Source organism: Microchirus variegatus, assembly GCF_963457635.1.
Source record: "Microchirus variegatus genome assembly, chromosome: 3".
NCBI lineage: Eukaryota > Metazoa > Chordata > Actinopteri > Pleuronectiformes > Soleidae > Microchirus > Microchirus variegatus.
Genome location: NC_139804.1, coordinates 29,550,240 through 29,622,328, shown reverse-complemented (window position 1 = coordinate 29,622,328; position 72,089 = coordinate 29,550,240). Strand labels below are relative to the sequence as shown.

The following is a 72,089-nucleotide window of genomic DNA, read 5'->3' as shown; positions in this document are numbered from 1 at the left end:
GTGTGTTTTCCAGATGGTGAAGGAGATGGGAAAGCTGTGCACACTCGCAGCGCGGTGCATCTAACAACACAGCCTCATTTCTATTACTTTATCTACTGCTGTGAATATTGTGACTGTAAGACTAAACTCAAAGTGCAGTCTCAATTGCAAAAAAAATTTGCTTGGCTGCAGCCACAGCTCCCACTGTTTTGCCTCACAATAATAGAGTTCCTCCATCACGTAGAATATGAGTTGTATTCAAACCTTGTAGGTTTGATTTTAAAATACACGACTGCATTTAACTTGCATTAACAGAATACATGTAGAGTAGCTAGAAAGATCCTCTGTATGGTCACACTACAGTCCCTAAATACCAATTTTGATTAACTATTCAATATATATATATAATATCGATTGAGTGAGAAAACACAGGAATCAGAAATGTACAGCTGCCAAGACTTTAACATTTGAATATCATTATCTTTGAGGTTCAAGTAATGGAATCATTTTTGCTTTTGATCACCATTCAGAATACAAGGTTAATGCTGCTAAACTCCCTCCATCTGGACTTATAACCTGCAGGCTCTGAATATAATCATGTGCTATGATCTCAACAGGGAGATCTTACATTAACCAGAGATCACCCAAACTGTTACTAGGTGACAGATGGCACACGCACACACGCGCACACGCGCACACACACAAAAGCAGCCATCACCCAACCATCTTACACCTAGGGCCATATGTTCCGATGTAGATACAGCACGTTCACATCTCACGTCTCTCTCTGCTTAGATAGTATAAGTTTAAACAAAATGTGTTTTTTTTTTTTTTATTCTTTTCCCCCCTTTCTTCTCTGCCAAGAAAAATGTTCATGCATCACTGATTCTTGAGACCAATTAAATCTGAAAATGACAGAAATTAAAGGAACATGTTTGGGCCAAGAAGGAAATGGAAGATAATATGAACCAATTTCTACAGCATGTGTATGAAAAAAAAACACAAGACGCTGGCTACAAAAATGGCATCTGCAAGGCTGTGAATGTCATATTGTATACAGGATGTTGTCGTGTGTGTGTGTGTGTGTGTGTGTGTGTGTGTGTGTGTGTGGCGTCGATGTGCTAATGGCCCGGGCCGGGCAGCAGCAGCGTTGCCGCACCCTGCCAGTAGCACAAGAAGACCAACTATTCAGGAGGTGCCACTTTCAGTCGCATTTAAAGTCAGTCTTTGCGGTTTATCCCTGCTCTGTGAAAGGCTAGTAAAGCAAACGGCACTAATAAATGGTTCTGCTGGACATTGCACTGCTAAGTCGATTTGACAGGCTCTCTGATAGTTAAAGATACAACCTAGATTCAAACAACAGTTGTAGACAAATCATCCCAATAAAGCCGTTTGTACATTTACTTTTTTATTAAACTGGACACTTTGAAAACGATCAACTGAGCTGGTGAATGTGTACAAAAAACACCTTGTTATGAAAAAATTGATTTATAGACTACAGTCCTTCTAAAGGCGTTTATTGTTCGCAGACACAAGAGCAAAGCAATGCTTTTCTTGCCATTTTCCAAAAAAAGATAGATTCGCAATAAAAGCAAACAAAAGAAAAAAGTGTGTTGTGAGGGTAGTGAGGGGTAGAGGAGTTCTTAAAATCATAAATGAGGCAATGACAGATAAAGGGGGGAGAGGAATTAGAGTTTCCAACAACGTGAGTTCGGGGGAGAGAGAGGAGGTGGTTAACACAAGAGGCTTCTGGTAAGTGCTTAGCACTTGCGGTTGGCTAATGGTACACAGATAGGACTACTTTACGATTGCTCATCACCCTGACATGCCTAAACATGAAAGAAATAGCCCCCCTCTTAAGAGACAACCACTTTCCCTACTTCTTCACCATCTCCCTTCCCCACAGTCGTCTCCGCTCCAAAGCAAGATTTAAGGTAATGTCACTTTCCCTGATCATTTTTTTTGCTCCACCATCATGTCATCCATCAATATTTGTTGGCATTTGAAAACATAGAGGCATCATACGGCGTGTCCTGGAAACAAGATAAACGCACGTGCTTGAGATACGAGTGCATTCACACTTCCTAAATCACCCACCGAGGAAGCAAAAAGAAGGCTACACAACACACGACTACAACGGATGACACACAGCGAGAGAAGGGGAAGGAAATGAAGAGCTCCAGAATGAAGTGGAGGACTGCTGCCAAAGAAGGGTGAGTCACGGCAGGGAGGGAAAAAGCTAATGACACAATTGAAAACACCTGAACCTGCCACAGTGTCAATTAAAGGTAATGACTTTTTACTGGTTGCCACAGAAACCAACTGTTGGCACAAAGGCAGATGGCTGCACAGCCCTCACCCCCTATCACCCCCTCCTCTTTTGCCAACACTCAATATTTTTTTTTGCACAAGCTTTTCTCTCTCTCTGCCCTCCCATGAGCAACATCACCAAAGTGCAAATGCAGGGGGTAGACAACAGCCAAACAAATAAAACCCAGCCATGCTTTAATAACTCCCCAACTAAAATACCCTCTGCTTTGTCACTTCAGAAACCAGACTCAAGTGCAGAGGTGGATAACTACTCTAAACTATCCCAGAGTAGCTCCTAGCACAATATCAATATGCGAACACATCACCTTTAAAGCGCTGCTCTTACATGTGGGCGTGTCACCTCTGAGCTCCCTTCTGCAGTAGGAGTGGAGGAGGCTGACAGGCTCTGGGGCAGATAGTGTGCAGGGGTTACAGGGGTTATGCTTGGTCATCCATTTTAAATCAGTCTCCAGACAGACACTAGAGCACCATTACAGTCCAAGACTTTGCTGCTTTGCACTGATCTGCCGGCAGCTGCAGTGGTATTACGGCCCAAGGCCAAGCTCTGCCTGCCAAGGCTCACTGACTGTAACTGTCTCGGCTCTCCACAGTGGGAGGAGTGAGGGTCAGCTATTAGCATAGAGAGATGAACAATTCCTAAGGGCCAGACTATTGTGTAATTGTGTCCCTGCGCATGTGCAGCCATGAAACAGCTTATTCAACCTCTTTCTTGCCGTCGTATTTGATATTCTACTGCACGCATGAAAATCCTGTGGTCACTGGAGAACTGTAAGTGCACGTTTGCTTTGTATTTGTATTGTTTTCATACCGTAAATTGATTTATCTGACCACGAGTCGTAAGGTAGGAATAACACTGTATATGCACATGCACACCACTATGCATACTGTATAGCAGTGGAAAGCTCTTAAAAATGTCAAAATTGTTCCCTATAGCTTGAAGTAGGGGTCTGCCTCCTCCAAATCCAAGGACAGTGGTCAACACCAATAAGCTCGCTTAGCTCGATATAAAGACTGGAGGTTGTGGAGTGGCTACTACTTCATCTTTTACACTTCTGCATTTGTACAACGTAAACGGCAATATAGAGCTAATATGTCACTAATGAACTTCAGAGAACTTTGGACAGGCCAACCATTTCTGGGTTAGCTTTCTTTAAGCCAATCAGAGAACAAGGTCCTGTGGCTCTGAACGTCTCTCTCTACGAGACACTAAAGAGGGAATTTCCCAAAATGTCAAGCTATTGATTTAACAGTGCACATGTTTTAAATTTCTTCCCAGGCTATAGCAAAAGCTGTTTCCACCTAGAGACCTTTTGGCTTGTTTTGAGAGTGACAATTGGAGGCAGTGAGCGGTCTCGAAGTCTGGACCTGCTGAGAAAGGTTGTAGAGATTAGCAAACTGGAAGAGAAGTTAGATGCTGTACAACTCTAGAAAAAAAAAGTTGATCATGACATCTATTGACCTGATCCTCCTTCACATTTCTAAATCTATATTTCTAAGTTACACCATGTACTGTATGTAGGCTATTATATTATTTATTCTTGTAAATATGAATACGTATATTCTGAAAATTGTTGTTAAAACTAGTTTCTACACTCTGTTCCCTTTTCGGGCCCGAAGGAAGAAAATGTCCCAGGAAATGGCAGGGGGTGAGAATTACATCACTCTCTCTGCTTAAACAGGAAAAGAACCAGGGTGGATTTTATAGTTTTTTGGCACTCTTCTGGAACTAATCCAAGTGTTGCACTATGTCCAACCACACACACACTTCTTTACACTTCTTTCGATCCATCCCTTCTTTTCTCTCTGATTTGCACTGTTGCTCCACACTACATCATATCCCAGGTTAGTATGAGTCAACTGGCCAATTATGTTACATGATATATGATATGGTTCCATGTTCTTGGGGGAAGGCAAAAAAAAGGACAACAGCATGAAAAAGTCATGCTGTATAGGTTAAAGTATAGTTGCCATTTAAATACTGTAATTTACCAAGAAGGAGAATTGGAACCTAATATTATTATTATTATTCCATTAAATTACCCCATGCCAAAGATGTATGCATATGTTATATAATTAAATTACAACAACTGTGTTGTAGTGTGTTATCAAACACTATAAATCAGTAATGGAAATGGTTGGTTTTCTGTTTATAATAGTGCGATACAGACCTTATTCTGTAAAGGAATTTAGGAAAAATGGATGTAAATGCAACTGAATTTATGACTTCGCTTGGTTAATTATGCAAGTTTTTATTTTATTCCTAAATAAAATGAGGACAAAACGGTAGTGAAGACACCCCATTCTAAAACATGTTTTTATTCACAGTACTGGACCAATATTCCTGCAGCCTGTGCACTTGTGGTTCAGATGAAACACCATTCTGTTTTAATGCTGACATCACCTAAAGTGACGCTCACCTCCCACAGAATCATAAATGCACACATGCAGCTGTGTGTACCATCTTTAAACCTTTCTAATCCTCCATGTCAGACAAAGGAGGGTCAGGCATGCGCTACCCGTCTCCTGCCGTCAAGTGATGAGAGGAGGCTAAGGTCATTACCGTGATCGTAGTGAGAAAGTAAAGAGAGATTATTATTTTACTGGAGTCCACTCGACACACATCAGGGGACTTATCTTCCTATTTACCCTTACAAATCTCACTACACGGCTCACTTTTTCTTCCTCTCCTGTCTCCATGGGGATTTGAGCAGAGAGGGGGGTTGTGGTGGGGGGGACTGAGGGAGTAGAGGAGGTATGAAACAGTCACCAACGTTCATTTTTTTTCAATACTAAGAGATAAAGGAAGTATTTGCGTGTGAGCAGAGGGAGCACAGACTCAAAAGACACAATTGCCAAATGACCTTGAGTCATAAAATGCCACAAAATACATAGCAGGAGAGAAAATAAAACATTTAAACATGATAGAATCTTCTGTACAGGTAGCGGCAAGGAAAAAAGGAATAAACAAATTAAGCCAGATAAAGTCTTGTTTCCGTTGCAATCTGGAGAGTTGCTGTCATGGTGGTAGAAAGGGTAGGGAGGATAAGAAACCTTTGGAAGCTACATCAAAGTTAAAGTTAAAGTAAGGGAAAGTGGTGAGCTCAGTCACAAACTACAACCTGTTACTTAATTGCAAATTAAAGTTGTTTTAAATTGGCCAACACAGCAGCCAGAGACATTTCTCCAACTTTTCAATTTATAAACCACATTGATTTAAAGCCATGTACCTACATATTAGCTCCCAGTGCTCAATAACCTTTAAAATCCTTCAGAGGTTGTGGCACGGCGGCAGTAGCAGCCGACTGCTCTTGGCTCCCTTCCCACAATCCACTCTGATGTTTAAGTTTTCAAGTGAGGCTCTTGCCTCAATAGAAACAACCTATGATAGACGCTAAATCAATTTCCTGGCACAATCGTGGGGGAGGGAGTATGATAATGAATGACCAGAATTAAATGAGAAGAACTTAAAGACAGATTATGCATCGAAGAGCAGTGAGGACAATTTAAACACAATCTGACATAGTCCAGAATAGTAAATATTGCCCTGTTAAAATAAATCTGCTATTCTAGCGCTAATAAACCTCAGCTGCCTATTAAACACTATCCCTTCATCTCCACATTAACTGGTCTGTCGGGCTGTACGTTTGTGGGGCTGCTCTGCACAACGACAGCTTTACCTGCAGTTAGATTCCCATTTAGATCACTGACGAGACAGAAGGTGAGCGCACGCATGGGTGTCCAACAATAACATAAAGCCTCCTGCATCGCTTCATGGATTTCATAAGAAAAAAGTGGTTAGTAGTGGAGTGGCTTTGTTTAGTCCAGAGTCTTTTTCACATTAAAACTAATGGGTATAGCCTGGATCTTTGAACCCAACGCCTTCAATTTAATGCACGTTAAAATAGTGTATTAACAATTTAAAATGAAGAAAAACAACAACAAAAACTTGTAGTTGTACATGAACACCAGATGTTGCATTTGAAATATATAGAAGTTCTGCTCTGGATAAGGCTGCCATCCACAATATAACAGCATTTTCAACCTCCAAAACAGAGATGTTTAAAAACGCTGCTGCTGTCGTTCCAGGTTCAACACTTCACCACATTGTGGTTATCATAACAGTAATCCTTTTGCTTTCATTTTCTACTAACACTTGTTTATTGTTCGTGGTACTTTCTGAAACTAAAGCCTGCCCCCACACTAGATGATTTTCAAATTCGACTTGATTTCTAAAAAATGTGGCAGACCACAGACACAACGAACCTTGTAACCTATTTTCGATGTTTTAACCCTGAGAAAGCACGGACTAGACGATCCAGTTGAGGAGGAGATTCCAAGGATTTGGTATCTCACAGAAGCTTGTGTGATTAAAGGTGACTTTCAAATATAAACAGACATGAGGCGGACTGCACGCTGCGTGTGTAATATTTTGCGTTGAGCAACGCAAAACACTGTGGATGAAGTCATGGCTGAGAAGACGGAATCAACTCGGCCAGTATAAGTTACAAAGGTACGCAACATCTGTTCCCCCGGTCATCTCGCTTGCCGTTCAGCCGAAAATATCAAACATGTTTAATACTTACAATTTGAAACAGGGAAGAACCCGATCCATCTGATGACGTTAAAATCACATCTGTTAACGTCCGTCATGCTACAGGATAATTTGGCCAGAAAATTTGGTTTAAAGGAGTCATATTATACCCTATTTCTCCAAGTTAAACTAGTTCCCTGGTGTCCTAATTTGGTAAAAATAGAATGAAGCACCACAGCAGTTCAATCACCCTGCCAAAACAGCCCTGTTCCGAACGCTCTGTTTAGTAGTATATCTTTAAAAAAGGGGCAGGAAATAACACCAGCCACAGAGGCTACTGGGAGCTAACAATAGTTAGCATTTAGAAAAGTGATAATTTGCAGGCTCTAGCAGGCACATTGCCATCATATACAACATAAATCCTCTGAGGCTGGAGGTTTGTGTAGAACTCTGCACTGTGGAGCGAAACTTTGCGCAGACTTTCAGATACCGTTGACCTTGCCAACACTCCTGCGTGTTTTATGACAAAGCGGTGCTCCGCAAGACAACAATTCCAGGAATTTAGCGCATTGTGACGTCCCAATGAGCGGATTTAAATGATTAAAAAGTTGATTTTACGTAACATGTCCCCTTTACATCAGCCTAAAATGGTCACATGATGCACGTTTTTGGTTGCGCTAGCATGGACACAGCTTACTGGTGATCATGCTAGTTGAAAACTCTTCAAATGACAACAAAGTAGTGTGGATGTAGCCTTAAAAGGCCGTCCGATAACTTCCTGCAACCCAGAATGACCTGCTTCCACATCCACCGAGCATAAATCACATTCCTATTCATCGGCATTAAGCACTTAAAGGGCTGAAATTCCCTACTCTCCACTCGAGATAAAGGTGCGTGTGTAGTAGTCTCCATGTCTTCTAAGACATGTCCCACTGGGACAAATATTCACATACAGACCAGCAGGAGGAAAAGCTCTTCACATTCAGTGATGGGTTCTCTCATATCGCACACGATCTGTAAACCACACAGCCAGCCAGGGTCTACTGGAAAGACAAATTTATGCACGGCGTATCATGAATGTGTCTGCAGGCAAATTATTCAGCTTCTGCTTTGACAGCGCTTTTCTCCGAGCCTTAAGACTCACACACATACTGACATTTCTACACGCCGGCACAGGAGACACCTTCTCCTACTGCCTGAACACCATTGACACACACGTTACTCACATAATTATCCATGCAGTGTGTGTGTGTGTGTGCAGCAATCAGTCAACACAAACACACAGGTGCAAGGATGTGGAGCTCCACATGAGGGTTTATAAACATCATTCAAACCTCCTCTGTGTTCACACCTTGTTCACGTGCTATATAGCAAATTAACATCTTAACAACCTTGCTGACAAGAATTGTTTTACACTTTAACACAGACCCCACCCGAATCCACACTGTGTGTGTGCAGCAGACAACACTCCACACATGCAGTGCTGTGGTGGAATAAAAGAACATGGAGCACGGAGACAGCGCGAAGAGCGGGAGACCTGAGTAGTGACAACATGCCCATTCATCACCATGCCTCTGGAGAGGCTACATCCCTTCACACAGTGACAGCAGTCAGCACGAGCGTGCGCACACACACACACACACACACACACACACACACACACACTTGTGTTAGCAAGAGCACAAATGCGTCGCACAACGTCCCATGTCAGCATCACAACCAGTCCAACAGGGTTATTTGTTCTGTGTGTGTGCGTGTGTGTGCGTGTGTGTGTGTGTACGGGCTCACATCCATTCCATATTCATCTGCATGCGAGCACATGAACCAAGTGTCTCTGGTGGGAGAGATAAAGGGCTTCTTTATTTCAGTCTCTGGGTCTGTGTGCGGATGAATGTGTGCATGTGTGTTCTTCTCCAATCGTCTATTAAAAAGACCATTAGCAAAAAAATAAGGGAGGAGTGGAAACGTAGAGACGAACGAAAGGAAGCAAGAAGTTGTGTTTGCAGAACAGGGAAAAATACGGGGAGGCTGAAAAGAGAGATCTGTTAAATGGATCAAGAGATAAGAGAAAGTGACTAGAGCGGCAACTAACGATTATTTTCGATCGATTTCATCTGTCGATTATTTTTTGGTGTTAAAAAACGATCAGTGTTTGTTAAACCTCAAAAATTACGATGTTTTGACCACAAACCGAAATGATTCATGATTTCTTTGTTATGTGGAGCAAAGAAGCAAAGAAACGATCAGAAATCTTGTTTTAATAATGAAAAAAAGCTTCAAACCGATTAATCAATTATCAAAATAGTTGAGCTCTAAAAGTGACAAGCGACAGGCGGACGTCAGGCTCACATTTTATTTTTATTTCAGCAGGCAACCTTGAATATACGATGAGAGATATAGAGAATTCAGACATTTTTCTTTCAAAAAGAGAAATAAACCAGTTCCCCCAATCCATCCCACAGTGCTCGGCGTTCATACACACCGACAAGCAACACTGTCAACACTCACAGTGGGCTTTATTCCATCCACAACATACAACACTGGCAAAGGCAAACAGACATTACACACACTAACATCTCAGGGGGGAAAAAAAGGAACATTAATTTTTTATTTTTCACACTGGACAAAGAAGAAGAAGAAGAAAAAACACTAATTGCCTGGGCTCTCTCTCTCTCTCATCATCCTCCATTTCTCGTTTACCCAGATAAAGAGGGACACGGCTGGAATGAGCAAGTTTAGGAGAGTTGCTGAGAATGTGTGTCTATGCCTCCAAATGCAGCCATTTGTATATGAATGAAGAGAAAGTATGAGAAAGTTTAACTTATAGGGGCTTGTGGGGACAATATGGCCGAGCTACTGAAACAGCGAAACACACATTTCTTTTATAATCACAAGAAATGAGGCTTGTGATATACAGTAGTATAATTAAAAGCCTATTAACACGCCGATGGAATCAAAAGCTTAAGACAACAACTGTTGATTTCTGCGTCAATAACGGCAACGGTTATTGGCAAATTCACTCAGCTGCAGCTAATTATTGTCAATTAACTTTGCCTACGACAGTCTCATTAAGAGGCTGCCTGCATGAACATTCATATCTGTACTGGGTAGTTGAAGGGAAAACACAGCTTTTTCTTCATTAGTGTATTTTCTTTCGCTATTGATCACAGGTAGCTTGAAGCCAGGTGGACAATAGCGGAGAGCAAATGGCAAGACTGCTGGTAAATAGAGATATATGGTTGTAGAAATGGGTAAGGCGTCATGCTTTAAGTGCATCAGTTTTCCAGGAATTAAAGCTGTGAAGCAGCTGACCCCGTCAAGTCAATGAAATCAATATAAGCTGAAGCAGCTACAGTGCCAAGCTGTTAATTGTACAACAGGAGATATGTCGGGAGTATGTGTGTGTGAGTGTGTGCAGCCATTGAATCAAGTTACTACTGCACACAAGTCCCTCCATATATATTAAAGTGGTGCAGTGCAGGGATTTGTCATGTTTCAAGCTCAAGATCTCTTTTGTGTCAGCTGAAACAAAAAAAACGTACACAAACCATAGGTATTATAATGTGTATGCACAGTTACACACACACACTTCCTCAGTCATAAACACACACACACAAAAGAAAGTCGGTCAATGAATGGGAGGCAGACGGACTAACCGATGCTGTGTTGCTGGAAGATATGGCTTCTGTTCACCTCAGCATTTCTTAACACTCATCGTTATCTTCCCTCTCCACAGGAGGAGGTCATTTTATTTTTTATTTTCTCCTCTGCATCATCCTCTCTTTAATTCCGCCGTCCCCTTCTGCTCTCACCTTTTCTCCCGTTTCATTTATCAAACTTCCCTTGCAATCATTTTATATCACGCTTCCTTTTACCTTTTCCCTCCACAACGTTTTCTCTCGCTTTTCCCTTTTCCACTCGACCCTTCACCTATCCATCACCTCCGTGCTCGTAGTCGTCTCGTGTGCTCTCAGTGGAACAGCCCATTCAGCAACAAAACAAAGCTGCCTACAGCATCGCACGCTGGCTAATCAAGCAAGACCAGAATGCAGCAACCCTCACATCCACCAAACAGGACCGCCATACTGGGCTGAGTTTGTCACATAAGGATGACAGACAGACAGACACACAGCAGAATTAAGGAGGTTTAGCAGAATAAATATGCACAAGACATTATTTGATAAGTGTCTGCAGCTGATAAGAGCTAAAAGCAATTTTCATTCCAAAGGCGGAGGCTGTCGTTTTCACCTTCCTCATCTAAAAAGAACGTAAATATACAATAACAGGCGCAAAAAGCACAGAGAAAGGACCGACTTTGACAACACAAAAGAATAAAAATGGCAGAAGTGAGATGGAAAGGGAGGGCTGAAGGACAGCATCGGGAAAAGAGGCAGCAACATAATGGGGTGAAACAATTTCCCTGACAAACCATCGGCAGCGAGGCAAGCGCATTCATGTCGATGATGAAACCCAACAATGGTCAGGTGCAATCTCCTACTGGACAGAGGATGAGCTTTTACAAACTAACTAGCCTGGCAGCCACTCCCCCTGTGGAAGAAAATAACTCAAAACAGGACAAAGAAAGCTGGTCTGACAAGATGCAGAGATAGGAGAGAGATATGTAAACACAGCAGCTACATGAGGGCAAATCAAGAGCTGGTATATGAACAACATGTACTGAAAAGTAAAAAGGAGCTCATCAAGCTATGGGTAAATATGGGTAATATAATGTGCACATATTTATCTAGGGCTGCAATGCTTAATCGATTGCTACAATTAGAATTAGAACCTTTGAACAGTCAAAGTACTGGTTTCTCATGTAACCTATAAGAAACCAGCCAAAAGATTGCAGAATTTCAAGCAAATGCTTTAAAAGAATGATTTGCCAAACAAAAGAAAAAAAGCCAACAAAGTTAAATTCAAATCAAGTGGAAAGTAGATCATAGACACCAGTCTTTGTGCCTGTTTTTATTTTTCTCCAACAAAGCGGTTGCATCCATCTCATCTACCTCTCCCAATAACTATCAGAAATCAAACGTTAGCATTTAACTAGCATTTAAATGTTGTGGTAATCTTTTTATTGGGCAGGACAGGAGGTTTTTGGGTGTGATGTGAGCCGTGAATGCTGTTCAAAGGGAGGAAGAGCGAGGAGAGTGTGCTCTAAAAAGCAGAGTGTGATGGAGGGTGGCAGAGAGGAGGAGAAGGAGAGGTGCATGTGATGATGTGGGGTAGAGTCGAGTGTGATGCTAGGATGGGATTTGAGTCTTTTAACTTCATTAGTTCCGCCTCAGTCTGGGGTCTGTAGATTATGTCTAATTAAGCAGCTTAACATGGCTTAAAAAACACCACACAGAAAGCACAAGAGCCTTATCTGTCAACCTGCTCAAACGATTCCACGCTTCTGCTTTTCTTCCTGTGTCAGACGAACATAAATTCCCTTTGCAATGGCCTTTATGCAAGAGAGATTAGAGGCTCCGACATTGGCATGAGCTGGATGGCTAATAGCTGGAGCCATATCAGTGTGGGCTGTAGAGAGAGAGAGATAGATAGAGAGAGAGAGAGAGAGAGAGAGAGAGAGAGAGAGAGAGAGAGAGAGAGAGAGAGAGAGAGAGAGAGAGAGAGAGAGAGAGAGGGAGAGAGAGAGAGAGAGCATGTGTGGCAAGCACTGGGGAGACAGAGGTGCAGGCAGATGCTTCCTTTCAGACTGCAGGGGGAGAGTCGATAAAGAAGGGTGGGGCTGCACTAACATGAGATCTCCTGTTATTCCAATCATCATTGGTGCACCAGCCAGAATTAGGCCATACAACCTGCTCATTATGTGCCAGTGTAACAAGACATCGCCAGCCGGCGTGGTCCAAGGAACACTTAAAAATTACAGATTAATTTAGCGGCTTAACAGCTGTATGAGCCAAAGAGGAGCAATTATCCCCAATATGGACACCCACATGTTCCAGTTATGACCATCAGGATCTGCATAATAACATAATAACGTTGAGAAAAAAAAAGAATAAAACTCATCAGCTACAGTATGACAAAAATCTAGTTTTTGATCAGGGTCATGTTCAAGTCATATTTCTTAAATAAAACAAAAATAATGATGATTTTAATTTGTCATGATATGGATTAGGAGGTCTAATGCTAATTTTTTAGTAAAAGACAAATGTTATGTTAGCATCCGCTAAAACGGCACCATCTGAAATGACAGAAACACAGTTTAGATTAAGGAACACATATTCACCATTAACTAGGTGCTTACTAAGATGTATACAAGTAGCATACTAGCCCTTTATGAGTAAATTTTAAGCACGTATTGACACCTTATGTAGGAAAAATCTTAATTCATGTCGTAATAGAGGTAGAATAAGGTTATGTAGAATGGTGTTAATACGTGCTTAATTATTACTAATAAAGAGCTGGTATGCTACTCATATGTGTTAGTAAGCATCGGGTTAATGGTGAATATGTGTCCCCTAATCTAAAGTGTTACCATAGTTTGTGTTATAATTTGTATGTGGAACATAAATAATAAAACTCTTCTTAAACATATTTAGCATTTATTCTGATAGGTATTGCAAAATTGAAATATTTAAATCCATTACTCGGCTATAAAACACTCCCATCACAACAGCAATAAAAACACACTTCAAGTCAAGTGTGTGCCAGTGTGTGCGAGGAGGCTTCTCCGCCTCTTCCTTGTACGCCGCTGGTTAATTGCTGGAGTCTCATCACTTTGTGTGACATCAGAAATGCTTCATGTCAGTGACGAGTGATTGGTGGCAGTAACCAGACACAGGAGGTCACTGAGAATGTGACTCCACTCAAATTTCCATGCCGAGCGTCGTTCCCCACCTCAGGGGGGAAGATTTATCCAGACAGTGACTTGCAGGTAAACAAAGTCCACTTTAATTTTTAATCTCACCTCCAAACTTTTCTTAATCTCTTCTTCAGCTAAGTTTCATTTAAAACATCCTTATCATCCACATGTGTGATTTCACAACACAATGGGTAAGGTAAAATGGCTGCTCTGAAAACAGGTTGAGCTCACACACGTACTGTAATGTTCTGACGTTCCCATTTTAATGCCAACTCATCTCATTCACAGTACGTCTCAGGCCCACAGGGCGGTGAAATCAGGTGACAAAAAGGAAGGAATTAAAGAAGTAGAGGAAAGAAAGAAGGAGACAAGTAGAGGACAAGGGATAGAGGATGAGAACAGGAGAGCAAGGTAGAGGTAAAGAGATAAAGTCAAAGCCTGACTGATGTTGTGAGGAGAAAGAGTGCGGAACTTGGAATGGAATGAGAGATGAAGCGAGAGCTGCTATCAGATAAAAGGGATTTGCCTTCCCTGGAACAGTTATTTACTAAAGCCATTCTGCAGAGGCCCATCAGTGCGATCTGCTGGCAGATTAGGTGACAACACCTCATCCCTCACTTTCCCTGCAGCCAATCAGAGTCAGGCGGCGAGCGCCGGGCAGATGATGACTGCAGGACAGAGGAGTGGACAGAAAAAATTTCCTGTCTCAGGCTGTTGAATTTAGGCAGCCTATATACACAAACCTAGTCACACAAACACTTGCTCGTAGAATAAAAACAGGGGATTGGTTTGTAGTTATCAGGGTTGCATTTTCCCACCCTCGGGACACAGCAGCTAACAGTGTTTGGACGCAAGAGCTTGGGATTTGTCATTTATAATCAGTTTTCTGCCCGTTTCCCCCTGCACTCACTTGTCCTTTCTGTATCCTGCCCCACAGGCCCTCACATTATTCCTCAGCTGTGTTGGTCGAGTCGCTCCATTTTTCTTCTTCTCCCTCTCTTACCCCTTTATACCTCAAACACTGACAAGCTCTGTTTCAGTCTGCGCCGTTTGAGCATTTTTGGCCAATAACAAAATGGCTTGTAAACCAAAATGTCAGCGTTTTCAGGAGCGAAAAACAAAAAGACAAGCATGTTAAGTTTTTTTCAGTTTAGAAAGAGAGGGTAAATAAACACCCCCATGAGAACGTGTGTAGTTCTATTCAGTTGTGAGATATGTGCTTGTGGCCGAAATGGATCATCGCTAACACAACAACATAGTTTGTTTGGATTTCAACGTAAACCAACGTCTAGAACTCTGACTTTTTGATTAATATAGACTGTTTTTCTGTTGTAGTGGTGTCATTTGAAATATACAACATGTTATGAAAAATTAATGTAGCTGTGTTTAGTTTTTTTCTGTAGTAGAGCTGAAAGAAGCACAACTGCTCAGCTTCCTGCACTACAGACAATCAAAAGCTGCTCCACCTCTAAATTGAGCATAAGTGCTGCTGTGGTCCAAGACAACAAACTGAGCCTCTGACAGCATTTATTTCTGTTTTTCAATGTAAGCGGCATTGACTTTCCCTGACCCACAGCTGTAACTATGGCCACTGCTTGTTTGTCCCTGATCACAGACGCATACAGTGACAAAACCACCAAGAACCCAAATATGTCCTGCTTGTGTGATGATAATGATGCTACACAGCATACAGCTGGGTGCAAGGAGAAAGAGAAACAACTCACAGGAGGGTAAGCATGAAACATTAAGAATATAAACCTAAAGTTAAAAGAAAGACAGACTGAGAAGCATCTGGCAGCACAGCTGATGTGTCTGGAGCTGCACTGCATCACCATCCCAGCCTGTTCACTGAGACGACAACAGCTGACGAAGTGAAAACTTTTTTTTAGTCTTCAATGACAGATTATGATCTACAACTATACCACAATCATAGTCGTTTGCAGCCGTGAATAAAACAATACAGCAGCGCCATAATTAGACAAGAGAAATAATGTTCTTTCTGTTTAAATTAAGTGCATATAACGTAGTTTGTATACAAGTTCCATCTGTAGCTAAAAGTCTAAAATTGAAATGCGTTTCCATGTAATTTTACAGTCAGTTATTTGTATGTGATCTACTTACTTTACCGTTCAAAGGTTTAGGGTCACTTAGAAATGTCTGTATTTTTGAAGGGAAATTAATATAACATTAAATGAATGAGAAATACACTCTATTATTTTGAATAAAAATCATTATTTCTAATCCTGTCAATGTCTTGACTATATTTTCTATTCATTTTGAGGTGTGAGTTTTAATGGAAAACACAAAAAAATTGTATAGGTGACCCCAAACTTTTGAACAGTAGTGTAAATGTCACTTGCCATTGAGAACTGAGGAGTTAATAAATTAAACACTTATGTGCCTAATATACAATACCAAACAAATACCTGTACCAATAGTGAACCGAGCTGGCTCACCAGGGAGCACCAAGGTTCAGAGAAACCTCAACAGTCTGCCTCCTTCCCACACCTCTCTACATGCACTGGAGAGGTTTGTCAAGTGTGCACCAGCTGTGCAGCAAGCACTGAGAACCATTGACTATGGTACATCATCAGGGAGCCCCCGGGGGCACCACCCCGCATCTCAGAGATGCTCCAACAACTGTTGCACCAGTGTTTAGCACATGATGTTGATGACCCAGTGTGAGTTTAAACAGTCACTGATCAAAAAGTGTCAAACTCCCACAACTTGACATGCAAATCTCCATGTCTCGATGACGACTATGAAGCAAAAACGAGCACATTTCCAGCTGCAGATACATAATGTATACAACATACACACAGACAAATGAGCTATTCGTCCCTCACATGGACATCCTGTGTCCTCCTCTTTAGCCCTGACATGTGAAGAAAACAAACATAGTCGAACAACAGCGAGCTGTTCCTTCCCGCTCACTGTCCATCACCGCTTCCTGTCTACCCCCTTTTGGAAAAGCTGCCCAACCTCACAGGAATCCCTGAAGACCCCCAGATCCTCTAAGGAGCGAGATGACATCACCCACCCATGTCTCCTGTCAACTGTGACCTCAGGAGGTGCAGGCGGAGGGGAAGGAGGAAAAGGAAAAGGCAAGGCCTGAGATGTAAGCTGTGCTCTGCGGTCTTCACGCCGACTGTGAACACACACAGTGTTGCACAATATCCTAGAATCTGATCCACTGTGTCCAAACACTGGCGACAGAGGCAGGGTATTATTTACACTGTGAAATATTGAGGATGTAAGTCTTTATAATGTATGATTATGATGAATTCTTCTCATCTGGCAGTTTGCAAATGCATCATACTTTGAATAATTTCTCAAGGACAGGTTAAAGCAGTCCCAGCCACTTCATAATAAATCACAAGAGCAGGACTTAAAAGATTTGGCATGTAAAAAGGCCAACTCCTAAACTCATGGCTCTTATATCTTCTTATTTGTTATCAAACTCTAGCCATTCCTGCTTTCTGACTTCACAATAAATATCCAGCTGTTGGCAGGAATAATGGAAGCAATGTCCCGGTGATGGTTTGTTCTTTTAGTCATCTCAGTTACACGTGACAGAGAAATCATGATGGTAAAGTCATGGACAATTACTGCTATCATGGTGATTCTTAGTGTTCATTTAAAAGATTACAATTACAAGGGGAAACACAAGTTTAACCCTTTAACACCTCATCCTCAAGATATCTGTCTGGACTTTTTTTTATTTTTGCTTATAAATGTCCTGCAAGTGCTTTTGTCCATTTATCAAGAATAAGTTTTGATATCTGGCAGATATTTACAATTTACTGCATGTTAAAATAGTGTATTAACAATTTAAAAAAATATTTATTTTATTGAGAAAAAACACTGTAGCTGTAGCACGATCAAAACAGAATTTTGAACAGTATAAAACATATTTCAAAACATTTGTTTGAGTCTTTGTCTCAATGTCCAAAAACGTAAAACATTTTTCCAACGCTCTCCTCTCTCGTAACAAAGACGCAACGCGAGTGAAATTACTGTAATAACCACATGTTGGCTTTGATGTGAACTTTGAACTTCTCAGCTTTCAGAAACCATTCAGAATTTTTGCGATAGCACAAACCGTCACGTAATTACGCTGACGCAAACATGTCATTTTGCGATACACTCTGTGTTAAAGGGTTAATCACATGTTATTTATGTCATATCTTATTTAAAACAATAGTTCATTCAATAAGTTCATTTCACTATATAAGGACCACGGTGGTCAGAAATTCTCCCGCTTACGTCACAGTGGTTGTTTTCACAGCGCACATGCATACATATGTTCATTTAGTCTACATTAAGTAGATGATTACGATGGACCCCCGCTTATCGGCTCAAACAACCAGTACTTCTCATTTTAATTCAAAGAAACCCATTCAATTGTACCATTTAGAAGCAATAGAGCCATTTTAAAATGTCAGCAATTATGCTCCGGGGGCAGCAATTTAAATAGGAACACAATAATTACAGCTCTGGACTGAAAGTTGTTGACTGCAGACTGTGAAGCCGTCAAACTGGGTTTACATGCTCTAAAGTCATGTTACATTTTGTGTTAAGTATTAAGTCCACTATGGTTAGTGAGCACCAATCCATCATGAGCGATTTAAAAAGAAAATAGTTGAACTGTGTTTTTACCACTGTCCTTGTAGTTGAACTCCCAACTGTCATTCACGGTCCTAGTGTTTCACTACCTGCCCTTCACAGCAACTGAAAACACCAGAATAACAGCCAGCATGAAGAAACACCAACAGACTGACAGCACGCACAGGTACCAGACTATTATTGAAAAACAACTTCCTTCATGGTTGGTCAAAGTTTTAAGGTCAATGTACTTAGACTACAATTACGGCTCATCTGTAGATTAGCTTTCACGATTAATCGATAAATCAACCGATACATGAATTGAAGACACTTCATATATAGGTTATATTGTTCATCACCTATTCCATTTATCAAATAATATCAGTATTATTTCACTGATAGTATCACTGCCACTCTCAAGTTCACTGAACAAAACAATGTGCTACACTCCAAAAGTGTCCTTCTACAAGGGCTGAGGTTCTACCTGGAACCATTTGCTTCTGAAAAACCCTTTCCCATAGAAATGGTTTTTCCAAGGGTTCTTGGTAACACTTAATGGTTCCAGTAAGAACCATTTCGATTCAGAGAACCCTTTAAAACCCCTTTCCTGAATAAAGGGTTTTAAAAGGGTTCTTGGTGGAACCCTCCAAAAGGGTTCCAGGTAGAACCTTATGAGGACAAGCCAAAGAACCATATATGGTTCTACTTAGCACTTTTATTTCTACGAGTGTAGTCTTTTAAATTGATAACACGCATGCACTCAATTTTCAAAATAACTAAGGTAAATCACAGTCATAATTTAGTTGTTACTTAACCAGAAGACAACTACACTACCTGCACATTGGTCTGGAAGAGATTTGTTGACAAAATATTGGTATGCTTGGTCACTAATGAGTTGCATTACTGGAAATACACGTGTAGGACCCAGTGTTTTTTCGAGTTTGACCTCGACAAAAAAGTCAATGCACTTGTTATGACACAAAGCTGTGCATTGTTTTGTAAATCGGTCTCAATATGGAAATGAAAAGCTGAATAGTGGAAGAGCCCTTTAACTAATGCAAATCAGCTTTTTCATATAAAAAGCTCACACTTACCTATGCAAAGAGTAAAGTCCAAATGTTAGTCCAAAGGTAAGGAGGGAAAATCTGCCTCCACTATTGTAAATACAGTACAACACTGTACGCCTCACTCTTTCTCACCCAAAGTTAAAACACGGTGACTGAAATAACAAATTAACAACCACACATTCAACAAAAACAAACTGTGCAAACAAACATTCGGAAATAAATAAACAAATAAAAACAGTGTCAGACTGAGGTTCACCTTCCTTCCTCTCATATTCTTTCTGGCAGTCTGATGAATTTAGGCCACAACAGGCCCAGCTCGTCCTGACCTGACAAACTGCATTCCCGACGACCTTTTCCCTCATTGTGAAAAAAAAAAGCCCTGCATTCTCTTCTCTCCAACAACTGTGACTAACACGAGCCATGGCGCGGTGAAGGCTGTCCTCTCTCCCTGAACGACCGTCAAACCAAAAACAACTCGGAGAATTGTTTACATTCTTCACCCATGTTTCCCTTACTTTTATCTTCACAACTTAGGACACGCATGGACGTCAGCATAGCAAAAGGAGGGGAGAAGCAGGGGCTTGAGCAAGCTCAGGTTTGGAGTATGTGGCCATTTCCAGTCAACAATGATGTATGACTGTAAAAAGTATTCTAAGAAATTGAAGCAGCAGCAAAACTATTGTGTGATCATCTTTTTTTAAAACATGCAACTTCTAATCTTATGTCGTGCTGAGCTGATCCTAGATAACTGCGCACTATGAATAACATTTTTTGGGGGGTTCAAAATTAATTGAATGAAATTAGTGAATCCAGACTATTTCTCCAGTCCTCATCCGGAAAGCCACAAAATGGTGGATCCTCAGGAGCTGCTGGAGAACTGCAACAGGAAATGAACTCTGACATAAGAGCTGTGGACCTTGGGGCCCCAACTGCATCTTGGGAAATTATGGCACTGAGAAGACAAATGATCCATGTCACCCCCAGGAAAACCCAACTCAGTACAAAACCCATTGAAAATACACAAAGTGGACATACTGTACATCTGTACAGCTGTCAAGGGCACATTTTCAAATGATCTCTTCATCCAAACATTTAACGTGTCTCATTATTAAAAGCATTAAGGGTTGTCAAATAACTGATACTAAAAATAGTTTGGATTCCATTTCCTTTAGATTCTTGTTCCACAGCACTGCTGCAGACAACATTGTATTTTATGTATTATACACAGTATTTTCCTGAGTTTTATATTCTAATACGACAACCGTATTTAAACACAAACAAATGTAGTGTTTGTCCAGCAGCTATAATCAGATTAATAAGGTCAAACCCAGGCCAACATGGTCAGTCTGTCTCTCAGTCATGCAGATGGGCTAATCAGCACTAAAATAAAGACAGCCAAAAACAAAAAAAGGGGGAATGGGCAGAGACAAAGAGAGTGCGAGAGGTCATATGAAATGACTGTGTCGCCATCCTAATATAGCATAACGCAGTTTCACTTGGCTCAGCCTGCTTTGGGCGTGCCGCCGCCTCAGCCTCACTTAAATCTATCTTTCCCACTGACGCCACGGTTAGTCGCTGCATTCTGGTTTATGGCCATTTACCAAGCCGTGAGACAATAGTATGGACATCATTAGCTAAGTGGTGGCTGGGTGACAGGCAGGCTGTGGTGCTGCGATCGATCGATGGCGGAAAAGCCCAGCCTTCTGCAGGCTGCGCTGTGCTTACTCATCAGCCCTGGGCTTACATGAACTCTCACTTGGGCCAGAGACTGGGAGTTGGCCAGATAAGGAATGTGGAGGTGTCTGGGGCCCTCGCAGCCTGCGATAACAAATGGCTATGAACAGCCACCTTATCTTCTCACCTTAAAGAGGATATGATGTCCCCTGTCACACAGCTGCCTAATGACCAGAACCATTCTGACAGTTATGGTATGAGGATGAGGAAGGGTCAGCCACTGTTGTTCACATTGTGTGTGTGTGTGTGGGGGGGGGGGGGGGGGGTGTGTGTGTGTGTGTGTGTGTGCGTGTAGAGTGTTTTTTTCAGGTACTTTTAGTCAGACACACTCAATGCAAAGAGTTTTATCAACCAAAAATGCTTTTCATAAGGATCAGGATGAAGCACCTCAGCAGTTCAATCACCCTGCCAAAACAGCCATGTTCAGAACATGCCGTTTAGTAGTATCTCTTTAATAAAAAAAATGTATTAAAAAAAGTAAAACAAAACTTAGCATTTGGGAAAGTGATCATTTGCAGGCTCTAACAAACACATTGCCGTCATATATAACATGCATCCACTGGACAGATAAATCCTCTGAGGCTGGAAGTTTGTGTTGGACTCTGTGCTGCACTGCGGAGCTAAGAATAGAACTTTTCGCGGACTTCCAGTTATCGGTTGCCCTCGCCACCACTCTTGCGTGTTTTACGGACAAAGCAGAGCTCCGCGAGACAACAATTCCAGGAATTTAGCGCATTGTGACGTCCTAAGGAGTGCAGAAGTCAACATTGCGTGTTTTATCTCCTGTACTTAGACTGAGGAGGACCACAAAAACATGAGTGAGTCATCTTTTTTCACACTTTGGCAACTGGTAGGGCCTCCAGAGTCCAAAATATGAATATAAAAATTATTAAAAAGTTGATTTTGCATAATATGGGACCTTTAAGAATATCTAATCACAACATAGTAAGATTCTGTGAGGTAGTGTCAGTGCATGCGGAGGAGATGACATAGAGGCCACCACTGTCGTGGCCACATCTCCCTGAAGTGGCATCTGAGACAAACATCTAGTGACAAGGTGACGTCCTTCCTGTGTCCTTAACCACTGTTGACAATAACACTACTGCGCTCCGAGGACAGAAAAAATGGTGGATGGAGAGGGCGATGGGAACAGGGAAAAACACACTGCACATAAATATTTCATAGATTACTTGAAAAAGAGAAGAAAGAGGCAGAAGGAAGCAACTGTGATAAATGAGAGCTGAGGAGGAGTTTGTGGAAAGTGAGAAAAAGTGAGGTTCCTTCTGCTAGTGCATTCCTTTTCCATTTCCCTCACCTCTCAACTTCTGTCACTCTCCTTTTACTATGTTTCTCATCAGTCTGTGATTAAACCTGTCAACTTTCATTAGAATGTGTTGGGAGTGAAACATCTCTGCCTCCCTCTCTCCACCTCTCTGTGTTCTGCCTGAGTGCTGCACCAACAAAGACACTTCCAATGAAGTTGTCAGAACACCGGGCAGCTACACTATGTTGGAGACATCAAGATGAATAGACAACGCGCCCAGATAACACACGCGACTATACATCACGCCACAGCCTTGCATTCTGCCTCTGCCTACAGTTTCATTTTATACACTCAATACACCACGCACCATAATCTACTACACACAATGTTAATATAGTTGCTCATGTATAACAATTAGAGACAGCAAATAGCTGTAGACGGTCACACAGTCTATTGGTTTCACTTACAGTTTGAACAGAGCAGCTGCTGGTTTATTTAAAGTTGTAATATTATACACCACAAGAGCAGTAAACATGGCCCGTCTTCATAGGTGGTGACACCTGCACTCGGAGTCGATCAGACACACAAACACAAACACACACAAGGTGCTTTTACAGATTATGTTCTCTTTAAACAGCTGTGAAACACTGTCCTACTTACATGTAGCACAGCAAATCAGAGATATAATGAAACAGTCACACACACTAATGCACTCATTTATCGGCACAATTATTGCTTGAATGTTGAATCTGACACTTTTTCCTGCAGCTTTTAAATGGAAAACAGTTCACCTCCTCCACTTGACCATTAATAGTACCCATCATGATTCAGAACTAAAAGCAAATGTAAATATTCAGAATTAAAAATAGCACTTAATAAATATATGGCAGTTACAGGACAAACTTTCACCTGCAGAAAAGAAATGTGATGTCAGGTAGTTACACCAGCGATTACATTTGTTGTTACGAAATACTAGACTTTATATCAGGTCCAAGGATCCAAGGAAACAGATCCAAAGAGCCATCTCGGGGCAATTAAGAGTACGAGGTCATTGCTGAAAGGTGATTCAATGATACTATAGGTATATCTCTGATAATAACGAAACAAAACAAGCTGCTAGAAGTAAAGACACATTATTGAGCTTCTGGAGTGAGTGACAGAGATGCCACTGTGAGATAAACCTAGCACAAGTCAGCACTATGATGATTACGGGCAACTTTGTGGGGTGCTTTTTGGCATTTTCAGCCAAGGAGGCGGGCGCTAACATCAAGCTACACAGAGCCTTCTGAAAGGACAACTCTCCATAGTCCAGACGTCAACTGTGAGCTGCCGTGTCTTTTTACGACCATAGCTATCGTACAAACACCTTCCTTGATGGAGGAATGTTGTTGGGTGACACAAAAACCAAACACCTCTGTACTGAGAAACGCAGACAGTGTGTGATGCTTAATCAGCGTCGTGTGAATTTATTTGACATTGGTTTAATTGAAACAAGCAACAATCATGTTGCCACTCTTTAGTTATTCAGTGTAAATTAGAATACTTTTAATATACAGTATATGCTTTTTCTGAAAACTAGAACTATATTATGCAGATACCATCATATATTCATATTGGATATTATTCTAGTTATAAGTAGATTTTATTGCCATCCTATTCACAGCTCCTTACATTTTCCCAACACAACTCATAGGCATCATAGGAGTTCCTACAGGAAACTGAAAGGCACCACAAGGGAGAATCTACATAAAGAAAGTCGAACAATCACACACACACACACAGACACTTCTTCTCCCGACTCCAGACTAATTTAGGCAATGAAGCAGATGGGATTAAGGTAGGTCAGGGCAACAGGTTGAGACAAAAATTAATAAGTGCCAGGTTAGTGTGAGAAATGAGTGAGCGTACATGTGTGTCCTGAGATGGCAATCTGAGGTTATCCTTTAATACTTGTGTGGGAGGATTTCAGGGCAGCCTCTTTGTCTCTGAGGGCGAGAGGTTTCCATCCTTTAAAATCCCCACGTTTAGCATAAACATCGACTCACTGGAAAACAATAAGAAGCCCATTATGCCCTTTATATGATAACGTAATGGAGTGCTGATGCATAACAAGCCTCCACTTTCACGTTAATCCCCAATGCGGTTAATAAAACATGGAAATCCTGAGGGTTAAGTACAATGTTGGCACTCACTGCATGCATATAGGTGGTACAATCATGTCAAACCTACTGAACTCTGGACAGTGGCCTCATTTCACTGGCAGCAACTCAATCATAACATCTTATCTGCGGACATGCTGACTCATGGAATTCAGCGGTGGCCAATAGCCAAGCAGCAGGGTCACTTATGGCTGTCATTGATTGGTTGATCCCTGAGGACAAAGCTGAAAGGGCACATACCAGGAGCATAGCCTGGCAGCAGTTTGCTGAGTTTCTACTTCACACTCTCATTCTTGCAGCTTTTTTCCCCCCTCTCTCCAACTGTCTACATACTATGTTGTGTCACTCTCTTGCTGCTCATAGTTCTAGCTTTCGCCCACTTCTCCCCTCATGTTCCCTTCTTTATGACCCCTGCACCCCGTTGTGTAATTGTATCTGGAATAGCAAAGCAGGGCTGCTCACGTGCAGAGGTTATCGTTCCTCTGTGGTCTACATACTGGTCCTTTATCGCCACAGTCACCATGCTTCTAAACAGTTTCCACAAAGAAGTACAACAGCTACTTTCAACTACATCACCAATGTCTTACAGCCACATTAGGATGTCTCTATTTATTCAAAACATAGAGAACAAAGTGCATTAGGTCTATGGATTGAATGTGGATGGGGCCTCTTTACGTAGCTTTCTCCACCATTATCTGCCCATGTTTCCCTCATCCCCTCATTCAAGTGCCTTGATTTGTTAATTAAAATATCAATATTTGCCCTGGCGTATTGATTATTGTATTGCACGAGGAAGGATGACGATATATAACCAAATCGTTATTTAGGACTGCCCCTATTGGAGGATATATCCTGATATTTTTTATTAATGGGTCACTCAATCCCACACTCTGTACAGCCAGCATTACTGATAGGGGTCAGGTCATCAGGGTACAAAGTTGAACTGCCTCTAAAACAGAGCAGCAGCTCACTACAGAGCCTTTTACATCAAGCTGTCCCCATCTGCAAATCTGTAATTAGTGAGGGAGCCGAAACAGTGGGGAGAAAAGAGAACCTCAGTTCAACTGAGATAGGCACACTTTCTAATGGAAATTCAGATACAATCATCCCAGAATGCACTTCTCTCTGCCTAATAATCAGCCACTAGAACAAGGCAGCCATTGAGAGGAGAGTGACTGTAATCTGGTCCAGCAAACTCCAAAGCTGCCCGCTATAATTAGCTCCTTTCTCCATCAAACACAGGCTTACACTGACTCACAAGCAAACCCCTCCTGTAATACACGAGAGGAGAGATTTGGCCAACAGCACATTTTCTGATGAGTGAGGAAATTTCCCCATCCCGTTGCCATATGGAGTCACACTGCGCTGACAGGTATGCTGGCTGTGGATTTTGCAAATGAGCAGGTGAGAGGCCACTGCAACAGCGACACATGGAAGTGATATGGTTGGGGGTAAGTTTTCAGCAGAACAAGGAAGAAACATGTTGTTGCTTAATGAAATAACAGGCACACAACTGAGCTTGGTGATTTAAAGCATATTTTCAGACCAAGTACCTCAATTTACCTTTCTCATTTCAAACTTTTGACAATTTAAGCTAGGACTTAGTGTTTTTTTCTCTCAAAGCATTTCACAGTATTATGGATTCATATTATACGGGATGGGATTCTCACATACAGTGTCCTCATCAAAGGGATGCGTCTGCTTCTCTGACCTACATCCCAACGAGCAAAGCCCGCCTTCCTCTAATCCCAGGAACATGTTCTAGCCCAGGGACGCGCAGCACAATCTGCAGCCCATGGGTGGGCGGGCAGACAGACAGACAGGAAAGAGTGGGTATGCTGGTAGCTATTCTGCTGCCTGGACAAATGGCACAGCTATTAGGGGAAGAAGAGGCTTCCTGAAGAGGTGTGACTGCGCTGCAAAGGGCCCTATCAAGCTGAGAACGGGTGAAGTGCTGACATCTACTAATGCATTTACCTGAGAGCAAAGAGGCCACTTTATCTAAAAAAAAAACATGTGTGCGTGTTAACTTCTTTCTTAGCATTGTGCTCCCAATACCGCTGATTAAGATCAGAGGAATAGAAGCTCATCAAAAACCACTCAGCCAGGCAACGCTTTGCCAGCTAATGCTGACTTATGAGTCAACTTGGGCCATGTCCACAAATGACACTAGCATGTGTCTTGAGCGATTCAATCAGAAGTGGGCAGCTCTAAATGCAGGTGTGAATGCACCAAGGACGCACATTCACAACAGCCCCCCCCCCCCGACACATTCCGAGGTTGTCTTAGAATATGCACAACCTGTGTCCTCTGCAACACTGAAGGATTGCCAGATCAGCTTAATAATTGTAAGATCTTGACCTTACCTTGTAAAGTGCCTTGAGATAATGTACGTTATGAATTGGCGCTATACAAATACATTTGAGTTGAATGTGTGAGCCTTTTTCCTTTCCAACACACAACACGTCAACATATCCACGTTATATATATATACATATAGTACAATAATCATCTTGCGCATTGATTTGGCACGTTAGATACTCGTGACATGCATGTTAAAAGTCCGATTTCAGTCAGACTATGACAATAATTCGGTTTTCTTAATGTCATGTAAACACCTTAGTCCGACTACAATCGAGCTAGTCTTAGTCGAACTAGCATGCCGGGATAATGCGATTCATAGTCCGGTTACTCCTGCATGTTTCCAATTAGTCGGACTGGACATCCGGACTTCTGCACATGCTGCCTTATGCTGCCTTCTGGGCCACCAGTGGATTTGTTGTTTTAGCAGTGCTACACTGACACATCACATTACTCGAACAGATACAGCAAATAAGGTAAACATGTAGGCAGTTTTAAAATAAAAAGCTTCTACATGTTAAAATGTCAAGTCATTCACAGCTTGCTAATAATATACAAGACCAACTTTCAGTGATATAATTCCAATCCAAATGCCAATAATCGCAGAATTTGACAGATATAAAAACAACAAAGCACTAAGTCTTATGCACAGGACCTCTTATAGACAGTGACACAGCAGTACAGAAAACCAAAACCGTCCCTGGTAAATTCCATATTACAAATCTACAGATAATAACCCACTTATGTTACCCCTATGGAAATCTTCACAAATCAATATTAAATTGATATTTAGAGGCAGAATCACTCTAAAAAGAGAAGTGTACTGAAGTCTCGTGGAAGCACTGACAGAAAGGGAGTGGCTGATGATGGGGCACTGACCACTTTGCAGTGCCGGTGTGATTCGGCATTACTGTGACTACATCTGGCACAAAAACCAACATTGTTTGTGTCATATTGTAACCAAACGGTAACCCTCCAATCAGCCTATACACGCCTCATCTTGCCGGGTAAAGAATAATCCATAGAGTCAATCAAATTAAATGGGAGATATTTGGGCAGCTAATGTGGACCGACTGTGAATCACGTGAGAGGCAGGTACAGTAAAAGAAAGGGGAACATGGATGTCACCACAGTACATGTGCCTTTGAATTTGGTTCAACCGCTTCCTGTAGTTATTGTGACCTAAAAGATGATGACAACCAAAGCTGCTTCAGTTTTGAACTCACCATATAAAAATGTCATTCAGTTACAAATAAGGATTTAACAATGTCTAATCAATGCTTTGGTTAAATGTAACTATGAGATAAACAGCACAGTCATAGCAGCTTCCTGATAGTCCTGTTGTAGACACACATATCAGCACAAACATCCCATTTCTCCCTTTGCAATAATGCAAGTCCTTGTAATCAAGGCAATGCTGGGGTTGTTCTTCTCCCCCGTGGCTGATAAGACCCAACGCATTCCAGGTGTTGTTGTGCAAACAATTTTAATGTTTGGACCAGATCCATTTTTATGACCTCCTTTTCCTCCTCTGTAAACTTGCCATTCTAAAAACAAGCCCAGACAAGCCCCGAGACCACATCACAGGCGCTTTCTCTTGCTATATTTCCACGACATCAATGCACCACCACGACAATATTGACTATTTATTAAGAATAGTAATGTTACTAGCTTAAAGATAATAGTCACGCCAGCCCTTCAGGAGGGCAGAACCGAGGTTGCCTCCCATTTTCTTGTTGTTCGCAGCTTCTTAAATTTCTTATCAAGCCATGCTGCAGCAGTGTGTGTGTGTGTGTGCAGAAGTAAAAGTGAAGCTAACACACTGGAGCTCCCTAAAATGTGCCCTTTCACGTGTTTAATTCGGTGTAGAAGAAGAAATGTGTGTGCTCTACATACCATATCATTCCTCCCTGTCCAAGCAGTTGTCGTCCACTCCTTTTCTTCCTCTCACTCTCTATCTCACAGCCGGTGAAAGACTTTTAAATAAAGAGGGGGCAAAAGCAGAGGTAAAAAAAAAAACACTCCCTAACCCCGGACTCCTTTTCTCTCACTAAATACACCGTCTGTCCATTTTCTTCTCCACGTCAAGTGCTCCCCCCGTTCTCCAGCAGTCTGAAGTTTTCACATGTACACCTCTCTCTCTTCTCTGTGTGTGTGTGAGTGAGTGAGGGGGGAAAAGAAGTCAAATATCGTCAAGAAAAAGGGGAAAAAAATGCTGTTCAAACTCCTCGTTCTTCTCAACCACGGACTGGACACCAGGAGAAGGGGGAGGCGTGAGGGGTGAAGAGCTGTTTCTGTGTGTTTTTTCCCTTCTTGGTTCACCACCACGTTGTTTTGAGCAATTATTATTTCCTTTGTTGTGTCAAAAATAAAAGAGTCCGGGTGGAAGCACGGTCGCAGTGCCCTGCCTTCGTTTGGTGAAGAAGGGGAAAAAAGAGCCGTTGAGCGAACAAGAAAACAGCGAGCTCGACGGAAACGAACCGCGGTGTTTTCCTCCCCCGAACGTTACAGGCTAAATGTGTGACGGTGTGTGTTTAAGTCTATTTTTTTTTCAGCTTCCCGATAATGGCGGACCTTCTCCGGGATCCAGCATCTGCTGCTGCTGCTGCTGCTGCCTTGCCTTCCTATCCACACAGACAGAGAGAGGGAGTCTCGCCCAGCGGTTCATGGACACAATTACAACACACCCTCTCTGTTAATGATACCACTGTTCATTACTCCATGTTAACACGTGTGGTGACCAAACCATAACTATCACAACTCATTCAAATCATAATAAAACAAAAAATGAGCTCAGTGAGGATCTTAAAAATAAGATCTCATGTTGAATAACTATGAATAAAATGTCATGGAAAATGCAGATTAGTACGTTAACTGCAATTTAAAGTTTTTTGTTTTTTTACTCCAGTATCTTCATTTAACACTGCCTGGTACATTTAATTAATAACAAAATACTAATTTTTATATGTTAGACGTGATCTTTAGAATCAGAATCAGAATACTTTTATTATCCCGAAGAAAATTGTTTTCGTTACAGTTCCATATCAGACTCAGCAAGTACAGAAAGAGCACACGTTAAAAAATAGCACACGCTAAAAATAAAAATAAAAATAAATAAAAAATGTAAACATAAAAAATTAAAATTAAAATTAAGAAATTAAGGTTAAAAATACAATTTTAAATTTAAAAAAATAAAATTAAAAAAGAGCAACAAATAGAGTACAATAACCTAAGATTAAAATAAAATAAAATAGTACAAAGCCTTGTTATACTCGTTTGAGTATGATTTCAGTGAAGAAATGATTGTACTTGAAAAAAAAATTAATATTTTCTCATGAACTGGAAAAAAATATGGGGGAGAAAAATTCAATGAAATTTGCTCCAACAGACAACCAAACTTGTACTTCAACTAAAATTGTACAGTAATCTTACTCCTGTTTTCTCATTTTTCATTATTTGGGCCATTTTATGGTATTTTTACTTCAGTGTTTTCATGTAATGCTGACTATCACATCTAATTAATAATAAAAACCTATTTAATATACATTAAACATGTATACAATCTATATGAAAAAAAATGGTGTACATGTTTGTATATGATTTCAGTGAAGCAATTATTAGAATATAATTAAATGATTTAATAACGAATAAAAACATCAAAACTATGTTAGTCTCAATGTGAATTTGCTCATCTGTGTTAATCTATTTATACTTTAAGCGTCTTTTACTTCAGTATTCCCATTTTCCATTTTCTGTCAATTATTACTGAGATTATCACTGTATTTTAGAAGCCAATGACTTTACAGATACTAATCAACATTTTACTCTGTATAAATGTATGTATAAAATATGACACATTGTTAACATGTTATTTGGTTGGTAATTAAAAACAACAACAACAAAAAACAACAAAACCTAAGTGACAGCCATTTTCTTTTCTTTTACACATACAATGCATTTTCCGTCTGTGGTTCCATAAGTTTTGTGCAATTAAAATATGATGCCTAGGCACATACAACACCAAATTTCTACTGGCACCAGTAATAAAATTAGAGTAATAAAATCAGTAATAAAATTATAATCCAACAACGTAATAGTCTGACATTTGTCATAATATTGAATGAATGTTTCCTCTTTAAGGCCAGTTTGCTTCTCAAACATGGGTTCTTCTGCTTTTCAGGCCCATTTACTAACAGTATCATGGAGTATTAACTACTTCTGTAACCACTGATGATGAAATATTTACAGAATATTTGATGGTTGTGCTATACAGGCACTTCTATACAAACTGGAGCATACAATCCAAACAGATTATTAATGACAGGTAATATTCGAGCTGATTTTTATCGGTGCCTATTTACCTTATAATGATTAACTCGCCATATCTCAGCTTTTTATGTGCTATACTACATCACTGGTGTCAAACTGTTCAGCTCGGCCCTGTTGCGAAAACTATTTATGAGCTGAAAATCAGGAATGTGTTCACGTCATCACGATTGTAATTCACCAACTTTATTTTGGTCCATTTGCTCGTCTTTGCCCCAGGTCTTACTCTTGGGTAATCTCCATCTCCCCTTCACAAACTCAAATATTAGTCACTACTAACACATTTTAATGATCCTTGGCTGCATCACGAGCAGCACAGAGTCACAATTGTTGATAAGTTTATTGAGGAAAAATCATAGATTGCTGCTTTTTACACAGTCTGTCCATTCAGCAATTAAAACGCCTAAGGTAGGTGATGGCTTTTCTGTAAAAGGAAAAAAAGAATGCAATTACTTCCACGCACTTGGAGAAATGTCTGCCATGTTGTACAAGACAACTGCCTGTGTTAACAGCGCAAACAGATGTTCAGTGTCTTACACTGGGGCTTTCTCCTGGAATTCTCCTCTCTCTCTCTCCTTGTTAGTCCATCCATAAAGTTAATTTTAAATACACTTCCACTTCAGTAACCTAAACTCTTTGTCATAGCAAAACAAACATTTCATAAAGCCGTAAAACCTAATGTATTCATTTTATAATGGAGTTTGACACTCTAGGGGGGGGAAACAGTGCTCCCCAGAAACAATGCTGGCATCATGTCAGAGACTACTCTTTTTAAAATTACAAGGAAAAAGCTGTTGCAGTATTCATCCGCCCAGGTTCCTAGATAGAGAAACCAAAAGTGCAAGGACTGGAATTTTACATGTTAATTATATACAGATATGATTGTGAATGAATTACGCTGCGTGTTTTGACAAAAGTTTGAAGTGTGACCCACTATTAGGTACGCACTCAGGCAGGGTTCAAGGTGCACTGCCCTCCGTTTGACTAAGTCCACAAGCTCCTGTCCAATCACACCAGTCTCTGTGCTCTCAGCAATATTTGCATGGCCCCTATAACACAGAGCAAGATTAGCAAAGGGGTCAAAGTTTCTCTTGAGTAATCTGCCTCTGTTTTACACCCCTTTCTCCTGCCCGCTTAAGGCAAGCTCTCGGTTATTTTTTAAAAATATATGCACGTAATGGTTTATTGATGACAGACACGTTGGTCATACCAGAACAAAAACAAAGCTGCAGTCATCGAGTAAGTAAAAGAAAAACCTCCACACTTATCATTTACTCCCCGTCTGGTTTTCTCTTTCATTTTATGTTTTTTTTTTCTCCCCTATTTCACCTCAACCCTCTCTGTATTTGCAGCTAAAATATTTTTGGGTCCCAAGGGCAAGCACATTCCTCCACTCACAGTTGTGCAATCCCTGACAATCACAGTTACCCCATCCCCCCTCTGACTCCCTAAAAGCCCTGAACACTCAGAGAGGCAGGCTGTCCAAGCTGTCTGGGCGATGTTCTGCGGTGAGTTGGCTGCTCGGTCAGAGCAGTAAACAAACCCTGAGCCCTGACTCTGCAGAAAACCCCCCCACAGATAATGTAATGGATAATGAGGGTGGAAAATAATATACTGTATATGGCTCCCTTTTCTGCTCTGTTATTCATTCTGGGAATTGTGTCACATGCACTCACACTAACAAAATTAAACACATATTTAATCATATATGTTGTTGCATTATGTGATGTCATGTGGCACATTTTTGTCATCCATCTTTAGTTTTACTTCAGTGCACATGGATTTTTTTTTTTTTTTAAACAAACTTTATTGATGACAAAAATACAGAACGTCAGATACGAACTCCTTGTATATAACACTGTTACAGCAGTAATGGATGTAGATATAAAAATTTTGTAAAATATTACAAAAATAAAAACAAACAAAACAGAAAAGAGTAGTGAACAGAAATAACAAACCAGTACACACGAAAAAGTCACTGCTCCAGGAACCAGCAGTGACGTCCCCTTTGCTTCTCATGTGATTCTCAACAAGACGCACCGCGGACAGACGCTGGGTCTTGTAGTGCGGAATGACCTTCCGTGTGTTCTAAGTGTGCCGAATGAGAACTACATCCCCCAGCATGCAGCGCGAATTAAGCTAGTTTGGCTCTTCCTGTTAGCTCCTGGAAGATAGCGGACGAGCGGTCGAAAAAATTACTGATGTGTTTATCTAAAATTGTACATTGAATTGTTCAGGAACCGTCGTGGAGATTCCAAGGTCCACATTAAGGATACAAAAATGGTATGTCTTTGGAATACAGCGACATTTATTCCGTCACATTAGCGTGTTAGCGCCAGGTAACAGTTTCATTCAGTCAGTGGGAAACGCTAGTTAAAGCAAGTTAGCTAGCCAACAGTCGTAGAATAACTAGGCCACACATTTAGAGTCACAATGTTTTATCACAGACACAGACCACTACACAGCTGAAGGAGATCTATTATTAGTCTTTTTTTTCTCTTGATACTACTCTTACTGACGCTGTCATTACAGACTAAGTGGGTGCGGTTCGGCTAACGCTAGCTGTTACATTAGCTACAACTAAGGCAAAGCTGTATTTATCTGTAATCTAAACTACACAGTTAAACGACAGGTGTGTTCTGGTGTGTTAGTTAGTTTAGTTTAGTATGAACAGGTCATCGCATGTGACAGGAAAGTAAGGTTAAATTATCTCTGCGTTAAAACCAGAAGTGGGTGAAGTAGCTGACTCAGGTATATTAGGTTAAATTACCCATATGAGGGCATGCAAATATTGTGTATTTTGGAAATTTAAATCCTGATTGTTATGCTATTAATTCATTATCCTACTGCTTGTTATTATTTTTTAATTGTTTTACATAGGTTTGCAACTAATCATAATTTTGGAATGGATTCATCTATCAGCTGATTGATATCAAAATTTAAAAAAGTTAAATCAAAAATAATTAAAAGGTAAAAGTTGCTGATTGTCCAATATTGAAAATTGGGTGTTATATTGGAGTGTAGACTACATAATTTCCCCCTGAGATTATATGTATGAGATTCTAATGTTGTCTTACTTTTTTCTCTATTTTTCACCATATAGATCCGCTTCATCCTCATTCAGAACAGAGCAGGGAAGACACGACTGGCCAAATGGTACATGCAGTTTGATGATGATGAGAAGCAGAAGTTGATTGAGGAAGTGCATGCAGTGGTAACTGTCAGGGATGCCAAACACACCAACTTTGTGGAGGTAAGAGATCAGTCCCTGTCTTGTGCAATCAAATTATGTAAGTTATGTATAAGTTGTGTGTTATTCTTTTTCCAGGTCGTTCAGTGCATGGTACACAATACCAATAATATTGCAGTAAAACGATTCTGTGATAATATATTGCAAGACAATCATCAGTCTAGAAGTCAAATCATATTAGTTTCACAAAATCTTAAGTTTCTTGAAGAAGAACCCTTACAATCATTGGAATACATATTCAAGAATTAGACTTTAATCCCTATGCAATTTGTTTTATAGTCATAATATGTAAACTGGGTATGTATTGCCTTGAAGCTGGGAATTATAAGTCCGATTTAAGCTCTTGTTGCTGTGATAATATGGGAGAAAAATATTGAGACCCTTTGTCTGTGTTGTTCTCACAGTTCAGAAACTTCAAGATCATTTATCGGCGTTATGCTGGTCTCTACTTCTGTATTTGTGTCGATGTGACTGATAACAACTTGGCATACCTTGAGGGAATTCACAATTTTGTAGAGGTAAGTGACTCAAAACACACTGTATTTAAGTAAGTGAACTATGATGATTTGGTTCTCACGGTCCGATTGTTTACAGGGATTTTGAGGATTCCTTTCTAGATATTTTTGACCTGTACCGTCTTGCTTCTCCTTATTATCCAACCTGAATTATTTTAACTCGTACTAATGACTTGTTGTAATGACAAGATATTGCATCCGAGATATGTCTTTCAATAACTGACCAGGGATTAGTCCTAGACAATGTATTTAGATGCCTTCACATAATTTCAAACCCTTCAGTCACCACCTCATGCCCTGTAAATGTTGTACGTCATGAATTTCAGATGACATGTTCTACTGTAATGATGGTGGCATTTTAGGCTACTTTGAGTCACTGTCACACATTTATTGGTTTGCTAATGAGATAAGCTTGTTAATAAATACATTTTTAAAAAATGCAGTTCCTGTAGACATTATACAGATAGTTGCTGACTTGACGTAAAACTGATGCATAAAGTAAAGTGACAAAATGTTTCAAGACAAATATGTCTTTAAACACTTGTACTTTATATTTTGGAAAGGGAACTACCATGGTGATGGTGGAAAGTCATTTTAGCTAAATATTGAAACTTTAATTTAAAGTTTAATAAGGCACAATTCAAGTCTTGTTTTGTCATTTATTTTAGTGATGTCAAACTGGTTTTTCAGTTTAAAAAAACAAAAAACAATTTAAAATTATTTATTATTATTTAATGTTTGACTTGGTGTATGCAGCCTGAAGTAGACAGCCGTCATCATGAGTAAGCTTGTTGCTACATATCTCCACAATCCTGTAAACACACTTGTGTTTATAGGATTATTCACCGTTGCTAATAGCTAACTAGGGGTTAGTAACTCCGCCTGTGTCAGATACTTTCTCATATACAAAATGAGAAGCACATACATTTTAATTTGGCGTATTTTATAGGGTCGTGTTAGTGGAAATCGGCTCATTATACGGTAAAGTGGCTTCTGCTGCTTCTACAGGCTACAGCATCAGTATATTTCTGCACTAATGGGTCACATTAAGTCACACAATGGCCATATATTGTGATATAAAACTGTGTGGTTATCTGCTGGCTGTTATCTGACAGAGCGTTCTTGTCTTTCTTAAAAGGTGCTGAATGAATATTTCCATAATGTGTGCGAGTTGGACCTTGTGTTCAACTTCTACAAGGTAAGGAGACAAGAGTTAATTATTAGTTGTTGGATTTTTAATTGTGTTTTTTTTAACCATCAAAGGGAAGAAGCAGAGGAGGACAAAAATAAAGACACCATGACAACAGAGTTCAAATTTCCAGCTAGAAATAACTGAGTGAGATCCATCTAAATCATGTTATATATTTTTTTTTAGAAGCAAATGCCAAACAGCAGGAACCTTTGAGCTCCCTGAGCAGCCATCAGTGTTGTTGCTAATTAGCTACGGCATCTGCCCACATGCTTAACTCACTTAAACAATGCACAAAGCAATTTGATGCAGTGTTTACAACTAGTAGTTAAGAAATGTGGGTATTTTTGGACATTACGCTCCTCTGGGGGTTCGGAAATCTCAGGCATTTCGCTCAGTGTGTGAAGTCATCCAGTGGTTATTTTTACATGTTGATGACAAGACACTGCATGTACATAATATTTTGGAAACCCCAAGAAGATAATGTCACATTGGTTTCAGTTTCAGCAACGCTTCATGTGGTTTGTGGTATCTGTTCTTTCTTTGTTTAGCTATAAAATTGACTTTGATCACATTGTTTTGCCACATCGTCCTTCTAATGAGCCTCCTCCCTCTGTCTGTCTCTACTTTTAAGGTGTACACAGTGGTGGATGAGATGTTCCTTGCAGGAGAGATCAGGGAAACCAGTCAGACCAAGGTCCTGAAGCAGCTCCTCATGCTCCAGTCACTTGAGTAGAAATTAAACAACCATCCTTCCCTTATCTGCTCACTAATCTGTGGCCCTGGCACCTAAACCAACCCCTCTCCTTGTTCCCTTCTCTGGAAAGGAATCCCGTTCTTTCATTCATTCCACAGAGCCAACACTAGCAGGGATGTTTAGAAAAAGAAATACACAATATTGTTTACGTATGTTTGTTTATACAATGTCGAAGTTCAGTAAATATCATCGCGGTCCAACTATTCTGTACCTGCTGTACTCCTAATGAAGTCGACCAATACAAAGGCTGAACATTTCAACATGTTGACATTTCATATATTGTTACAGTCCTCTTTGTATTGGGTCATTTTTATCCCTAAAGCCTCAGGCTGCAGATTATTTCATGTAGTTAGTTGTGCATTTATCTCTATCGAGTGTGGAAACAATGACATAAATTCATCAGGTTGACACTTCTCTCTCTCATGCCCTCACCTTTCATTTAATGGCACTATTCTAACTAACACATACCACATATAAAGAGCCACCTGTAATGAGTCAGTGCTCATTAAGGTCTAAGAACACTGCAGCCACTTCTATGAAACTGTCTAAGGGAAGTCCTCACCAAGGCTCTTCTGCATTTTACATCAGAGTCACTGTAAACCGGTGGAAGCTCTTCAGAGCAATCGACCGAGTGCGTCAACTTCATAATTGACTGAAGTGTGCTTAGGATGAGTACCATTTTGACTCTGTGTTAGATAACCTGCTCTGAGCCAGACAACAGTGCAGGTTACAGTCGCTCAAGTGACTATAAATAACTATAAATTTCATCGCATTAAAGACAATGCTCATTAGTTACACTTAAAAACACTCAAGACAAAATTAGACCTGGGCATAAAAAAAAGTATATTTTATACAAAACAGTGCTGTGAAGTTTGCGTCATATGGTATGTTCATTCAGTGTGTCATGTGTGATGCTGAATATTGTGGTTCCTGTTCATTACACAGTCTGAGCAGTGTTGACATGTTCAACACTGCATCAAATAAACAGGTTTTTAAATTCCTCCTAAAAAATTCTCATGAACTTAAATATGGCAAATAAGGCCAAAACATAAACGTTTATGAAATTAATATAATGCACCAATACTCACTCAAAAAATGTGGTTTCAAATGTCAATGTTGTTGAACTCTTGTATTTTTTTTTTAATTGTAGGATTATAAAGGAATAGTGACATATGTACTTCCCTTCTTGTCCACCTGTTTACAGGTGGAAGATGTTTGTATGTATTGTCCCCAATTCAATTACCAGTATCAATATGTTCCATTATATGTAAATAAATAAATAAATAAAATGTGATACATTCATCAACTGTTTCTGGTTCATCAATAAAAGGAAAATATATCTTTGCATTAAAATATCAATGAGCTGGGGAAGTGCTATTGTCTTAAAATTATGATTAACACTTTAGCACCATCTAGTGGTGAGACATCAGCTCTTGCACATGCAATTATACACTAGATATGAGGTCATCCTGACAGCCTGTCAAGAATCAATAAATCAGTCAATGTATCCACATCAGCTGCATTAAACCACTCTGTCGGCTGTTTACGCCCATCGACCCAGAAACATAAATCCCGACAATAGGACATGGAGGGTACTTACTCTTCATCATATCAGTCCTCTGATATCCTGATATCCTAACCTCACCCTGACTGCCTTCAACAGGGAATGGCATGACTGAAGAATAGAAGAGACAAATGAGTCATGGACACGGTTTCAACTGCATGGGTGCTATAAATCCTGATCCCCATCTGGTAAGTGTTGAGACGAGACACATTTAGAAAGACAAGTGAAAGGTATTAATTGAAAAAACAAGCAGTTTACTGGGATTTTGCATAATCAATAAGCAACATTCACCTACAATAGACAAATCTTATTTACAGCATAGGTTGCTTGAAATGTACAGGAGTTGGTAGTTCAAGTCGATTATATAACATTAGATACTAGGCAACAACCGAGTCAGATTGCATTTACACATTTAAGTGAGAAAATAATGTTTTATCATATGGCTGTTTAGGACGAGCACTTACTATAATCAAGCTCAATTCTGATTCAAGGGCATCATCATTTAGATGAGTCGACTGTGGATGATGACAGACTTCTCTGTCTTTAGCCTCGTGACAGCGGGTGAAAGGAAAATTAAAGACTCTCAGTTGTTGTTTAGTAAGATATGATTACATCTACAATTAAAATCTTTATTTAAGTATACAGTTCGAAATAAAATTTACAATTCTATAGTTACATCATATAAACAAAACAAACAAAAAAAAGAGAACAATTTAAAAGTGCACTTGCAGAGGGAGACAAACTCACTATTCAATATTCTTTTTGACCATCTGTTTCTTGAAATCCTATTCTCACTGGTGTTTGCGCCACTCACCACGTCTCTCTGCCTTCAGTGTGCTGACTCACATACGCTTCGGTCTGGGAGGATGCACGCACACACACATACACTGATCTCCTCTTGGCTGCATCAGTGTGAACTGCTCTCAGTGGTTCAGACAGAAGCAGTGCTTTGACTTACAGTAACAGTAGGGCAACGCCAATTCTCATCCAGTGGCAACAAAAAAACCATACAGTCAGTGTTACACAGAGAGGTAACCATGTTTGAGTGGAAATTCCCTGTTTATCTTTGGGGGGGGTGCAACTCATTCTCTGCTCAGAGGATGAAACATCTGCGTTGGGAATATTTTGCGGCAGAGCGGAGCCAATTCTGTGCCCAACAAGAGTGAAAGCTAATTGGAGCAGGTTAAAATTCCTGACTGTTTTCAAGATGCCGTTACAGCCTTTTGTGATTAAATGTCGAGCCTCGATGAGGGAACTGGGTGGGCGGCAGCACGGCTTTCTAAACATGGCACTGAGGAAAAACCAACTGTGGTTTCCTGTGATGTCGCCTTACGCAGCGTGTGCACAAAGAGCGGTGTGAAACCAAACAATGTCAGGGAGAAAAACGTCCCAGCAGATGGAGGAATATAATGTTTTTGCCAATACTGATTTGGGATCAGAGTCACAGGGACTTTGACAAATCTGATGACACAGATCTACAGACTTTGGGGCCTTTGGGTTAAAATGTTCATTTTCTGTGCTGTCATATATGGTTCAAAAATGGAGTGACTTTTCACTGGAAATAATATACTGTAGATCCACAATATCAAGTATATCACTAAGGCTAATACGCTACATCATAACAATGCATTTAAGTTTTTTTTTTTTTTTAAAAAGGTTCCTGGTTTCTACATCAGGACGGACTAACCTTTTTTTCCATGTATTAGTGGCCAAAACCTTGTCCAAACATAAATCTGGTCAGGTTAAATTGAATTTCAACTGTTTATAACAAAAAAAAGGCTGAACTTATGAGAATTACAGTCAATTAAATAGGTAACAAAAAGCTAAAAGTCAATGCATGCCTTCATGAATGTTAAAACGTAAAAGTGTGGGTCAAACTAATGGTGAATCCTGTCTGGATATAGCCTCAACAATGAATATGCACAAAAAGAATAATTTACAAAAGACTGACGTGCAAATGCAAAAAGCAGTAGCTGTTACCGAAACCAGGGCGAAATAACAGGGATAAAACAACAACATTAGGGCAGCCCATACACACAACCCGTGACTGGTCCTAGTCTGGCAAGTGACTGAGAAACTGTATGTTTGAAGAGGAGGAATCCTCGTCTTCATCGTCTCAGTGCGTTTACACTGAGGGGTTTTCCATGTCCAGAGTCCAGACACAGGTGCAAAGATTAAACCCCTCAGGTAAGAAGTGGCTCCTCTTACCAGAGGTCAGGGGTTGCAGTGGTCTCCATGACCACTCATCCAGGTGATCCAAGGTGTGTGACACGGTAGAAAGGAGGTCCACACACACACACACACACACACACACACACTCACTCACTCACACACACACACACACACCAAAAAACACCTGGTGCTGAGAGGTGGAAAGAAAAACGAGATTTCAATTAAGCATATAAAAATAAACCTCAGGGTTAAAGCTGCAGTGAGTAACCTTTAAATGTCAACAATTGTTCCTTCAATTTAACACGGTGTCAAATGAGGCCATGCAATGTTGAGTAAACATACGAGTCGAGCTCAGCAGTGTTAAAAAAATGGTGGTTTCCAATGCTGCACACAGGAAATTATTCACTTAACTTAACTCCTTCTCATTCCTGTAATTTTTGCTTAAAACCCCGAAAAAAAGGGTATACCCACAGTAAATGAAAAGCTGTTCTTGAACAGTTTGGAGAATAGGCATAGGCAGAATATATGTCTAAGTGCTACTGGCACTGAGTAATAGAAGTTTGAATACACTGAAAAAGAAGGATTTTATGTCCGCCCAGGGCCGTTGGAGCGACGAAGACGGAAGCATTAGCAACATTGCGATAGTAGAGGTGAGAATTTCTGATCACAAAGACTAAACTAAGTCAGAATAACAACTGCGGACAATAACATACACCAAAAGTTACATGTTGCAGCTTTAAGCGTCTCATTAAAAAGTACCATCTGATGTGATGATAGCATCCATCTGCAGACTGCAAGAGAGGTTGGCGGAACCATGAGCAGTGAGCAAAACTTCAAGTTGTCCAAACCAAGCAAAATGAAAGAATAAAAATATTCTTAAAAATATAATTATTCTTGTTATTAATAAGAATTTATTATGATCAATATAATTTTTAGAGGTTATGTTAGGGTTAGGTCACAGTTAAGTAAACTATAAGCAGGTGAAGTTCAAGTTGTCCCAATCCCTTGTAGTTACACATCACACCCCCGTCTTGCACTCTGCGCACAGACCCCATCTCTTATTTGAGGACACACCACTGACCTGTAGGGGGTGCCCTGTCTGTGTGGGTCTGTAGGTGGGTGTGGGGCTCCGACCCCTAGCAATTACACTGCTGCTTATTCTGTGCGGTGTTGCCCCTCGGCTGTCGCAGCTGCCTCAACGACGCGTCTCCGTACTGGATACCTGAACCCATCCTCTCTGGGTCCAACTCGCCTTTGTCAAAAAAAAAAAAAAAGTTGAGTATTTGTCCTGACAGCTGAATGGGGGATGTGTTCAGTTTGACACGCTGACTTATGGTAGATCCTCAGAGTTTAATGCACCCAAGCACCAGGATCCTAAGCAAACATGACATCACAAACATCTGTGCACTCTCACGAATGCTCACCCTCTTACACAAACAAATGACATGTACCTGAATCTATCTTGTTGAGGATGGTGCGAGCGCACTTCAGGAAACCCTCCTCGACATTCTCTCCCGTCAGAGCACTGGTCTCTAGGAACATCAGCTCTTCACAGAAAGAGAAATCCAAGAAACAATCAATAAGAGGAAAACGCAAGAACCAAGCAATACAAGCAAATAAAGACTTGTGTGATGCGTTACCATTCTCCTGAGCAAAGCGTGAGGCTTCCAGGAAGGTCACCTCTCTGTCTGCATCCAAGTCTTTCTTGTTACCACACAGGATGATGATAATGTTGGGGCTTGCCAGCGTCCGTGCATCGGTCAGCCAGTTGGTCAGGGCATTATATGTCTCCCGGCTGAAAGACGGGATCAGAAAAACGGGAGCTGAGGATTCCCTCGCAAAAATACACTGATAATCGTTAATTATCCAACATTAAATCAAAATAATAAGTGATACTGGCTGATTTGAGAACTCCCAGCCCTTCTCTGAAATACGTCACGCTCGTGTTATTTTCTCATCAAAAGCCTGTAGAGTCTGTGTGACGGAGAAGTCACCATCTGCCCGTGTGTTTGCATGGGTGAATGTTTTTGCATATACAAACAGCCAATGTAGTATAAACAGAAGTGTGCGCACATCCGCTGTCCCTGTCTATTGGAGTAGTATAGCACCCGTATTGGAGTTTAAAGTACAGTGCACAGTTCTATTTCACTTTATTCAATTCATTTGTGCACTTTTACTTCCCTTCCTTAAATAATATCAAGACACAAACAGATGTAAACCTACTAACTATGAGCAGGGGATTTCCAGGGCTTAATACCATCTCCCAAATGTATTGCAAAGACGTTGCTGAAGGTTACTATATGCTCATTATGAAGTCGGGTTGAGACCAGTCGATTCATTTATTTTATCTTACTTGAAATATGTCATTTGTTTACATGAAAATGTGTTTTATACCACATTATGACACGGTTGTAGCTCAATGTTAAATCAGGAGTAGGCCTGCTTAAAGCTAACATGCTGAAAAAAGCCTCTCAAAATGACATGATTTCATGAGACTGGGCGGCAAATCAATTTAAAAAGGATTAAATTACTGAACAAATCTTATTCAACACAAGTGATCTGGTAGTGGCACGGAGACAGAAGTAACTTTAATGGAAAACATCTTGGCGTTGACGCCATTGGTCACCATGGAAGCAGAACCCTTGGTGTCCATGGTAACATGAGGCCAGTGAGGTGAGCAGAAGGGTGCAGGTCAGCGCGGTGTGAGCAGTGATATGTCGAGCAGCTGCTCTCACAAACACATGACGACACAACTCCTCAGGCATACACATGACTGCAATCTGGTTCACACGTTCTCTACCTTCATCTACCTTCCTGTCCATCTTCCTGCGTAACCTTTTCACCTGTGAAACCTGATACATGTTTTCCCAGACTCCCACTGACACTCACGTTTTCCTCCATTTCCTCCTTATTGTGATCCCTCTTCACTGTTTTCTTCCTCAGGTGACATTTTCTGTGATGAACTGCCTGACAGATGGTGTCTCAACATTACAACTCCTGCCACTCTGCACTCATCCCCTTTCTACTCCAGAAAAGACCATAATTCACACAAACACAAACTATATTACATTCACCGATTTCGCAACCACTCTAATGCAGCACAAAGCTTGTGAGATAGAAGTGTGAGACTGAGTGGATTCTCACAGGATATTCATGTCTCCTATTATTAAATATTATTTATTACAAACATGGAGCCATTGCTATCACTGAGAGTCCAGTTGTTAGGAGAACATGTTATTGTACAGACTGAGTGAGTTTTGAGGTTAACAAATGATTCATGTTATGGAGAAGAACAGGAATCATTTGTAAATGTTGACTAATGAGCGGAAAAACACTGATTGTTTTACCTGGTGATGTCGTAGACGAGGAGTGCTCCAGCTGCTCCTCTGTAGTAGCTGCGTGTGACTGAACTGTGGAGAGAAAGAAGAATCATCCATCCACATTATCGCACCAGCCGGTGAAATAAAATTAAAAATTCAGAAATGTGTTGCTTCCTCAGCATGGACTAAAGGCGGATTTCCACTGGACGCTTAACAGCCGCGGCACTTCAGCTGTGCGGTCGCCGTTGCAAATAGCTTCCATTCTAATCAATGTGAGCATTTCCACCGGACGCACTGCGCCGAAGCGCTTTCGATAGGTAGCAGTTCTATTTTTGCCGTTGCCGCTGCTGAACCGCGTAAATTTCAACAGAGCAGATCGCACAAGACAGGAAGTCAGACACAGCCTCAAAGTAAAACAGTTCCGCCCCCCTTTCAAAATAAAACACAATACGCAGGTCTATCACAACTTCACATCAACATTACATCGTGACCGGTGCTACCAGGTCAACAGTCAATTGATCAGAGAGTCTCGGAGAGTCATAATGTACGACGAGAGACTGATTGTTGAAGTGGAGAAACATAAAATAATTTATGACACCAGATCAACAGTTCTTCCACGTCGGTGAATGAAAGAAGCTGTGTTGTTGTTTCCTTTATACACACAATCTATCTCAGGATCTCGCAAACTCGCGTCTGTTCGAGATTATCGTGTGATCTTCCGTGAATACCGCTGGCTCTCAAGGCACCGCGCCGCTGCTGTAGCACGCCCGGTGGGGATTGCCGCTGGGCAGAGGTCGAAGCAGAACAGTGCCACGTAACGCGTCCAGTGGAAATCTGCCTTTATGGTTGCTGTTTGAAAAGTGGACATTCTGACAACACCATGTGTTCTTGGCAAATAGTTTTTTACCGGAATCGTTCCTGCCCAGCGGTGTCCCAGATCTGCAGTTTGACCGTCTTTCCACCGACGTTCACCACTCTGGAACCAAACTCCACGCCAATGGTGTGGTTAGAGTCCTGTTTAACTGCAACGAGAACATACCGATAGAAAAGAATGAAAAGATATAGAAAGTACATAATAGACTGAAATCTTATCACAAGATTATGTGGTTCAATAAAAAGATGCCTCTACCATTTGTCCAACAGATGCACTGGAGACTTTTGACTCTACTGTAAGTCTCTTACATTTGATCTCTAATGTGTGCACAATGTGTTGCACTTGTTTCAGAGATGACACCGATTGATCTTCAAACACATCTCCACATTAGACAATAGAAGGAGTCGAGATGAGATTTACTCTGTCAACTTGCACTCCCTTTAGTTCTCCACTGACAGCCCAGGAACTTCACATGCCTCTAATCTAATTAATACAAGTTTGTGTTTTAATTTGCATGTGTCTGACTCCTAAAAGCAAACCTGAGGCTTTTAAAGGTACAGTGTATAAAACGTATCAAGATTTATTGGTGCAATTGCCTGTAGCAGCTGAATATTGCCGACTTCACCCGTGCTTGGCCGAGTTTGGCATTTATTCTCATTTTAGATCCTGGGCCAGACCAGAGAACTGTGGAGCGTTACATCTTGCTGGTTTAATCATTATCTACTGTAGTTTGACAACACACAGAAGTTAATCGTTACATTTATTTTGAGGAAACAGAATGTATAACCTCAAAGTAGAACGATAGGGGTTTATTTATGCGTAGCACAAAATCTGCTAAACTAATTTCATGACCATGTCCATTTGGCTTTAAAAAAGGAGGAAAACTTACATTTGTTCTCAATGAACTGATGGAGAAGGCAGGATTTACCGGCTCCAGCGCTGCCAATCACCAGGAACTTAAACAGGAAGTCTGAAAGCATCAATGCAACATCAAAAGTCAGAGGAGGATCTCGTTGCACTTCCATCCTTGGAGACAAATCCTTAGCCTTCCTCTTAATCCCACAGAGCAAGTACAACGACAGTATTCAGCAACCCCATGTAATCTGTATAACATGCCGACCATGATTATGATTCTAATTAAATATGCATGTTTATCTGTGATGGAAATGAATTGGTTTGAAGCCTTGTAGAAGTGATAACACGTCGTGTGTGACTACAGCAAAGCCAGGGCTTTAGCGTTAATAAACAAGGTTTAGTGAATCACAATTTGAGATTGAAAGACCACAGCTGGCTGCTTGTACAGATGCTGTTTGATAGTGTGGTCTCTTGCTGCGTAAAGTACAACCTCAATGGGAGCTGGGGCCCTGACCCTGCAAGACTGTCTGTGTGTGTGTGCAGTGACCAAAGATAGTGTAAGAGACATTTACATACGAGCGTAGGCAGCAAAGCAGGATCCATTAGATGTGAAACAATGTGATAGCAGAGGGGAACTCACCAATTTCACTATTCTTTCTCAGCGATTGTTTCAGTGTGGAAAAACAGAATAGATTTGGTTTGTGGACATTAAAAAGACATTTGAAAATATTACTATTTCCAGGTTTGGGAAACATAATAATCTACATTTTAATTAGAGCTGAAACGATAAATCGATTATTAATCGATTACTAAATTAATCGACAACTATTTTGATAATCGATAATCGGTTTGAAGCTTTTTTCATTATTAAAACCAGATTTCTGATGGTTTTAGCTTCTTAAATGTGAATATTTTCTTGGTTTCTTTGCTCCACATAACAAAAAATAAAAAATCATTAAAACTGAATCATTTTGATTTGTGAACAAAACAAGACATTCGAGAACATCATAATTTCCAGGTTTGACAAACACTGATCAACGGTTTTTAACATTTTCTGACATTTTATGGACGAAAACATTCATAGATTAATCGAGAAAATAATCGACAGATTAATCGATTACGAAAATAACTCTAAGTTGCAGCTCTATTTGATATGGATGAAGCCTATGCTTCAGTGAGTGCCTGCTCTGCTTGCAAATAGAGCCTGTCTGGTAAATGATTAGTCACCAGTGTTAAGATTAAGAGTACCTGTTGGGTGGTGAAAATCATTTGAATATTCAGCTCCACACAAGGTTAACAACAGTAATCTAAAAAAACACAGGTGGAGGAGATCAACCTTTAGTTCTTTCCCGAGTGACATTCCCCCTAATTGTGCCAGTGCTTTTCAAGGCTTACAAAGGTACACTTCCATCACCAACAGGCCCAAACACACGGCACCAACAGTTCAGTTCATGTTGCACCTTTGTTTGTTGAAGAGGGTGTTTTCTCAAGCTTCACAAGCTGGAGGACAAACACATGGTAATAGAACAGCAACGTAAAAGGTGCCCAAACTAGCACTAACGGTCCTGCATCACCCATCGGCATTACATCTCAACCACAAATTGCTGAGTTTGACTCAAAGGCAAACACGATCCGTTTTAAAAGCCTGCCTCAGCTTTTCAGCATCTTCCCTAACGTTACACATATTCCCACGCGAGATCTACAAACATCAATTAAATTGTCAATATGTCAAAGTAATGAGGAGGGAGGAATATACTGTCCTCTAAGAGGCAGCCTTTCAGTCTACTGTATTCTGTACACATAAATATTAAATAACGCCTGAGGTATTAGACTCGTGCTGATATCTGCATTCACTTACACTGTGACAACACTAAACACTCATCCAGATCTACCTGAGGGTTATGCTTGCCTGTGTGTCCTCTATTGACTAATATCACAGGGTAGTTACACTTCAAGTTTCTGTAAAGGACTGCCTCAGTGACTTCATTTGTTTACTCACCAAAACAGCACAAGACAGACGTAGAATACTGAAACTAAAGACATTAGAACAAATATGAATTATTCAATCTGACCATATTATTATACCAACTCCTATTTCCATGATCAAATAATCTTAAGATTACTACTTCAATTAATCAAGATAGTAATTTGGTGCCCCGTGACCCTCATGTAGAGGATAAAGCGGTAGACAGTGAGTTCCCAAAAATCCAAGGTACTAAGAGGTGGAGTATTTTGTTAACCACCATGCATCACAAAGAAAAGCAGGTGATTCTTCCAAGAGAAGCTGGATTCAGTGAAAAATTCATGCAGCATTAATGTTCAAAATACTTTTCCACCATTGGCCCATCAGGAGAAGAGACAGAAGAAGACATTGAGACCGAAATCAATACATGGTTATTACAGCTTCCATTAGTGTAGGCACTTTTACACAAATGCTGCCCACTGGGATGGAGTTTCACACAAGAAATGAGGGAGACATGGAACAAATAAAAATAGATGGAAGGAGTGTGACTGTAAAGAATGATGAACCGATGGTGTACAATTTCAACACAACTAGGTTTATGGTGGCAAACGTACTGTGCTAGCACCACTATCAGTCCTAACAATGGGAATTCTCATCCTACTGCAATAAATTCATTACCAGATGCCTTTCACAAATAAATCTGAGATGGCGTATATGTTGTCTTATACGACAACTTTTACTGATGCAAAAACAAAAATATATATTTATACAACAGAGTGGGCCCTGACTCGTTTACAGAACTACATCACAGCTGAGCTGAGCAGATGGTGGTGTGAAGTCACGCAGCGTCTTCACAGCAAGTTCACAGTTTTGTGAAATCCACTGCTGGGAAGTCAGTAAGTCACAAAACAGTTAACAACATACGTGTGTATGTGTGCAATATTGTCTGATATATTGATATTTTATTTAAAGGTGCATTATGTAATAAATCTAAAGCAACTGGCCATAAAATCCTCCTTATATGTTACAGAGACTCAGGAATAATGTTCATATAACAAACTGAACTCACCAACAACAACAGTACAGCCAAAATATTTACATTAAAAAAAATATTTTTCAGACTGCAAATCATGTTTGTGTTTTGAAATCATGTTTTGGCATGTGGCGCCACCTACCGCCGTGTACCAATCATTGCAGTCAGTAGAGTCTCAGCTGCCGAGCAACCACGTGTTGCCAGTTACATCAGAAAACGAAACCTAAAAGACCTCGGTATTTTGAATTTGAATGTAGTAACCGTTTTTGGCCACATTCTTACATATGGCACCTTTAAGGTATTGGTTGGGGTGTACTTGGATACACTAAGGAGGTTAAGAAGTAGAAGGGGGATTTAGACAGGATTTTCTGGGTTAAAGGTTATGGACCATAGAAGATAATAATAGATTTTGGTAGTGATATTCAAAACAAAGGTGGGACAGCCAGGGAGATGAACAAAGTAGGCAGTTGTGAGAGTCTAGACATGCTGCAAAGAGAGAGGTGGCAAAGGCTTATAGCAAGGTGTATAAGAGGCTAAGGAAGGAGAGAGAATTGATTGGCTAGACAGAGTGCTGGAAAGGATGTGAGGCAGGTTAGAGCGATTAAGGGCAGAAAAGGAAATGCACTAACAAGTGAACAGAGAGTGTTGAGAAGAAGGAAGGAGTAATTTGAGGAGCTGGTGGATGTGGAAAATGAGAGCGAGACAGATGGAGGGGAGATAGTGCCTTGGGAAGTGTAGAGGATAAGTCAGGAGGATGTGAGGGGAAGCTCTGAAGAGGAAAAAAAAAAAAGTGGAAAGTCAGTTGGTCCAGATGAGAAACGAGTGGAGGTATGGAGAGGGTGCAGTCGACTCTTTGACCAGACTTATTAACAATCTTGGAGAGCATGGAAATGCTTGAGGAATGAAGAAGGGTAGTGGTATAGACTTTGGGGGGAGACGAGTACAGCACTACTGTGACAGTAGGTAGAGAAGGTTTATGGATGGTGAAGAGGAGGACAGTTGGTGTAACAAGAGGACACAGGGGAAAGGGCAAAGATGAAGGCAGATGATCGGCTGTGGAGAAGCCAAAAGAAGAAGAGGTGACATTTGCAAATATAAAATAAAAAGTGAAGTGAATCTTTTGAGATAGGAGAGTGTTTTGACATTGTGGAGATTGATCAACCTTGACACAGGATTTAAGTGCTTTCTCCAGTAGTTTCTGTCTGGGGCACTGGTTGTCAGTAGTTCTCTCACACAGGTGCAACCATGTCTCCATTTTCTCATTGATTATGTATAAACAGCTGCTGCTGTGCAGGTAAATTAGGGACGATCAGTCACAGCGACGTGACTTCCTCAAACAGGCCCTGGAGCTAAAAACCTTACAAAACAACACACTTAGACTAAAAAACAAACAGTCCTTGCAGCTCACAAGGTCAGTCCGTCTGCCTCATGTTCAGCCTTCCCGGGTAAACAAACCGTCTGCAGACACAACCTGCACTAATCCCAGTTAATGAGGCGTTCTGTCTAAAGTTTGACTAACTTTCACCTGACGATGTTTCACCATCTGTTCTCAGGCACCGTTAAAGGAAGCAACGCACCCTCACCGTGGCGTAACGCAGGTGCCAGTAAATACAACCAAAGCACATTCAACATGATAATGTCAATTTGGATGAACTGTCAACAGCAGAGGATGTTTATCACCACCGCAAAACGCAATACACGATGAGCTGGCAAGTTAGCTAGCCAGCTAGCTAGCATCGTTGCTGAGAATCAATGTAACAGGAAATTACAACCCCCGCTGCCCGACACACACGTACCGTATGTCTCAGACATGTTGAGCCTTGCTGTGAGAAGGACCCAATCGGACCTCTTTGTTGTTGTTGTCTCGGTATATTGACAGCTGTTTGCTCGCTGAGTTCACACCTCTCCAGGGTGTTTATCTGCGATGCTTGCTACAGATTTCCTTGATCCGCTCCGACCACAACCGCTAGTCCTTACGTGCTACGTCATTGCGTGGCGTTCAGGTGTCGTTGGGACATTGTGACTTTTTTATTATGCACACGCAGAGTGTGTCTACATCCCGGGAGCTGTCTGAACATGGAGATACTTAGAATGAATGAGCAAAAACCAACGATTCAGCCCAGCCACAAGAAAGTGATGTTTGACTCATTGAAAGGAACAAGTACAGAACAGACTACAGCTAAAGTTAGTCCCAATTTCCCATGAAATACTTCAGTCAGGCCTGAGGCCTCTCACATTAGCAAGGTTTAGGTCAAATTAATGCATTGCACAAGCAGATATCATATTCACTACACAAACATGTATTCATTTGATGTCATTTACAGAGGCGTTTCTAGAGTCTGTAGGGGCCCTAAGCAGAAATTCCCAGGGGGCCCTTCCAACCAGTGTTCATCACCATTATGTTATAAATAATCTGAAACCAACGAAAAATGTATGAGTTAAAAAAAAATGTTTTTTGAAATGAATGAAATAACATGGAAACACCTTGTAATTAAAAAGTATGTGAAAATATAAATGTAAAGAACAATAAAATACTGTAAATAGCTTTTAAAAACTATATAAACTCATAAAAAAAATACAATACACTGTAAAGAACCAACATTATAAAACAATATAAATATATGGAACAATAAAATACTGTAAATAACTGAAAAAAACATATATAAACTGAGTAAAAAAAGATATGCATTATACTGCAAATAATCCTCTTCATTTTCCAATTTACAGAACGATAACTTCACACAGGTTAAGGTGAGGTGGAGCCCCTTTAGGGAGGTTTCCTACTGAGATGTCATTGCAAATCGCCCATTGTTGTTTAAGGGGGACTGGGATGCGGCTGGTCACTGCACATTTCAGTAAAAACAGCCCTCAGGCTCCGAGTGTCGGGGGCCCCCTATCAGCTTGGGGCCCCAAGCAGTTGCCTGCCTTGCCTGTTCACAAGCTGCGCCTCTGGTCATTTATCAAGTATTCACTAACTTATGCTTAAAATGAAGTTGTGATCCACACGTGTTGGTGTTTATTTATTCAAAATAGCATTAGGCGTTAAGAGAATTGACAGTGAAAATAAACAGTCTTCTGCTGTGTTTATACTGTGAATTGGATCATCGTGTGTTATCTTCAGAAGTTCTCAAATTTCTCTAACCGTCCATCCATCTTAGTTAGTAGCAAACATTTACAGCACTATCTTCCTAAATGAATGATGGTGATTTTGTGTATATCTTCACTAACATGATGCTCACTTATCTTGTTTCTGTCATACCTGTTGTGTTGCGTTTTCTTCAATGGATTCTTTGTCACATGAACAGTTCATGTACAGCAAATGTTGTGATTAAACTGATCTGAATTTGTTGTTCAAATAAATAACAAATCTGTATGCGCGACAGTAGGTCAGAAGGTGGCAGGCAAAGACAAGGACACTAGGAATTAATTTTTTTGAGACAGCATCACTTTAATATTTCCATTATCCATAAGACATGCTATGTGGTGGCTCCCCATTGTCAATATACTAAATGAGATCTATGAACATTTGTACATCTTCAAAATAAGATCATATTCTAGCTTCATACAATGTATTTAGTGTATTTCTTGTCATGTAGCTTGTTTCTACTATACAAGTATATTAAAAGTGTCTGTAGGTGCAACTACAAACCAGAAGGTGGCAGTCAAAGACTGATTTTTTATGAGATGGGCAGCGTCTAACCTTATTTGATGTGAAAACCTCAATATGTCAAGAAACAGCATGATGTTATTTATTTATCTTTAATAACAAAAGCCTGTTGTATTTTTGTCATCCATAAAAAGCAACCAGTATATAAAGATCTACTGTCAAAATGTGTGGTAAAGGGAGTTCTGCATAAATCTAGTGTCTTTGGCAAACAAACGACTACTTTCCTCTGGAAATAATTGCTCAGAACAATTTCCTCTTTTTTGTAGGTTTCAGGAGAATGATAAAATATCTTTCACTTGCTCTTTGCTTATTCATTCATCACCTTTCAATACACACACACACACAAAAACCCACTCAGAGCCCAGGGTGTGGAGTGCAGGGCCGCCCAAGGGCAACAGGTGATAAATTACAGAGTCTTCCACTCTGCTACTATCTCCAAGAGTTCCTCCCTGCCTTTGTTCTGCTTTGGCAGATCCCCCCCATCCACTTCAGTTGTGTTAAAAGCTCTTTTCATAAGATTAAAGACACAAGGAAACACAAAAGCTCAACATCGTGTGGGGGCACGGATGTTTTCCTAAGGTGGGCTACAACAAGGAATGGTGGCCTCAAAGGTGTGCAGCAGACAGAAAGAAAAAAAAAAAAGCTCTTCTGTTACATGGGTGTCTGTTTCTATGTCCTATTTTTCAGCCTAATGTTCACTGCAGGTGTCATCATCAGATCAGCCACATTGGGCTGCAGAGAAAACAAGCTGCACGCCTGGGACTGTGTGTGGGTTGTTGTTGTTTGGGGGGGGATTTTGACCTTGGACGAACAGTGCAGACTGTAGCAGCGGAGAGGCCTGCTGTACTTTTTAAAGACACGTCAAATAGAAAACAGCTATGAGGGGAGGGGAGCTCCTAAAAACAGAAATCAGACCCTTTCATGTTCAGTCAAGACAGTTTCAAACACATGATCAAAACAAAATGTGTTGGAGACGAGCACAGAGGGGGAAGCCCTGCATAAACCCGACAACATTCACAATGTTTACAACAAACAATGAGGATCATTTGACTTCAATCGGCCCCTGAGACACGTGAGCTGTGCGGCTGGTTGGTGGCATCGCTGAAAATATGAAGGTGTTTGTCACATCACGAGTGACAACCTGCTGTTTTATATACACAACATACATACATACACACATAATTATACATATATAAGCATATATATATATACACACACACACACAAATATGAACATAATATACACACACACATATATATATATATAAATATATATATAAACAGACACATATACATATTTATATATATACATACACATATATATGCATACATATATACACACATATATATATATATACATACACACATATGTTTGTGTGTGTGTATATATATATATATATATATATATATATATATATATATATATATATATATAGATAGCGTACATAAACAAAGATAGACTATGAAACAAAGACTATTAAGACACATGGTGCAGTGAACATTGTGATGAGGTGCGATTGCATTAATGGGTTGAAGTACAAGACTTTTCTAAAGGCTGAAGGTATTTACTTGAATGGAAGTTTACTCCCAGTGACTGCAGCAACACAAGAGCATTGAGAAAATCACAAATCTGAACGTCAACAGTCAATATCTTCCTGAGGCGGTCACAGGCAGACACACTGTGACGTGTTGCAGTGGGGAGCAGAATGTACCGTTTGTTTCAAGGTGTATTTATGTACATACCCGCTCTGCACGGCAGGGATTGTGCAACTGTTTGTTTGCACGCTAGGCCGTCCACTGCATCTCGCTGCGTTCTGCACTCTGCACTGAACACAGTCAAGTAAACCCCGACATATTGGCACACATTAGATCAAAAACCCCTGAGGCTGTTTGAATCGCACTGAAAGCAAATGGAATGGGAGCCATATGTTAACAAAGGGGAACTGCAGTCTTTGAAATGAGTGAGAAGAATAATGGGGCATCTTGTGAAGTCATACGGAGGAGAAAGGTCTGGCATATCATGTTGCTTTAAGCTATTCATAGTTTAGATCGCTTTCATTTTTCACTTATCAGGACTTGTAATGCGGCGGCTCCCCTACAGTCAAAAGACTACAGACTGATATGCTACATTTTATCTATGAAAATAAGATCATTGAGTGGAAACCATATATATTATGTCCATGTAACATAGTTTTATTTATTTATGTATTTTGTTTAACTCCCAGTGTGGAAAAATTAGGGACATCAAATGCTACACGACTAATAACAAATCAGGAGACTATGGTGGCCTTCACATACCAAAAATGATGATGTTGTTTCTTGATTGCATAGAACTTCGGCTTCAAAATGCTAAATGAATGCTCCGGCTGATTTGGCAGTTTGTGTTTCTGAACATGACAGAGGATGATGGCAGCCTCTGTAAAGCAAGGCCCTTTCCTAAAGTATAGAAGTGGGCATTTTATCTTTTTCTATTTTCTGTAAACCCCAAAGACCTAGACATCTAAAGTCACTTAAATCACCTTTCTTCTCCATTCTGATGCTCAATTTGAACGTCAGTAGCTCTACTTGACCATGTCTTAGTTCCTAAATACACTTAGCTCCTGCCGTGTGATTGGCTGATTGAATACAGCACTGGTGTTATCAAGCAATGTAAATTTTATATGTGTTTACTGGGATTTTCAACTCATATTTCAACACAGGGAGAGTAAGTTTAGATGTGTTTAAGTTGGGTCAAGGACCTACTGTGTTAGTGGAAATTATCTTGGTGACCTCTCCACCGGCAGATCACTATCTAAACTCCAGCAGCTTCCTCCATACATCTCCGACTGTCAGTCCTCTAACTCACCTCTCTTCACCTCCAAACCACCAGTGCTGCTCTCCTTCCACTTTTCACACCACAGCCTGGAGGAGAAAAGGATGTTGTTATTTTGGTCAGAAACCTTTCCTGTATTTCTTTTTCCAGCTGCAACTCTTTTTTTTTTGTAAAGATTGAAGAAAACTACCACCAAGAAACACATTGCACCGCTTTTTCATGCAGCGATTAAGCCTCGTCGTTGACTAATAAAACAATAGGCTTCTTTTCACAGCGGCATGTGACGGAGCTCAATGGAATGGTGTCTGAATCCGATTTAGCTGCTTCACTTTCTTTTGCTGGTGCAATGTGACAATGACTTGGATTCTTGAGTACAGCGGGTCCATCATTAATGGTGATTAGTAAGAATTATGCTTTTTATATCACAACAAGTCTAATATATGCTGTGAAAAAGGCCTTTCTTAAAGGAGACATATGCAAAATCAACGTATACGTTAATACTTATATTTGGGACTCTGGAGGCCCTGTGAGTCGGCAAAATGTGAAAAAAGATGACATGCATGTTTTTGTGGTCCGCCTCAGTCAGTACAGGAGATAAAATACGCAATGTTGACTTCCGCGTTCATTGCTACGTCATAATGAGACATTCCTGGAATTGTTGTCTCGTGGAGCTCCGCTTTGTCCCTAAAAAACGAGAGAGTGCAGGCGAGGGCAATAGTATCTGGAAGAGCGGAAGTCTGCAAAGTGTTCTATTCTTGGCTGCACAGTGCAGCACAGAGTTCTACACAAACCTCCAGCCTCAGAGGATTTACGTGTCCAGTGGATACATTTTCTATACGACGGCAATGTGCCGGCTAGAGTCGAACAAATGATGGCTTTTCCAAATGCTAACTTCTGTTCGCTGCCAGAGCGTCAGTGACACGGACATAGTTTCCTGTGTCTCATTTGCATTTAAAGAGACAGGCACTCAAAACCGAGCGTTCTGAACAAGGCTGCTTTGGCAGGGTGATTGAACTGCTGTGGTGCTTCATCCTTAAGGTATTTTGACCAAAGCATGTCACGGACATGTTCATTAGGACACCAGGGAACTAGGTTATCTTGTAGAAACAGGGTAGTCCTTTTAAAAAATGTTGGGAAGTCTTGGAATATTGTTGTCCTATGTCTGTGGACAGTTCTTTATCTTCATGTCACAGTGAAGCCTGAGAAATAAAACAAGGACCACTGGGTTAATTCATTTGCCATTAAGGCGTAATTTGTTGTTGGTGAGGCAACAAAACCACACATAAAAATTCTTCTTCACTCAAATTTTAACCAAACCAAAGTGTTATTTTCACATGTTGCACAAGTCGGTTGCATTAAAAAAAATGAATCACGACACAAAGGCTGTTGCATAAGAGAAAGAAAATTACCCCATACAATTTCAATTAGCAACATGCTCTGATGTGTTTCTGTCTTCTCCTTGGCTCCACTAAAACTAATCAATCACAGGCGTTTCTCCTCATGTTGTGACACATATTGACATATGGAAGGTCTTATCACCGTCTCTCGCTGCACGCCTGCTGGATGCAACTTGTTGAGGAATCTCTGCATGATGTCATTCACAAACAAGTGGAATTCATACAGATCTTGCAGAGGATCATCTTGCACATCCCTGGGGTAAAAAAAAGTGAAAGAGTAGCCCAGGGCGGCACATTCTCAGCTTCATAGTTCCGCAAATAAGACGACGCAATATTTCTTTGCGTGTACGGGTGTTCCGCAAATGTGATTGTCAGGTCGTTTTTCAACACTCACTTAAGCAAAAAGTCACATTCAGAAAACATCAAGCCTTTAAGGAACACGCCAGACTGCACGTCCACAAAGGCTGATGTTTGCTGCAAATAAAAAGCCTCCGTCCTTAACATTGTATGCGTGTGTTTGCATTGGTGGGAGGAAATACCTGCTCCCAACTAAGTCTCTTTACCCAATATCTATCATTCCATGTAGAAAAAAACAACCTGAAAAACGTCACAAGCCAAATTTATTGCAGTTAATCAGGCTCTGCTTTTGATATTATCTTATCTTTTGGCCGTATCACTTTCTTTACCATCTCAGAGGTTATCTCGTGCTTTCTCAGGATCACCACAGGCTCATTTACCATCCTCAGGCACAACACATATGACAAACCCTCATCTATATTTCTTTTCCCGTCCTGTCACACTTGTCAGGAAGTCAGAGAATTTACCTTCCCTCCATGCAGATTTAATCCCATAACTATTTTATTTGCACACTTTATGCAAAGAAAACTTGCATCACTAACGTCAGTCTATGTAGTCAAGTAAAGTAAATACAGATGTTTTACAAATCCTTGCCTGGGGCCCATATACTTAAATGATTATACATCCATATGAAGCATGTGGCTAAAACAAAACCCCAGTTTGAAGAGCTCTGGACCACAAGCCAATGTAGGTCAGGGAAACTCGTCTGTAATTGAATTGAAAAGTGAGTGTGTGAACACGAGCCCCTGTGTCCTCTTACACCCTCTTGGCTGGCCCTGCAGTGACATGTCAGGTTTACCATGTTTCACGAGAAGAGTCCATAAGAACACGCCCCATTTCTAGAGGCACTCACGACCTTGAAGTTTTCTCCAAAAGTTACCATGTTGTGCCGTGTGTGCTCACATTTGCAGAAATGGTGACGTTTGTCTCTCAGTAGAGTTGTAGTGAGTGTGGAAGCATCATTCACCATTTTCTGTACATGTAGGTTAATACACATAGAGGAGGGTTGTGTTCAAGGCACTCGTCGTTTGACACTCCATCTTTATTTTCATTCATTGACATAAATGGCCGACACATCTGCAGTGTATAACATAACGAAGTACAAATACTTCGCACTGTACTTAAATAGAATTTTCACATATCTGTGCTTTACTTCATTATTTATATTTCTGACAGCTTTTACTTTTACTCCGCTACATTTCCTAAATAAGATGTGTACTTTTACTCCGATACATTCCCCTTAACCATCTTCGTTACTACTAAATAAAAGTTCAGTTGTAATGCCTGTTGTTGCTAGTTGCTTTTTGCAGCATCAGCTGCCGCAGATTTTGGCTTAAAACACACCAGCGGCTCGTTGTTTACCGAGTCCGACACTGAGGCTCTGGTCTCCATGTTTCTGTTGTACACAATCCAGACGCCGGGTTTCAGCTCTCATCTGTCAGCTGAGCGGCCAACCAACACTTTTACATCTAATACTTGAGTGCATTTCATATCAGAAGATTACTTGATACTTAAGTACAGTAAATGTCAGATACTTTAAGACTTTTAGTAATATTCTAAAAGGTGACTTGAACTCCTACCAAAGTCATTTTCTGGTAAGATACTTGTACTTTTGTACTTTATAAAGTACTTTATACACGCCTCTGAGTCGCTGATGATGGACATCGTCTGCCGTCGTTTACTACAATTTCCACACTGTCGACCCTGACGTGCTCCAGTGTGGAAATTGTAGTGCAAGTCCAAAATAAAAATGCTGTTGCACATCACCACATGATGCCACGTGCCTTGAACACAACCCTCATTTGTGTGTATTAACCTACAGGTGTACAGATAACAGCAAATTATGCTTACACACTCACTACATAGTGAGGAAATTGATGCATCTTTTCCCTCTTGTCATCATGACTTTCCATTTTCTACATCAAGCCCACCTGATGGCTCTCTTAATTTAATAATAATACGTTCAAGGACATTCAAAGACCCTCAACAAAATAATTAAAGAAAAGAGAGCAGTAAAAATAACTAAATAAATGAATTAAATTACCGTTACAACAATGGGAATGCCAGAGGTGTAGGTGCAACACAAGTCAAATACCTTAAGTTTAAGTTCAAAGCACACTGTGCACACTGTTTCCTACTGTCTACTGTTTAATTACAAGCCCACGAGTTCCGTTTGACAACAGCATTAGTCACCCACAGAGGATGATGTCAGGGACTGTGATGGATGACATCACTCACCTCACACCCGTATGTCTGTGCACATCCCCTCTGTGTTCCAAACAGTCGGAATAATGTCACCATAATTAGTCACACATTACAGATAATGCTCGGGTCATTTTCTGACTCTCTCTCTCAGTTATGTATGTGGTTTACTAATTGTTTCCTCTGATTGAAAAAAAACAAAACAATCATCAGACGCAGATGCCCTACATAAGGTGTCCTAATTCCACCTCTCAAAATCTCCTGTCTATTTGTAACAGCAGAGAGGGTCATTGACCTCGGCGAGGCAGGTTAATCTATGGCTAACGGGGACGTACAAAGGCCCAGGTGTGCACATGAGTGTGGCTCACCTTCACCACCACTCTGCTTCCCCCCAACGGCTGCTGCTCCTCTCAGAGTTGAAGGATGTGGAGTGAACCCACATCCCTGCAGAAAGCTTTGAAAACCAAATTCTGCATGTTGCAATTAACTTTATTTCCTTTGCTTCTCACTCAATAACCGTTGATTTGATCCGACTAGAATAGATAGACATACTGCACATATACATACTCAGTAATGTACAGTAAATGTGTCATACATGAGCAAAAACATTAAGAGAAATATCACAAATGTGTTTTCAAGAAATGAGAACCTGTTAAGACCAACATGTTCTACAGCAGGTTTTCTACACTAGCCCAAAATAGACAAATCTTGTATTGGAATATTCACTTTAATTCTGCACGTCTGTCCTGCTGATTCATCTTTGTCAATACATTACTACAAGTATTGAAATGATCGATTGTTTGTGCGCTATTGTTATTCTTATGAACACGTTACGAGACAACGGCCCCTCAGGGACTGATATTTTTGTGTGTGAAGTTAATTTGCGTAATTATTTTCCGTCTCATGCATCTTGTCAGTTTTTTTTTGTGAGTTTCTTTGTGATTGTTTGATCGACTCTTCCAAACAGAAAAAGTCACTTCAAACAGAAAGCTCTGATCCAGAAGCTCCTTATCGTCTTAGGCTTCAGGGCCTGTTCCCGTGCAGCTCATCCATTATCATGCTTGACACGACAAGTCCTACTTGAAAAATAATTATTTCAACTATGAATCAATAAATGAAATCGAAATAAACTGAAATAAATACGCTTTTGCACGACATTGCTTGACTGTGTCCAGACGTCTACAAATTTAAACAGCCTTCAGAAACCGGACATAATGACATAGGTCACTTCTCCAACGTGCAGCTGGGAATAAAAGCACCTTATTGTGGCGAGGTGGTGATGATGAGTTCCTCTGCATTTAAATGAGTGCAGCTGCAGCACTGCCCTTGTTTCTTCTCACTTGTCATTGCTCTTCACCTCAAATGACAGGTCTGCACAAACAAAGCGGTCTCTCATTCACTGACGGAGTGTGCCTCTGTTTTTCTGTGTGTGCGCTCTTCTCTTTCACTGTCTTTCCCTCTTCTGCCTTGTGTCCTCTCCAGTGCAAACATTATCTAATTGGAGCTGTCGCCGCTGGCTTAATTGAAAGAGTAACCTCAACTTGTCTTATAGCTGTTTAGCTTATCTGTCACCATTTTCTTGGATAATTTAATGTAGGCTCGAATGCCTCAAAAGGACTTTCAGTTAATAAAGTTCACCCCCAACAGAAGGCCTTTAAAAGGCTGCGGATTAAATTAGCTGACCACACCGCTCTGAGTGGCTCGCCTCCAGGGGCCTGAATGGTGACTTGAGCAGGACACAATGGAGCGGAGAGATTATCTTTTGTGGCAAGTGACAAGTTTTAAGATTGAGTAGTGGGGTCAGGAGTCCTTTTGAGTTTATACCTGGGAAAGTAGCAATTTAGCCAATCCCTTTCCTTAGTTACTATGACAACTCTCTCTCACACACACACACTATAATCCACTAAATACTTCTATGACTTTTGAGCTTTGCGCCTCCTGATGCCAAATTTCTGAAACAACCTGTTCATTACTTGAGACAAAGGCAGACCTTTAGGCTATGACAGTTCCCCACCCCACTTTTAACACCCTCTCCCCTCTTGCTCCTCCCGGCGAAGGCAGAGACAAATAAACTCCCCTGTGATTCCTCAGCAGGAGACGTCAGTGGAGTGCAAAGCTGTTCTAGTGTTCAGCAGCTGAGGGGACGGGAAACTTTTGGCGTTCCTCTTTTAAAAACTTGTGACTACGGTAAACGATTTGAAAACACATGGTCGACATGTGGAGTTCACCTCACAAAAAGATGCCTGCTCCTGCACCTTGTTTTTTTAACGGTTTTCAAAGAAAGCAAAAAATTACTCTCCGGTGGTGTAAATGTGGTATTGATTAGGTGCCGAGCTAAATATCGCCCTGACGTTGTGATGGCAATGGAAGAACAGAGCGAGCTTGACTCTTTGATCTTCGCAGATGTGAGCAATAATAATAGCAAGCACACAGCATTCAAAGCTCAAATCATCTTCATGTGATGTGCAACAAAAAAAAAGCCAGAACGGGGCGGTGCTCTCAGGTGAAATTTAACTGTCAAGGATGAAAAATGAAGGTCTTGGGAGGGGAAAGTCAGGTGAAGACAGCAGTTTTCTTCATGTGTGGATGAACGACTGGAAAGAGGAGACCTGTAACCATGCTGAATCAGCACCATCTAAACCTGAGTCAGAGCCGTGAGTGGCTGCCGGGCCAGCAAAGCCATGACATAACTTCCTTTACCTTTTAGACGCACACTCACTCACTCAATCACATACAGTATAGCACTATTTTGCAGACGGCATTATACTGTAATGATTGCTCATTGGAATGCACTGTACACACACACACACACACACCTTGGTATAGCACTCATAGTGAGACATAATACATTCCCTAACCCCTTACCCTAACCATAACCATCATAACCAAGTGCCTAACCCTAACCCTAATCCTAGGGAGGACCAAACAAAATGTCCTCACTTCCTTAGGTATACAGGTTTTTTGGTCCTCACAAAGATACCCATACAAGAACACGAACACACACTCTTTTTTTTCCTAATACTGTCCTCGTAACCCTCGTAAATGTCCCCTATATAAGACTTCTTATTCTGAAATGAAGTCCACAGATAATATTTAGAAGCAGTTCTATAACATGTAATGTTAAAATGTGATGGTGGAAGTTTAAATATATATAAATTATCCTATAGATGTTAACAATGACAACAGTGACCTCGGTTCACACATGGCTGTGATGCTGTGGGAGTTTCACCTTACATCTCACTATTTTTATGTGTTTGTTTTGTGGGGTTTTTTCAGCAGAGACGAGAACAAAGAGAGAAACTCAGGAAGTTTACGCTGAGCTTCCACAGATTGTGCTTCTGTCACGGTTTTATCTTGAGTCAACTGAAAAGGACAATTGGTAGAAAGACCCAAAGGGATTGCGGCATTTAAAGGGGGAGAGAAGTTTTTACAGGAAGTATACATTTGTTGTGGGGGGTGTCTATCTCAGAAGAAACTTAACACAACGTCAAAATATAAGAATGCAAATTGAAGATTATTATAGGTGAAATTTAAATATTCTAACATTTATTTAGAGATTGTTTTTACATATTTTTTTCACTCTTTACACATTTTAATCAAGCTAAGGCCACAGTCTGTCCAAGACAGGCAATCGGACAACTTGCCGAGTCCAAGTCTACATGCTTTATTGGCCATGTATGTCTGGCTCTGCCTCTGTAGGTGGCGCTGTATCGCTCTATAAGCTAGTGCACATTGAATCAGTTTCCTGCTGACCTTTATGTCACAGAAAAACAAACAGCTAACACTCAGATTGATCGTGCTATGGTGCGCAGAACGCAAAGTCCTACTCCAGTCCGACTAAGCGTATACACGCAAGAGTAATCGGACTATGAATCACATTATCCAGGTATGCTAGTCCAACTAAGACTAGCTCTTAGGTTTTAGTCGGACTAGCGTGTTTACATGACATTAAGAAAACCAAATTATTGTCTTAGTCTGACTAAAATCGGACTTTTAACGTGCATGTAAACACACGTTTCAGGGGAGGGGTCTTCTCCTGTAAACAGATCCCCAGAGGGGGAGGAGTCACGCTTGACTGCCATAAACACTGCTTTTGTGAGAGTGTGTGAAAGGAGAAGCAAATCTATCAGCACACATAGATTTTGAATGAGGGCATGTGCTGTGCTGTAATGTTTATAGTTATACTTAAACACCACACACACACACGCGCACACACACGCACACACACACCTGTGTACAGAGACAGTATTCTGAAGTTAATTTAACTGCTGCAGGGCAGAGTTCCCTCCCATACAATTATATAGCACTGAACCTACTGTAGATAAACAACATCAACTTATCAGGTTTTCAGCTGTAATATGAAGGGAAAGAAATCCAGTGTGATGGTGGTTGATCATCAGTCTAAGGTCAGTGTGTATTTTAGTCTTCTTCTTAGTATTATTATATTGTAACTTAAATGTAGAGGTTCACCTAAGACGATATCCTATATCAGTCTTTTTGGCTTATATAAAAGCAGAAGACGCTTAGTAGTAGTAGTAGTAGCAGCAGCAGTATAAGTATATATACACAGGTTTGTGCTGAGAGCAGCTGCTTGTGATCCTACAAGTTTCAACATGGTTGAGGAAACGACACAGCACTGAATTACTATAACAGGTTATTATGTAACATATAGCGACTATGACTTCACTAATATGTACAGTAAATCAATATATGCAGCACTTTGAAATAAAAGCCACAAAGTTAAGTGCAATCATGGGATCATCTGCTTAATGGAGACACTTAATGGAGTTTTTAGAACTGATTAAAATTTAACTAAAGATTGTATCACATTTGTGATATAACTATACTGCATTGTTGTTGTAATACTATGTATAAAAAGGCATTTATACACTCACCCTACATGCATTTGAGTGTTGGCGCTTGTTTCAGTTAGTTTTGTGGGACTAATAAAAGAACATCTTATCTTATCCTGTATTTCCACTGATACTCCCATCTTAAAATATTTAAAAGGTGGTCTCACATCATCTGAAGCTGCTATTACCACACATGCCAGCCAGCTAAGGCTTGTTATCCTCCACTGGACAGAATCAGGGCCATAATTTCTAAAATACACAGCAATTTGCCAGTAAAATAACCAGCTTCGACTGGCCGTTCAAATAAATCACTATAAGCTCCTTTTAACACAGCCCCGGCTAGACGGTCCCTAATAAATGCTTCAAGTTATCACAAACTCAGCAAGGGATCATAGCTGCCACACACATTAGAGAACATTCATACACATGAGCACATGAACAGAGACAAGTATACACACAATCTTCCCCCATCATCCTGTATGGCGTCTCAGTTGATCCCCTCAGCCTAAGCCAGTCTGCTTTGCCTTCCTCTCAACCCAAACATGCTTACGTTTGGAGAAGAAATTGGTCCAATAAATCAAAATTGTAACAGACACCAGGACCACGCCTGCGTTTCTCTTCCCCACTGACCCCAGGAGCCCCATTAAGCAGCTCCAGTAGGAACCAGGGAGGAAATGGAGCAGCCTGAACTCTTTCCTCTCTTTTCTGTCTTACCCGGCACAGCACACGGCACAGCACGTTTCCCACACACTGTTGGGGTTCACCTCTGACATCTGACCCTGCAGCAAGAGGTGTGTGTGTATGTGTGTGTTTGGAGGGTGGGCGGGGGGGTGACGACCACCCAGTTAGGCTCTTATGGGGCCCCCCTGGGGATGGGAAGGTTGTGTGTCAGGGGACAGCATTAGAGCAGGTTAGAGAAGGGAGTGAAGATCAGAGACTTGTGTTCGAGTTGAACGCAGGATGGGGGGGGGGGACAGTAAAGAAGAGGCGAAAGGGACTTTAAAACTTGTGAATGGGTGCTGGGGGTCACTAAGCACTTTAGTAAACGACCAGAGGACACCAAACACTGACATCTGGGAAAATACTCGTTCTGAAGCGTGTGCCTCTGCGACCACACCTAAGGACGCATGTGCTCAAGTTGTGATTTGTGAATCTCTACTAGAGAGAGGTGAAGAATCTCGCTAAGTGATGTCAGTTGCTACAGGGCAACGTGGGGGTGAGGAGGAGTGATGGAGTGAAGATAGACTGATTCTGTTGTTGGGTTGTAAACCTCCTCTTTATCACCCACACTTGAATAATGCTCCCAGGACATTCACAGGGTCACAATATGCCCCAATAAAGCTTTCAGATTACCCCCAACACATCATCACTGGTGTTACTGAATGGTGACTGCAGTCAGTTAATTATTTTGCACCATATTTATTTTCTTATCAGTTACTATGCTGCATTTTCATCTTATCCTTCACTTGACATCAGTGTTTTCTCATGTTACTGTCCTAAATGTTTACCCCCCCAACGTGAAGATTCCAAAATACTTCACAGGTCTACTTTCATTTATATCTAATGTCTACAGTAAACAATTCAGAAACTGCTTAATCGTGGACATTGTTGCACTGTTTAAATGGAATGAACTGCAAAATGCAAAACTTTAAAGTTAAGGTTATTTTTAAAGCTGTATCTGATCCGTTTTATTCTTATTGCACCACTGTATTGTCATCGTTTATCTCAATGAGACTAAATAAATATTCAATAAGTCAAACAGAAAAATATGTTTTAGTGTCCTTCATGACAGTAGAGCATGCAAATGCAAATATCTCAACCTATATTTCTTAAAAAAACTAGTTTAGAAAGGAACGATTCAAGCTAGTGTATCAGGTGTAAAATAGGCAGATAGAGGATGAGAGAATGATGTTTAATCTTAGCCAACACATTCCTGAAAAAATCAAAGCTAACAATAAGTTTTTCCATCTTTTTCCACAAAAGAAAAATAAACAAACCTTGGAAAAATGGGATTGGATATGATTGACAGATTTATTATAGCCACAAATCAGGAAATGCAGATGAAAGCAGCACTGGGTTCTCTGAAAGAGAGGATTGTTAACTGTCCGATAAGCTACTGACTCGTTGTGTGTGTGTGTGTGTGTGTGTGTGTGTGTGCATGCGTGCGTGTGTGTGTGTGTGAGAGGAAACACAAACAGAAGGTAAGGGGGGCAGGAAAACAAGGTAATGAAGAAATAGTGACAGTGGAAACAGGGCAACAAAGGGTGTGAACACAGACATTTGACAGGGCCGCAACAGGAATGTGCCGGCAGGTAGTGCAGGGGCCCAGGAAGAAGAGAGACATGGGAAAATTTGGGGGATTTGGGGGGGGATAGTGACAGTGTGTGTCAGGTTGGGTGAGGAGGTGGAGCACAACAGCGCTCAGGGGGTAGACTTATTTACCAACCACCACTTACCTGCTCAGCACGACACTCACACTTTCAATGCACAGTTAATATGAGCTTCCGCTGTAGTTAAACTCTATATACACAAGCACGAGTAGGGATTCAACTTATTGACTTTAGTGTATTCTTCCAGCATGCTGGAGAATGATACACATCCTTTCAGCTTGTTAGTATTTAGGCGGTTTTCCGATTGTTGTCTTATACTTCTGTGTACTACCTTCTTCTATTATTTCAGGGTATGAGCTGCGGGTGGGAACTGTGGTGCATGTGCAGAGCCCCCCCTCCCTCCCCCCCCAGGCTAGTTTGAGTCTGACTCTAGTCCAACTGTAGGTGACTGTGGATGCACAAGTAATTCAACTCCCAATGTGTGTGGGTCTGACTGAGAAAATTTAATTTTAGTGCAATTCCAGTTGGACTAAAACGTTTACATCGACTGTGTGTGCTAACGGCACTAAAGGAGCTAACGCAGCTAATGGAGCTAACTGGCAAACGGAGCCTGGACTCCGGTGCCACGAAAGACTTATTTTAACAATCGGGAGTCACGTAAACATGACGTCACACAGTCTTTTTCCGGTCAGTCATCATGGAAACGCGTCATGCATTAACATTAACGCTGTTAATGCCATTAACCAGCTCAGCGCTATTTATAATGTACTTTTTTGATTAAAGTATGACAGCCCCAGGCCAGCCCAAAGATGTGTATCGGCCCATCGGGCATTTCCCGGTACGCCCGATGGCCAATCCATGCCTGTTTACATGTATTTTGAAAATCTAACACACTACGTGCATCCATTCATCCCTTTTCTAGCGCTGTGCCAATCCCAGCTAACATAGGGCGATAGGTGGGATCCACTCTCACACCTACGGTCAATTTAGAGTGTCTGATTTACAGAATCTCCAAATCTGCATGTTTTTGGACGGTGGGAGAAAACTGGAGGACCTGGAGAAAACCCATGCACACTAATGTCATGTAAACGTACTGGGAGCAAGGCTCAGAGGGAGTCACATCAATGGCTGCTATTCATATCAGCACAGGAATGTGTGTGTGTGTGTGTGTGTGTGTGTGTGTGTGTGTGTGTGTGTGTGTGTGTGTGTGTGTGTGTGTGTGTGTGTCAGTAACACACATGAGCTGTTGATTAATTGATGGAAAGATAAGGAAGAGAGGAAATCTTTCAGACACTTGTCAGTCGCATTCCTAAATAAACTCCAATGTTTAAATTACCTCTGCGGTAAACGTACAAAGGAAAAGTCTGCAAAGACAAAACATCATTTTCTTCTGTGCCATTCCTCGCTGCCCTTTAATTAGACCAGAATCACATCACAGAGAGGATTAACTAACTTCTGGCAAAGACACAGATGATCATGTAAAGATGTGTCGAGGGGTTTTTCACACTCAAACATCACATTTTGACATGCGGGTAATGATGTTTGTGTACAAACGTATACCTGAGTCACTGTGAGCCGAGCGTTTTGTCTTGGGGTTGTTTTAGGGAATTTTCTTGGAGGAAACAAGGGGGATTTTCGTGAACAACAGAGAGATATTGAGTTTCAGATATTTGTTTCTCTCAGGTTTACCAGAGTCTATTTAGATGTTCATGTCTAAAAAAAATCCCCCTTTGAACAAATGATTTTGAGGCTCCATGCTCAAAGGAACAAATACTGTAAAACTAGTATGGAATTGTAATGCTTACTTGTCTTTGCTTACTCCAAAACTTATGTGGCAATGGTTTTTCGTGTGTTTCGACATGATAGAGGACAAAGCCTCATCCACTTTTTAGTCAGTGTTCCTAGGGTCAGAACCAACTGTCAGCTCATTTAAATCAGGGTTAAAAATGTCACAATCTGCAGCTTTTCCCATAAATCTCTTAGCTATTTTTGCCTGCTTTGATACTACTGTTTCTATTTTTTATTCTATTTTAATACCAGTGTTTTTAATACTTCTACCGCTTTACATCGAGGGTCGCGGGTCACCGGAGCCGGTCCCAGCTGGACGGTTTGCAAGTCCATCGCAGGGGGTCAACCCACAGCGAGGGAGAAGGATGTGTGCATCTAATGTGGCAGATGTTTGCGGGTAACCTGAGATGAGCTCCAGTTTTCTCCCAAGCGACAGAAGACATGAGTCGCAGTGACAAAAACAAGCGACCCACAGCAGCTGGGGGAACATGCTGTGTGTGTGTTTCTTTTTTCATATATGTGCACATGTCATGTGTGTTACATACATGGTGTGACATACGATATCATACAGGGCAGATGCCTGACACAGAGATAACCAGTTGTTGGCGATTCCCACGCTATATCAGAGGAGGATGAGGGATTGATCGGGTTCTGTAGTTTGCGGCTTTACCGCCCTCTGAATCCTTGGATTAGATACAAGTAGCTAAATCTGTGTTTCATATTTTCACAATTGGATTATATCGCCGCACGTGTCTCCTCATGGGCACGTGTGACACGTCGAGGAATTTGAGCTGCGTGATGCACTGTGACAAAGACAAACCAGGAAAGCTGAGAGTGGGTGTTCTCAGCCACAACAATGGTGAACTGTCCTGTCCTGAGTACATTGACTCACCTTTAAATGACACCACTGCATATCTGTCCCTGTTTGTGTGAGCCACCATCAATATGTGCTTGTGTTTCAGTCAATGCAAACATTGTGTGTGTCCTGTAACAGGAGGTCACAATGCAAATTTGTAACTAATTTCACAGAGAAGTGCTGATCCTTAAACAAGATCATTGGTTGCTTTCTATTCCATATGCCCGTAATGAAGTGGGGTAAAGGGGCTTTTGTCCATTCTGCACCTTTTGCAAGGAATGTGCTGCAGAAAGACTGGAAACTAATGGAGTTCATTTAATTGAACACTTTCAAATCCAAACTGAGATTTCTTGAGGCCGACTCAACAACATGCACTTTTGACCAAAGATGCAAATTAGCTACTCAGCTAACTCTGGTATAGATCCGGTTCTGTACATGGTCCAGTCAACTAAACTAATGCACTAATGTACTTTTTAATTTAATCTGGATTATTTTTATTTGTTTTCTGCTTGTGTTTTAACTGTTCAAATGTGTAACTGTTGAGTGTACCCTTTGCACATACCCTTTGCAGTGTGCATCTTTGTATGGAAGTCTTTGCAACAGACTTAATATAAATCAGAGCAATTAATTAGTCAGTTCCACACTAGTTATTTGGTAAACATAAAAATGGCAGCCTATTTCCTACTTTTCCATTTCCACTTTGGACTGAGGTGAAGACAAGAATGTCCACAGAAAGAGAACTTGGTGCTATGATTTAATTCTGTTACGAATGACAGATGTGGACAAAAAAAATCAACAAAATAAAAGCATTAACTGAAAAAAAATATGAAGTAATGTGCTCAGTTTGTGCCGTTTACAGCCTTAAATCTGATATTTGGCATATAGGGATAGGGTTTTAAAGCTTTCAGCTGATAAAGCTTGAAAGAGATATTTCCATGGAGATTCACTCCTCATTGACCCATCATGGGCGAGTCATCTGTGTCCAGCCCAACACTATCCTCTGATGTCGACTGATGTCTATCGCAGCTTGTGTAAAGCTGTCCAGAGTAAGCTATGGCTAAATTTGATATTTTTGTTCAAACCAGGATCAGCAGAGCAGGACTTTTACATCACCATCAGCTTTTGTGACAGTGTGAGTAGAGAATGGGGTTTTCTGGGTCACTGTGGTTATTCTGGACAGCACATGCGCACACAGCAATGCACAGAATTATTATTTATGGTCTAAGTTAGTTCACAAGTCAGGTCACACATGTTAGGTCACACAAGTTGAAATGGTGTGCTCAGTGTGTGTGTGTGTGTGTTCGTGGGCTTAAATGAACAAAAATGAACACGGACAAACATTCCTCAGTTGCTTTTATGATATGGACCAATGATCAAACTGAGACTGGTCTTATCTATGCTATGGGAGGGAGCTCCCACTGTTCCATAGCAGGACAAAGTCCTCTAGGTTTACCATTTTAACCTTTCAAAGAGTGTGTGTGAGAGAGAGGGAGAGACTTCCAGTAAATGGTCATGCAGCTTTTCACTGCAGCAACTATGGGAAGCAGGTGTCTTTTGTTTGGCCTAATCCTCACAAACCTCCTAATGTGCTCCTCTGACGTCAGTGCTGCTCCAGATATTTTACAGCTTTTCACTCTGTTCACTTTTTATGGCCTGTATCTGGCCCACAAACAGAGGATTTATGATACGTTATCTCCCCCCAACTGCACTTCTTCTTCTCCTCTTCACTCGCCACCCAACTTTCCTCACTCACCTCCCACCTCCTTATCTGTTCTCTCTCATGTGCTTTGCTCTCTCCTTGAATCCTCCTTTACCTCCTTTATGAAACACCGCTTTCTCCCCAAAGCCCTGAGAGCCTTGCCTGTGCACATCATTTACTTTTTTCAATACCCCCCTCCCTCTTATGTCATGTCCTCCATCTGTTGCTCCAGGGCTTTTGTCAATCGGCAAAACAGCACTCATCAGACTCCGCCCACTTTCCATCAGCTCATAGGCGCACACAGCAGTTGCTGTTCTGTCCGACTACTTTCTGTATTTTCTGTAGTAGTGAGTTGTACGTTGCCTTCGTTGTTGCTGTAGTCGCATGTCTAATTTAGGCCAAAGCGATGACGCAGCGTGTGCACCAGCCGCCATGTCTTAAATAGGCCGTTGGCTTTATATAACAGCGGCCACCTCTTCCAAAAGCTTGTCGGCTCTGTTTATCTTACTGTATTTATGGGTTGCAGGGTTGTTTCTAGTTCACTTTCAAGTCTGTGGAGTGTGAAGCAGCAATGAACGCTGTGGGATAAAAATCAGTCAATACATTTAGTCCATAATTTAAATAAATTCAAAAAACTTTCTTTGTGTCCAGGAGGCAATTTAAGTGCACTTGGGGCAGTAATACAAAAAATAATATGAAGCAGAACAATCCAATGTTAGCGCAAAGCAGGGTGAGAGAAAGGTAATAATTTAATGTACAAATAGGAGATGGATACAAATAGAAAGCCAATGTATTCCAATGAAGGTGCACAGTCAGACTGAGGTATGTGTCTAGATAGAATTATGGCACTTTTCCACTACACAGTTCCACCTGACTCAGCTCGGCACAGCATGGCTCGACTAGCCGGGCCTGTTTGATTAATCGTGAGCACGATTTTTCACTTTAACTAGGGTATTTACGGTACAACCCCCGTTCATGTATCTAGGCAGCGCTGTGTTGCTGTAGTGACTTCCGCCTCTGTCCTCCCATCGCGCACTCTTCCCACAGATTGTAAACAAACATGTAGGCGTTGAATTTTGGAATTGTGTGGAAGTTCAAGTGGTGTACCATATGACAAGACTGAAAGGAGGTGGAAAAATATTACGGATTCAGTCGTGTTTCACATCGCAATAGACATGGTCACGATATACACAGTAGAAAAGGCTGGCTTCCGACATTTGCTTCATGTGCTGGACCCCTGCTACAAGCTAACCGGAAAGCCGGTTATCGCGAGCGTGTCGCACGCTTCACAATGTACAGACTGTAAAAAATGTAAATAAAAATCAGCAAACGCATTTTAGCTGAGTCATGTTTGGATTATTTATTACACAAACATGTTAACAGCTTCATAGTTCATAAATGGTCTAAAATGTCTGCAGCCGACTAATATCTGCGTCGGTAGACACTCGAGTTTGTGATATCGGTAT

General features: G+C 40.9%; 2 protein-coding genes across 5 annotated transcripts; one reads left to right on the top strand and one right to left on the bottom strand.

Moving 5' to 3' along the window:
- The first annotated feature begins 33,330 nt into the window (after positions 1-33,330).
- ap2s1 (adaptor related protein complex 2 subunit sigma 1) lies at positions 33,331-38,133 on the top strand. The gene is made up of 5 exons (XM_083887230.1): positions 33,331-33,454; positions 34,275-34,424; positions 34,826-34,939; positions 36,075-36,134; positions 36,760-38,133. The coding sequence occupies exons 1-5, from the start codon at positions 33,452-33,454 to the stop codon at positions 36,859-36,861; spliced, it is 429 nt and encodes a 142-aa protein (XP_083743356.1). The 5' UTR covers positions 33,331-33,451; the 3' UTR covers positions 36,862-38,133.
- A 663-nt stretch (positions 38,134-38,796) lies between these two features.
- On the bottom strand, positions 38,797-50,596 carry rab4b (RAB4B, member RAS oncogene family). 4 transcript variants are annotated; one of them, XM_083886327.1, is made up of 8 exons: positions 50,460-50,596; positions 45,702-45,782; positions 44,846-44,960; positions 43,966-44,028; positions 42,259-42,413; positions 42,070-42,165; positions 41,700-41,870; positions 38,797-40,808 (listed from the first exon to the last, which is right to left on the bottom strand). In XM_083886327.1, exons 1-7 carry the CDS (start codon positions 50,473-50,475, stop codon positions 41,755-41,757), a joined length of 642 nt encoding a protein of 213 aa, XP_083742453.1. In that variant the 5' UTR covers positions 50,476-50,596; the 3' UTR covers positions 38,797-40,808; positions 41,700-41,754. The 4 variants fall into 4 exon arrangements, with proteins under 4 accessions (XP_083742453.1, XP_083742451.1, XP_083742450.1 ...); XM_083886325.1 differs by lacking the exon at positions 50,460-50,596 and having other exon boundaries at positions 38,797-40,771; positions 41,689-41,870; positions 45,702-45,882; XM_083886324.1 differs by lacking the exon at positions 50,460-50,596 and having other exon boundaries at positions 45,702-45,882.
- Between the last annotated feature and the right edge of the window lie 21,493 nt (positions 50,597-72,089).

Coding starts and splice junctions, on each gene's coding strand:
- ap2s1 (XM_083887230.1), top strand. Junction 34,940..36,074: donor GAATTCACAATTTTGTAGAG/GTAAGTGACTCA, acceptor CTTTCTTAAAAG/GTGCTGAATGAATATTTCCA. Junction 36,135..36,759: donor TTGTGTTCAACTTCTACAAG/GTAAGGAGACAA, acceptor TCTACTTTTAAG/GTGTACACAGTGGTGGATGA.
- rab4b (XM_083886325.1), bottom strand. CDS start 45,837: ATGGAAGTGCAACGAGATCCTCCTCTGACTTTTGATGTTGCATTGATG. Junction 44,029..44,845: donor GCTGGGCAGGAACGATTCCG/GTAAAAAACTAT, acceptor TTCTCTCCACAG/TTCAGTCACACGCAGCTACT. Junction 42,166..42,258: donor ACGCTTTGCTCAGGAGAATG/GTAACGCATCAC, acceptor CTTTCTGTGAAG/AGCTGATGTTCCTAGAGACC.